Raw genomic sequence first — 71299 nt, 5'->3', positions numbered from 1 at the left:
TTGCATGCTAAAGGTAAAGCTGAAGAAAATAGTAGACTGGTTTTACTTTCTAATGGAGTTATTAGGAGTTGAAAGTGGCACTGTCTTAATTTGTATGTAAATATGGTAGTTTGAGGAGGATGTTAGCAAGCAACCCACCTTAACCGCTGTGCGCAGTGACTCGTTGCACCTGTCATTTTATTAGGTTGTGCTACTTTACCCTACAAAATGACAGAAGTTTTTTGAACTTGGTAATCAGATGCAAGGACTAAATAGGTGGTTTAGCACCAATCCCTGATCCAAATCCAATTCTAACTTTAACGCCGGTTGCAATACTATTCTTATCAAACCCCCTAGGCCCCTAGTCCAGTTCAGATTTTAACCAGGAAAAATTCACTTACATATTCACAGAGCAGTCTTAGTTATTTCTGCGAATGTATGTTTTCATTGAGTATTTTCGGATAGAATGTCACTTACTTTCACTCACTGAGTATTTTGATACAGAACATTCATTGACTGCAAAATGAGATACTTACTGCAATTTTTGCTTGTGTTGCAGATGTCATATGATTCTGTAGAAGTGGGGGAGGTACTAATGCAGTTCAATGTATTTGATGTTATCTCTTTGACCTGCAAACTAATGTGTACCAATATGTTAAGAACATTGTTTCATTATACAGGAGGGTTTCAGGAAAATAAGTCTTAAGACTACTTTTCTTCGTAATATGTATATAGGTTTCAGTAGATTTAGTGCGTGCATCTGTATATATGTTTTGTATAGGTGGGGAAGAGCTTCTGACTCTTGGCGTGAAAACATCTTCCAAAATTTATAAATGTTCATATAGTTGGGCAAGAGCTTCCGACTTTTCAGCATGAAAAAACCTTCATGCGTGTTCTTATTTTCTGTACTGACACTTCCAGCAGATCTCATTAAAAGGTAATTTAATATGTTTAAAGTTTCAAGCATCTATAAATCTCTAGCACTTATATCTTATATGTGCAAGGAACTAACAGATTTTCCATGAAAATTTAATTCAGAGGAATAGTAGTTAAAGACCCAAGCCACCCTCATGGCTTTCGTCTACTGATTGGAGATTATCCATATATATGTTGTTGATGGTCTAGAGATCTGGTCAGCGATTGAAACTTGGGTTCAGGAGTATTGTTCTTTCTACTACCCAAGCGATGTATTTATCCAAGATGACTCTGAGCTCTAGTCTTGGTGGGCGGAAATTCGTGACGTGGGGCATGGTGATAAGAAGAACGAACCATGGTGGCCTAAGATGCAAACAGTCACTGAGCTCACCGAATCATGTACCATCATAATATGGCTAGCCTCAGCATTTCATGTAGAAATTTTGAGGTAATCTTCTTCATTATTGTTTTTCCCTATGTATTTTATTATTGCATTCTTTACGTTCTTTTCAATGTTATCATGTCAAATGTTTAGCAGAAAAAATATGTGAAACAAAGCTTTTAATGTCATTGAATTCATTCTGAGGGGGGGGGGGGTGTTCTTTTTATTGTGTTTTGTAGAAGCATGGTAGCACATAGAGGCTGAAGTCCCAAATAATCAGTGGCCAATTGTATTGTGGTTGCAAGGCGGATGTAACAATGTAAGTACCAATTTTCATATTATTTTTATATTGATTTGAAGCCTACAAGTTCTATTCTACTTCGTTTAACAAAAGTCGGCCTGTTGTTTGTGATAAGTCAATGTGCTTTGTATACCAATGTAGAGATTTATAACTAACTAGATATTCATAGAAGTCTCCTTTATTCGCTCGATGGATTCTTGCAATGATTCTATGTTTTGGACGTTGAAGTAACGGAAATTGTTAATCCCTTTAATCTCAAATCTGATGCTACATCGAATTACTCACTCTTCTATGATTTCTTTGGATTTTATTTCAGTTAAAATTAATTACAACTTACTTCTGTTGTTTGTGATAAGTCAATGTGCTTTGTATGCCAATGTAGAGATTTATAACTAACTAGATATTCATAGAAGTCTCCTTTATTCGTTCGATGGATTCTTGCAATTAATGATTCTATGTTTTGGACGTTGAAGTAATGGAAATTGTTAATCCCTTTAATTTCAAATCTGATGCTACATCCAATTACTCACTTTTCTATGATTTCCTTGGATTTTATTTCAGTTAAAATTAATTACAACTTACTTTGTGAAACGTTTTGCCTTTCTATAGGATATAAAGAGGATCAACCTCCAGGCCAACTGGAATCTAAATGTGTGAAAGGGTACTGTTGTGAGATTTTACAAATAGCTAATCAATGTTTTTTTGTTTAGTACACTATTCTGGGATCTTGGCTCCCACAAGGTAAATGTGTTAATAAGTGTTTTTGATCATATTCTATCTCTTTCGACCAAATATGATCAAAACACTAAGTGGTGACGAAAGAGACGAAGAACGTAGAAAAATAGTTAGAAAAATGATGGTGATCGGGAGAATGATGAGACTGTACCTTGCGGTTGCCTAGGTACTCAAATTATCAATGGGATCAGGTCTCAAGAACGTAGTTCTGTATGAAAAATAGTTTGGTATTTATATAGGTAGAGTAGAGAGTCATTGTAGCTCAAGTATCCTTGTATCTTAAGTAATTGTGATTGAATATAACTCTCAACTGATAATTATCTCTTTGATAAGAAACGAATATGGACATAAATTAACGTACATTAGTGGCAAGTCATGTGGCTAAGGTTCAACCTTAGACACATGAGTTAATGGGCCTGTACATTGATCCATGGTATTGCAAATTGGGCTTTAGCCCTGTCGATTAAACGAATAAAATAGAGACCCCTACTAATGGACGTTTGCCACGTAGGTGGGGGTCGAAACACCGCCCTCTCTTTGGCATGCGAACAAAGTTCATATGGCAAAGAAGAGAAGAAAAATCAAAGAAAAAATGGAATAAAAAAAGAGTGAGCGGAATGTATAACAAAGTGTCGTGTGAACATAAACGATAGAAAAATAGACAGTCGGGAAAAATTCGTGAATTATCGAGAACGAAATAATGTCAAACGTATATAAGACACAATATAGTTAAATAAAAGATGGCTAAAAATGCACAGAAAAAATAAAGATGCCTAGAAAAAATTGCAAAAGAAATTGATTGTCGAACATTGTACCGAACGCATCACGTAACAATACGAAAGTTGATTTCGACGACGCATGCCAACGGAATAACGATTTTAGGATTAGACCGTTAAAATTAAATATAGGGGCAGTTTAGTAATAATAGAAAGAAAATGAATTTAACTACGAATTGGATTCAAAGGTTTCGGATTAGATAAGAATGTGGACTAGATGAGAATTAAGATTAGAGACGAAGTTGGATTAGAAAAGAATCCCTACCAGCAATGGAAAACCAGCTTGACAAAACCTTATATAAGTGCTGGCGCAGCATCATAAGGCTGAGTGATTCCTTCTGATAATTCAAAAAGCAAATCCCAATTCAAGAAAAGACCTCGACGTTCATCCAACAGACGTGGTCAAGACTCTTTGAAGTCGCAGAAAGCTTGTCCTCTTCCGCAGTATTGCCGCTCTAGAACGCTCTGTGTCATCTTCGCGTTGACTAGCAGGTACATTCTCTCTCCATCAAACTCTGCTTATATAGAAACTTGTGTCGGTTTCCGGTTAGGCTTAGGGGACAAGGCTGGCTGACAAAGCAACAGGACCTTTGGTGGCAGAACACACTAGCGACTCACGTTCGTTCTTGCCCCATATCTATCGACGTAGATGGTCTGTGCAGCAAGTGGGAAGCCGGTACCACCAATCCCACAAGAGAAGTTTGCTTCGTTGTGACAGGCCATCGGTACGTGCTCTTGCCATGAAGCTTCGTGTTAAGGCATTGTACGTGCTGTTGCCATGAAGCTTCATGTTAAGGCGTTGTCCGTGTTGTTGCCATGAAACTATGTTTATGAGGTACTCACGTGATCCAGATATCAGAGTTTTGCACGATCAAATATCGCATGTCTCTGCTGAGTATCTTGTTTCTGAACTCGTGTTTGTTCTGTGATGGCGATACTTATGATGGCGCCAGTATTCAAAAAGGACTTGAGATCTCTACAACCGGGTACAGAGATCATCTCTGTAATCGTGTTATCTCGCCGTTGATCCGAATCCGAGATGTGTGTGTGTGCCTCGATACCTGTGTGTGCGCCGAGATACAAGATGTGTGTGTGTGGTACAGAGATCAATCTCTATACCCGGATATAGAGGAACTGGTCTCATTCAAAAACTAATATTTGCAAACACGATATGGTGCAGCGCCAGCAAAGGAAGGGCACCGTACCTGTGTCGCACTGATTTGGCCCGGTACACCCTTGTGGAATTAGTGAACCCGGTTTTTGAGCTATCTAACCCGTTTTTTTTTGTTTTTTTTTGTTTTGTTTTGTTTTTTTGTTTTTTTTTTTTTTGTGTTTTTTTTTTTTTTTGCCGCAGATAGAAACAACCGTATTATACGGGTGAAAGATAATCGAGAAAAAGAAGACTTTATGATGATCATAGACTTGGTGAGGTGGAAAGAAGGTGATAGATACAACGAATACACGAAGCCGCGGCGAAGGTCACTTAAGGAATTACAAAAAATATTAGTACTCGAGAGATTTGAGATGGACGAAGTGTATGAATTTGAAACGAAAGTCAAAGAAGATGAAGTAGTAATGGATTACTCACAATTAAGTTGCGGGAGTGCAATTTTGTTGAGCAAAGAAATTGCGCAATTATTATAGTGGTGACAAATTGCACCGGGACAACTGCCAATCTCGTTCTGGTTAATCTTTACGAAAGCGCACCGTTTACAAAATGAATTTAACAGAAGATTCGGGGATCAAGAATTCTTTGCGTTGATACAACTGAAAGCCATACTTACGAAAGGGTATATAAAATTTGAAGTTGAATTCAAGAATCCAAACAGAAGATTTAAAGGGTTCTCAAAAATATATACCGGATGGGATAGATTTTGTATACGCTATGAGGAACTGGAACTGGCCGAGTTTAAAGTGCCGAACAAATTTCGAGGTAAGCCAAAACATAAGTATTGAAAATTGTACTACGAGTAAATTATTGACTAATATGAGTTATTTTGTGTCTAACAGACAACACGAGTATACTACTAGAAATTAAATTGGACAAGGAAGTGGAGAAAAACCTTTATTTTTTCTTTAATGAATGTTCGGACGAAAGATTGGTAGATCTTAGCTACTTTGATAATATTGTTGATTTCAGAAACTATGGGGGTATCGAACGACGGCCTGACAAGTCCAGGGAGACACATAGTGAAATGGAGAACAGGAGTAAGAGACTAAAAAAATGCAATATTTGGCAGCGATAGCGATAGTGAAAAAGAAGAAGGAACGGAATTAACAAAATGAGAATTATTGTTGAGCTTGCCAAGCACAAATAAGCGAATTGTACAAAAGAAAATGTTTCATCAGAAATAGGGCGAACGAAGACCAAGAGAGACAAACGATGCGACAATGTATGATGCCCCGAGGGACGAGACTACAATGCACAAAACAGTCCATACGAAATATAAGGCGTTCTTAACACAAAGAAGAAAAGGTATGTGTCGTAGAAAAACATAGATATGTAAAACGGCCAGGGAGATGTAATATATCGTTTTGCTTTGGTATATGCAGGAAAAGAATAGCTGGGAATAGAACGAAACAGTGATACTTGCAAAAGATAGTATAGCGAATAACACAAAGTTGGTGAGAGAAAACAAACGGCAAAGCAAAATGCAGGAGCAAGTAATCCTACGACCACTGGCAAGTATTGTTAGGGGTAATACTACTCATGGAGGAAAACCACAGAATCTGTTAACAGTAAGTTGACCGTTGAATTTTATTATTGTGTTTGGACGGTAATGAAATTCGTGTCCAACACTAATCTAATGAAATTGGTAGATGAAGCAGAGATGCTCAAGTCTGGAAGACGAAACGAAGGTATCGCCAGGGACCACGCCAAGTACCAAGGACACTAGCAAAAACTCAAAAAAAAAAAAACAATGAAAAGAATATGTCCAAGCCAAAAGAAAATCAAGAATCATGGTAAAAAAGAAAGAACGATGAAACGAGCGAGATATTGTGGGAGAATGTGGGGCAGACAAACCAAAAAATATTGGATAAAGACAATGTGTCGTGTCCAATGGAGGGACTCGAAAAATATCGAAAATGTGACTAAAACACAAAGAATATCGGAGAATATGACAGAGCAGTGTCAATGATTTTCGACAATATGAACCAGGTATGTCTGTATTTTTTATCAGTTATTGTAAACTTGTGATTAAATATGAAAAATGGATGAAAAAGTAGATATCTTCCTACCGCAGGTTAAAACGGCAGTAGTACGGGCGAAAGAAACACTACACCAGAATTGTGGATTAAAGACGAACCTATAAGACTGATTTTACCGTCCTTAATAAAGTACTTGTATACCGGTCGTACACTCTTCAAAACCGTCGCAGGGACAAAGTCCAGGAAGTCCAGGACTCTTTAAAGATTTGACCTGGTCATAATAGAAAACATGAAACCCAGCCGTCGTAGTCCCAAACATTTTTCGTCGCCTTCCAAAATCCCCCATTCTTTGGATCCGTGTTTCTGCTTCACTTGAACCTAAAAAAAAATCCTCGTATGCCTTTCTGTCTGTGGAAGCTGCCCCATAATCCCTTGATTTGGGTGAAGAAGCATTCTTCTCTCATGGGGATCGATTCGGAATGGAAGAAGAACCATTTCAAAATCCTTTATTTAGCCCTAGTTATTCATCCAATGAAATCGTTTCAATCAAAATTAGTACATTCCCATTTATATTCCTCTTTCTGAAAACCTCGTCTCAAAGCACGCAGCTGTCCACGGTGAAGCTCAATTCCAACGCCCCACTATTCTCAACTCCTTAAAAAAGGAGCAGCTTCTCGAATGCTGTTTTTCTAAAATGCTATAATTTTGGAGCAGCAGCCACCGATGAAAGATTTGTTTCAAGAACGTGTCGGATAGTTGAGTCAAGTATGCGGTATGTTGGATTGTCAATGGGGGCGATGAAGGTAAAGGTAAACTTGCCCATATATATTTTGGCTGCTCATTTCGACGCCGTTGCTCGTTGTCAGGTATATATATTGTTGAAGGCAGGAAACGCTTATCACAAATATAGGGTGAAGAGGAACTGTTGGCCCAAGGTCCGTGGTGTTGCTATGAATCATGTTGAGCATCCTCATGGTGGTGGTAATCACCAGCACATTGTGCATGCTAGTACTGTTCGTCGTGATGCCCCTCCAGGACAGAAAGTTGGGCTCATTGCTACTAGGGATCGGTCGCGTCTCCATGATCAAAGCTTCGCTACTCTTCGGGTAAAGAGAAGGCTTAGATATTATGCGTTCGTTCTCAACTTCTTCTTTGGAAGTGATCTGTGTCAGACATTTGTTATTCACATTTTGAGAAAAAAAAAGGTATATATATTGTTATTATTATTATTTTTCTAATTTATTGAATTTTTTAGTGTTTTTCTTTTTATCTATATTATTTATATTAATATTGTCATTTTAATTTTAGTATGTAAGTTGGGATTATTTGATTGGGAAAATGTAGTCAACGTAATCGTGTTGTCTAAGGTGGCCCTTAAGCCATTGTCACAGGAAGACCAAGATGTCAGTTGGGAAACCAGAATGCCTCGCTCATGACAAAATAGCTCAATGACTCTATCTCGGGGCAAGAGTGTAACTACATGTAAATAAATTTGTAAAATGCATAGTGACTAAAGGTAGTGATACAGTAAGACTACTAGTGTGTTCTAAGAAGAAGAACTATGGGTTGTGATAGAAGGCTTTGGTATATTGAAATTACGAGTAGTGAAGGAGCAATATAGAAGTATAATATGTTGTGTAATTTACATGTAAAGGACCGAGTCATTTACATGAAATAATGTTAATTATTAGGTATATACACTTTATAGGTGCTTGTTTATATATCTTATGTGGAAATGATGAAATGAGTGTTTATATATGCTTAAGTTACAAATCTTTTTCAGCTCTTGATGTCATCTAGTCTTGAGGAGGGATCATAGGAAGTGTTCGTCTTTAGTTGGTGTAACTGTCAGGCATTGTTAAGATTTAGTCTAGTAATTATACATTCACATTATTCTTGTACAAAGTAAAATGAAATTAGTGGAAGTTCATTGTTTCGACATTTGAATAGTAAATTCCAGAGATTAGGTTGGGCTCGATTCAATTCTACTAGCTTTAGTCCCTGCTTTTTGTTTTATGTTTGCTATCTATCTACTGATCTACAAACACGAGTCCTTATATAAATTCAAAAGGATTATGGCACGTTTTAGCTAAAGGAATCCCAATTATTTTTTTTTAGCTTTTGGATCATTGCATTTATGTACTTGTTTCTCAATTTGTTTAGTATCTTATTGTTGATATTCATGTGTCAGGGTGCTGGTATTCAAGAACTAAGGTTCTAGCTGCTTTCAAATCTATCTTTTTGGCTTGTTTAGGCATGTGTAAGATGTAGCTTGGCAAAGTATATTAATCGGATCAAATAGATTGGTATTAATTTTCATAGTACTTACTTTGTAATTGGCAAACATGAGTGTTGTTGACAAGTGCTGCCTACGTGCATGTGCAATTAAAGCAAGCTGAATTCTCCAAGTACACTAGGAACCTTTCCCCTGCAAGTTGCTCTATTTTTCTCTTAGGGCCCTCTTGGTATGTTTATGTTAAGTATGTCATCCATCTGATATGCCTTGACGGCGTTTATCATAATACATCAGTTCTCAAACCTCGTTTATGTCAACTTGTTCCCGGTATGTTGCCAATATCTTTCTCTGCATTTTCTTGTTTTCTTATGAACTTATTTCGGTGATTTATCTTACATCGGTACACATGACGCATTTACATTGAATACTTTTGCAAGAAAGGAAAGAAAATTCGGGTTTGGACACACTTTATGTATAAACCATCCATGGCTTAAAAATATCTCGAGTTTAATTAATTTTCCATTTTTCCTTAATCTTATTGTGCGCAAGGTTTTACTTTTAATTTGTCTATTAGATAATACTCCCAAGTCTAGGAGATGCCTTGTGGTTTTAGCTTGCTTAAATACTAAATAGTTTTGGATTCTTTCCAATTTAATTAACAAATCAAGCAAAATACACCTCCTCTGGTTGCAGTTCAACGTGTCTTGATAGAATAGATAGTAGGGGAAACACATGAGTAGGAGTGGAGTGGAATTTCATGTCAAGGATGGTAACTTGGTGAGTACGTATAATGTATTTGTGATCTCATTAAACCAATGCAATGTATGTTTTTTTTTATTCCTCAAGAAGATAATCAACTTTTTTTTCCCTGTTTTGACACATACCTAGGATAAAAAAAAGAATGTGGTATATAGGATATAGGATATTAATCTATAAAAGTGTAGGTGGAGTTTTAATTGTGTGGTTCTTGTTGAGTAGAAGAATGTGGATTGATTTTGTTTGTTTGCTTTGCAATGATGCCTGCTGATTTTGTGTTTGTCGTTTCTATTTTTGATGAGCTTGACTTTGTGGTCGATTGCATACTCTGAAGCCTTTGTTACATGAAAGACATGAATATGGAACAATTGTTAGTGTCTCTTATGCGAGTATAATTGTTTGTTCTGTTCTTAACTAAAATGACAATTGATTTTCTTGTTATATTTGTAATCTAGCTAAAGTTTTTCCTAGTTACAATTTTGTTCTGACATTACTTTATGATGTCGCAGCTTCGGGACAAGTCTTGGCGTTTATTCCACTTTGATCTTTCTAATATTACTTGGATGAGCCGTATTGGTTATTCTTGGCTCAGCCATCTCCAGTGTTTTCAATAAGATGTATGGATTCCCGAGGATTACATACAAGGATCAGGTGAGCAATCTCATCATTCAACAACTTTTTCTTTACAAATTCAAGTGTAGTATATGTTCTTTCAAATGCATCGAAGTCCAGCTCTGTTCATAACAGAGCAAAAAAAAAAAAATGGCAAGGCCTAGAGACAGGATAGAAATGCAAGTATTTGATGGTCACGAGCATGCTTACTCAGCTAAATTTTGGTTAGGTTATAACTGGGTCGAATTTTGGACTTATGAGAGGTGTTGTTTCTATTGCTTTAGCTTTTAGTCAGGTATGTTGCTAGAGAAATAATATCATTGAAATGAGGCAAGTCTGATACTCATCATTTATGCAAGTTTTGTTTTAGTAAGTTAGTAACAACACTACTCTCTATCTTTGTCTCTACAGTATACACACTCTGACGTACCATGGGATTCTGTTCAAGCAACAATAGTGACAGACACCATTATTGTTGTACTCTTACTACACTGGTGCAGGTTTTGTCATCTGGAATGATTGCTAGCCACCTCCTTGTTGCAGTTGCATTTTATTGGAAGGTTAGTCGTGTTGTGTGCACATTAGACTCTTCATTTCGAATCATGTATTTATATTGGTTGCGAATCTCGAGTGTTGGCATTTGAAGCTTATATAGTTCTGCAATTCCCAATGTTTAGAGTGGTTTCTAAGTATTATTCACCCTTCCTAACCTAGGCTGTTGTGGAAGAAGGTTCTCGTTCCTATGGTGTCATGGGTATACTGTCACTAGTGGGACTTGTGGTATGAGCTTGCTCTCCGAAATTCTTAATATTGCTTAATTATTGTTAATGGTGTTATATCACTTTTTCCTGATGATGAGGTTTTTTTAGTTCTTTGTAGTGTTCTTCTCTCTTGGAATTAGAGCTATTCCATGGGTTATAATGTCTGAGGTATGCTCTTTATATCAGAACTTCTGATTTCTCAAATTTTAATGGATCCCTTTCAAAGCCTGAGAAAAATATGGGTGCACACCTCCAGAGGTCCTATATTTCTTTCTATTCCTTAGATGATTGCCTCTCCATTCCTGGACTGCAACATTCTATTTTTATTTTGTTAGACACTTTAGTGTAGGACATGATTTAAAGTGGTAATGTTTTATATTTTATCCTCAGCTCCAGTCACTTGGCTTTGTCCTTAGTAGAAATAAAATTGACAGTAGAGTGCATTATTCTTAATGTGGCGTTGGCTCGTTGCAGATACTCCCAATTAATATCAAGGGCCTCGTTGGTAGCATAGCCACACTGGCCAACTGGCTCGTATCTTGGTTGATAACTATGACATCAAACTTGCTTCTACATTGGAGTCAGGGAGGTGTCCCCCCACCTTTCATAGACATCAGATTACTTATTGTATCTATCTGCTGCGGCACATCTAAAATACTAAATAAGCTTTATTTGTGACAGGGACTTTTACCATTTACACAGTTGTGAGTGCTTTTACTGTTGTGTTTGTGGCACTGTGGGTACCCGAGACTAAAGGTAGAACTCTGGAGGAGATTCAATGGTCCTTCAGATAAGTTTCGCCTAGGAAGATTTTTTATCTCAATATTTATTCTACATTCCACTTGCGAATGCCCGTCCGAAAGCAAATTGTAGCATTATCTGGTGGAATCATTTTTTCTGAACTTGTGGAAGAGCTGGTTTTACCCTCATGAAAGATTGTGCGACTCAATGAAAGACCAAATTGCATAAAGGTGATGAAGATAGGAATTTCAAAGCACAAATTGTTTTTTTTTTCTCATTATGTTTTTATTATGCCTTGTGTATTTTAAAAGCCTAGTTATTTATTGGCAATCAACAGCTTGAAAACATTGTAAATTTTGGAAAACCAATGTATAATATATTAAATTTTGAAATGTGTTGTTTTAGTATGTTTGTGTAATTGATTTTATGATATGAGAATCATGGAGTATTAGTAGTGGTGTCGAGGAAAAAATAGGTTCTATCAAAAAAATTAATTATTTAAAAAAAAATACTTTAAACAAATACGACGGGGAATACTATCGTTACTTCCTAAACTTAAGACAAACATTTGACCGGTTCGTTCAAGACATTCTAGATTTGAAAATATGTAGTTCCAGGAAAAAGGAAATTTGCGACGGTTTTGGATGTCTTATAATTAACGACGGCTTTAAGTGTCGCACACCCGTCGCATTTCTAATTTGCTTTACCACGCATTTTTCCGTCGTTAATATTAACGACAGGGCTATTCGCGACAAACTCTAGGACACCATTTCCCGTCGTAAATCTCAATTTAGGACGGCAATTGCCGTCGTTTTTGGCTTTTTCTAGTGTAGTGAAATTCACGGAAAGGTCACGAAGAAAAAGTTTTGTTCCGAATGAAGTCAATGCCCTAGAAGAAATAAAGAAAGTGAAGATACTCAACCGAAAATTGGAAATAGCAAACAAAGCGTTAAGCGGAACTAATCGAGAGTTAGAAGAAGAAAACAAAGACTTAATCGAGCGGATGGAAGAAGCAGAGCGGAGTTCATATGAAGAATTCGGGAAGGCCTATGAGATAATGGAAGAACACAAACGCTTAAAAGTAGAGGTGATAAAATTGAAGTCACTCGTGGCGACTAAAGATTAGGAACTTAAACATGCGCAAAAAGAAGTGGAGAAAATTAACAAGTGGATGATAGATGTAAACGAGCGGCTCGGCCAAGATCACGTGCAAATGGCACATTGTGAATCGACCATAAGACAATTGATAGAGAACCTAACAGAAACGGGATGAACTAGAATGTGAAAAGATGAATTACAAAGATTTGTACGAGTTGTATAAGCGAAGAACTGGTAAGGAACCATTGGATTTTCCTAAACCAATTATTATGTGATTGTGTGAATGTAATACCAAAGAGCTAAAAATTCTGTTAATGAAAATAAAAATAAAATATGTGTTAGCAATTGAATATTGTTGTGATGTCAGATAACATATATGTGGAAAACTGATAATGTTGTTGAGTTATGTAGATGAAACGAAATAGAATGAAACGCCCCTAATGCTAACTTTAACTTGGCAAAATGAGACTAAGTGAGCGTAAAAACGTTCAAACTCAAAACTGACAAAATGAAACGGGGTAACTTCGTCAGATGTTGTCATAGCGAAAGTAACGGACTAAGCGAGCGTAAAAATGAGACTGACGAATTTAAACGTGGTAACTTCGTCAGATTTTGTCGTTGCGATAGTAACGAACTAAACGAGCGTAAAAGCGTTCAAGCTTAGACTGACGAAATTAAACGTGGTAATTTCGTCAGATTTTGTCGTAGCGATAGTAACGAACTAAGCGAGTGTAAAAGCGTTCAAACTTAGACTGACAAAATTAAACGCGGCAATTTCGTCAGATTTTGTCGTAGCGATAGTAACGAACTAAGTGAGCGTAAAAGTGTTCAAACTTAGATTGACGAAATTAAACGTGATAATTTCGTCAGATTTTGTTGTAGCGATAGTAACGAACTAAGCGAGCGTAAAAGCGTTCAAACTTAAACTGACGAAATTAAACGTGATAATTTCGTCAGATTTTGTCGTAGCGATAGTAACGAACTAAGCGAGCATCAAAGCGTTCAAACTTAGACTGACGAAGCTAAATGTGGTAACTTCGTCAGATTTTGTCGTAGTGATAGTAACGAACTAAGCGAGCATCAAAACGTTCAAACTTAGACTGACAAAATTAAATGTGGTAACTTCGTCAGATTTTGTCGTAACGATAGTAACGGACTAAGCGAGCGTATAAACGTTCAAACTTAGACTGACGAAATTAAACGTGGTAACTTCGTCAGATTTTGTCGTAGCGATAATAACGAACTAAGCAAGTGTAAAAGCGTTCAAATTTAAACTGACGAAATTAAACGTGGTAATTTCGTCAGATTTTGTCGTAGTGATAGTAACGAACTAAGCGAGCGTAAAAGCGTTCAAACTTAGACTGACGAAATTAAACGTGGTAATTTTGTCAGATTTTGTCGTAGCGATAGTAACGAACTAAGCAAGTGTAAAAGCGTTCAAACTTAGACTGACGAAATTAAAGGTGGTAATTTCGTCAGGTTTTGTCGTAGCGATAGTAACGAACTAAGCGAACGTAAAAGCATTCAAACTTAGACTGACGAAATTAAACGTACTAACTTCGTTAGATTTTGTCGTACCGATAGTAACGGATAAAGCGAGCGTAAAAGCGTTCAAACTTAGACTGACAAAATTAAACGTGGTAACTTCGTCAGATTTTGTCATAGCGATAGTAATGAACTAAGCGAGCGTAAAAGCATTCAAACTTAGACTGGCGAAATTAAACGTGCTAACTTTGTCAGATTTTGTCGTAACAATAGTAACGGACTAAGCGAGCGTAAAAATATTCAAACTTAGACTGATGAAATTAAACGTGGTAACTTTATTAGATTTTGTCATAGCAATAGTAACGGACTAAGCGAGCGTAAAAATATTCAAACTTACACTAACGAAATTAAACGTGGTAATTTCGTCAGATTTTGTCGTAGCGATAGTAACGAACTAAGCGAGCGTAAAAGCGATCAAACTTAGACTGACGAAGCTAAACGTGGTAACTTCATCAGATTTTATCGTAGCGATAATAAGGTTCGCTAGAACCAAAATAATACCATTGGAACTGAAGTGAAAGAACTACTTCTTTATTGATTACCGAGTCTTGAAAAATGCAAAGATAATAATGGAAAATAAATTACTAAACTGGAAACAAACTAAAGATTGTATTATTTTTTTTCTCTAGGATAACAGGAAAACAACAACTAAAATCTACTTATAGAACTTGCGCAGATGAAACGCATTCTACGGCTTATCGAGAACATTCCCATCTAAATCTCAAAGAAAATAAGATCCTTTGGTGGTGGGGCGATCAATGATGTATGGACCTGTCCAGTTTTCTCCAAATTTACCGGAATCTATCAACCTCGTCTTTCGACAGAGTACCCAATCATCTTTCTTAAACACTTTAAATCGAACTTTCTTATCATATTTTTGTTTTATATCAGCTTGATAACGAATTAACTATTAAAGACCAACATCTCTTGTCTCATCTATCGGGCTTTAGGCTTGAGCAAGTGCTTGCTCATTTGACTCCAATTTCACGGCAGAAGTTCGTGTGGTTGGAGTCATCAACTCTGTAGGCAAGACCGCTTCCGTACCATAAGCAAGATTAAAAGGAGAAAATCCCGTTGAATGCTTAGGTGTGGTTCGATAAGCCCACATAACCGCAGGAAGTTCCTTAACCCAATTTCCCTTGGCATGTTGAAGTCGTCGCTTGAGCATTGCAAGAATGGATTTGTTAGTACCTTCAGCTTGTCCATTAGGTTGAGGATGGTACGGTGTCGAGAAATTGTGACTAATCTTCAAGTCAGAACAAAATTGTCAAATTTCTTCAGCATCAAATTGTTTGTCATTGTTAGAAGTCAATGATGTTGGAATATCAAAACGACAAACAATGTCACGCCATAAGAACTTTTTAACATCTGAAGCATGTATCTGGGATAAAGGCACAGCTTCAGCCCACTTGGTAGCGCGGGTCGCGCTCTGGGCCTTATTGTGGGCTTTACACGAATAAAGTTACTGTTTTGCTTATTTTGGTAGGATTAGTTTTGGAAAGTCACCGCTTGTTTAGTTTAGGGTTAGAACGCCTATTTAAATGCTTAGGAGGGTTGTGATAAGACTATTTATTGATTTTATAAAGTTATTTCATCGTTTCTTGGTTAAAGAGCGATTTTTGATTGTTTGTGAGCTAACACACTTAGTATTACATTAGTTGGTATCAGATTCAGCTACGATCTAAATATGCCTCGTCAAGCAGCAAGAGGACGTAGTAGACCTCAAAGAGAAGTTTTTTTGGACGATATGTATGCTCGTGATTGCATGGCCGAACTTTCAAGGCAGGTAGTAGCGCTAACCCGCCAGGTCGAGGCCCTTAATCGGCAACCCGACCAACCACAAGACCGTGCACCACAACATGTGGAGGACGATATGGAGGCAGAGGATAACAACCCCTTTGCCATTTTGGAGGAGGATGATAATTTCCCCCGTGTTCCACAACACAAGGAGAACAGACGCTAGGAATCGGGTTTGAAAATTGATTTGCCTAAGTTTCATGGCAGCTTACAGCCGGACGATCTGATTGATTGGCTCGGGACTGTGGAGGAGGTTATGGAGTTTAAAGAAGTGTCATACGACAAACAAGTGGCGCTTGTGGCAACTCATTTTCGTGGTCGTGCTATGACTTGGTGGCAACAGTTGAAAGTGACTTATCACTGAAGAGGTAAATCTAAAATCGTTGATTGGGGGAAACTAAAAAAATATCTCCGTGTTGATTTTTTACCATTCAATTATACGCGTGAACTATATCAACGCTTTTAGAACTTGCGTCAAAGTGCAAAATCTGTGGATGACTATACCAAATATTTTTATCAGTTATTGTCTCGTGTAGATTTGACAAAGTCTGATGATCAGTTAGTGGCCTGTTATATTAGGGGTTTCCGTTCTAACCTGCAGGATGCCTTAAACATGTTTGATATTTTTTCGATCTCTGAGGCTCATCAACGTGCCTTAATTCTAGAAAAACAACATAACCGTAGGCGTAGTGGTCCTGTTCCCTGTACTCCTAATGTTCCTATCACTAGGCCGCAAGGTCCTGAAGCTATAGGTCGTGGCGCTAATGCAGTTAAGTGTTTTCGTTGTGGTGAGATGGGTCACTATGCTAACCGATGTTCCAAACCGTCTGCTCTTGGTAAGATTTTGTTTGCCGAGAATGAGGATATTAATGAGGATCCCGTGGGTGGTTTTCTGGGGGCTCCCATCTTTGATGTGGTTCGGATGACAGTCTGGAAGAAATAGTCACTGGTGACAGGGGTGAACTTCTGGTGGTGCGCCGACTGTTTTTTACTCCTAAGGAGATTGAGGGTGTTGGTTGGCTCCACAATCATATTTTCCAGTCGACTTGTACCATTCTAGGGAAGGTTTGTAAGCAAGTTATTGATTCAGGTAACTGTGAGAATGTCATTTCTTCTAAAGTTGTTCGTAAGCTTAACTTGGCCACTGAGAAACATCCGGCGCCTTATTCTCTCTCTTGGCTGAAGAAAGGCACAGAGGTAACAGTGACTAAACATTGTTTGGTTTATTTTTCTATTGGTTCTAAATATGTTGATAAGGTGTGGTGTGATGTTGTTAATATGGATGCTTGCCATTTGTTATTGGGTCGCCCCTGACAATTTGATCGGCGGGTTGCTCATGATGGTTGGAAGAATACTTATAGTTTTCAGTTTGAGGGTGTTAAAATTATGTTAGTACCTACTCGGGAGCCTGTGCCCACAGCCTCAGCCGAGCCAAAGTTTTCTTGTTTGGCTTTGCGCAGTTTTGAGACCGAAATGCTTGGTGCTAGTCACGTGTTTATTTTAATGTGTGAACCTAACACGCCAAAGATTGCAGTGCCAACATGTGTGCAGGGGTTGTTACAGGAGTTTGCAGACCTTTTTTCGGATGAGTTACCGATTGGTTTGCCTCCTATGAGGGATATACAGCTCCAAATCGATTTGATTCCTGGTTCTAAAATCCCAAATCGTCCGCATTATCGGATGAGTCCGAAAGAACATGCTGAGTTACAGCGACAAGTTACCAATTTGCTTAATAAAGGATTTATTCAGGAAAGTTTAAGCCCATGTGCGGTTCCTACTTTATTAGTTCCCAAGAAGGATGGTTTTTGGCGTATGTGTGTTGACAGTCGGGCTATTAATAAGATCACTACCAAATACAGATTTCCTATTCCCCAGTTAGATGATCTTCTAGATCAGTTACATGGTGTTGTCGTCTTTACCAAGCTTGACTTAAAATCTGGTTATTATCATATTCGCATCCGAATTGGTGATGAGTGGAAGACCGCCTTTAAGACAAAGGATGGCCTATATGAGTGGTTGGTCATGCCATTCGGCTTCTCTAATGCACCCAGTACTTTCATGCGAGTTATAAACCAGGTGATGAAGCCATTTATGGGCAAGTGCATGTGTGGTGGTTTACTTCGATGACATCTTAATTTACAGCAAGGATACCGCGTCTCATCTCTAGGATCTCCAGGCGGTGTTGTCTGTCTTATGCCAAGCTCAGCTATTTCTCCTTTGTTGCCAAATCGTTTTTTTCAGATCGATTCAGTTTACGTTTTCGGGTTATGTGGTTTCGGCAAAAGGTATCTCTGTGGATATGTCTAAGGTCGAGGCGGTTCGCTCCTAGCCTTGCCCATCGACATTAACTGAAGCACGTAGTTTTCATGGGTTTGCTTCTTTTTATCGCCGCTTTGTTCCTCATTTTAGTACTATCACTGCTCCTATTACTGACTATTTGCGTGGTAGTAAGTTTCTTTGGTCTCAGGCAGCTGAAGAGAGTTTTCAGTTTCTCAATACGGCTCGTCTCTGAGTCTTATTATTGGCCAGGTCTTAGCACAGATGTTCATAAATTTGTTGCTCGTTGTCATATTTGCCAGGCCTCAAAGGGCCATGCTACTAATGCAGGGTTATATATGCCTTTACCTGTTCCGAGTCGTCCATGGTGTGATATCAGTATGGACTTTGTTCTTGGTCTTCCTCATACTCAACAGGGTCACGACTCTATTTTGTGGTGGTAGATCAGTTCTCTAAGATGGCGCATTTCATTGCACGCAAGAAAACTACTGATGCTGTTAGTGTTGCCCAATTATTTTTTCATGATGTTTATCGGTTACATGGTTTGCCTACCTCTATTGTTTCTGATTGGGATACTCGTTTCCTTAGTAATTTTTGGCATTGTTTATGGAAAATGATGCACTCTGAGTTGAAATTTAGTACTGCCTATCATCCACAGACGGATGGCCAGACTAAGGTTGTTAACCGGTCCTTGGGTAATCTGTTACGTTCTTTGGTGGGTACTAAGATCAAGCAGTGGGATTCTTATCTTGCCCAAGCCGAGTTTGCCTTTAACCGTTCGGTTAATCAGAATTCGGGGTATAGTCCCTTCCAGGTTCTCTATGGGTTTAATCCTCGCGTTGCGGCTGATCTGACGCCTATTCCTGGTTTACAGCCTATTCATTCTACTACTTTTGAGATTGCTCAACACCTTCAGGATACTCATGCTACTGTCCGTCAGAAGTTATGAGAGTCCAATACAAAGTACAAGGATACTATTGATCGCCACCGTCGTGATGTTCATTTTGAGGTAGGTGATTTTGTCTTTGCTGCCCTTATTAAAGACCGTTTTTCCGTTGGTGACTATAATAAGTTGAAACATCGTAAGATTGGTCCTATGGAGGTGATTGAAAAGATTAACGTGAATGCCTATCGCCTTCGTTTGCCTAGTCATATCCGGACTTCGGATGTCTTCAATGTTCGACATCTCATTCCATTCTGTGGTGATTCGTCTGATGACGAGGATGCTTTAAATTCGAGGACGAATTCCTTCCAACCAGGGGGGAATGATGTAGTACAGATGCTTGCAGAAGAATACCTTGATGAATATGATAGGGTCGTCAACGTATGAATATTTGCTCTGAGGAGTAATGGAGCGGGGCCTTTTCGGTTTGATTTGATAAAGCTGGTCGCTTTTAAGGCTAGTGAATGTTACAAGAAAGATGGCGCGGCTTAATCGATCGCTTTTGCTTTGCCATAAGCGCGGGTTGCACTCTGGGCCTTATCGTGGAATTTACACGAATAAAGTTATTGTTTTGCTTATTTTGGTAGGATTGGTTTTGGAAAGTCACCGCTTGTTTAGTTTAGGGTTAGGACGCCTATTTAAAGGCTTAGGAGTGTTGTGATAAGACTATTCATTGATTTTATAAAGTTATTTCATCGTTTCTTGGTTAAAGAGTGATTCTTTTGATTGTTTGTGAGCTAACACACTTAGTATTATATTATTTTGGAAGAGGACCGACAATGTCAAGACCCCACTTCGCAAACGGCCAAGGGCTTAAGATTGGATGAAGTTCCGTCGCTAGAAGAGTTCCAATATTAGCATATTTCTGACAAGGAACACACTTCTCAGACAAATGCTTAGCATCCTTTTGCATGTATGGGCACCAGTACCCTTGTGTCATTGCTCGATGAGCGAGACTTCACCCGGGAGTGGTTCCCACGTAGGCCTGAATGAATGTCCGCGAGGACAAGTAAACCTTCAGCTCTGTTGAGACAACGAAGCATAGGGTTAAGACTTGTGCCTTTGCGATAAAGTTGCAAAAGACCGTTCGAAGTCGAGATGAGACAATATTTCCAAGCATCGTGTTTGACACGATCACCCACTTTATGATTAGGAGGCAAGATGTGATCATGTAATTATGTGATATAAGGAAGACGCCAATCATCCTCGTCATAAGGCGTAAGTGGAAAACTTAGCTCTATATCAGGAACTTTTGGAGATTGTCAGCTTCATGATCATCGTCGGTATAAACCAAGACAATATCATTGACAGGATCATTGGGTCATTTGATAGCATAAGTTGTGGATCAAGTGTTTTCTCTGCACCGACAGCTTGATTATCAAGATCACGCTTGCGCTTCCGAGTCAACACAGGAGATATCAAATTGGCATGACGTGATTCGTCAGAAAATGTCTAGACGAAAAAACAACTCTGAGTGATGTACATATCGTGCAAATCCTCGATGGACAGATCGATACTCGGTTCCTTTTGAAATTTAATGGTAATCTGGCCAGGCTCATCTGACTTAACTGCTACAGATAAATAGGCGAGAGAATTAGTATGTCGCACATCATGACGCGGACGCTGCACAATACTGATAGATTCAAAATTTCGAGCAATCCGATAAATTAAGTCCAAATAAGCCGCCATTCTCTCATCACAAGTTGCATATAATCCTCCAAACTGGCTAGCGACTAACTTAGAATTTGTGAATAATTATAACTTAGTCGCCCCCAAGTGAAGAGTAGTGCGCAAGCCGCAAATAACAGCTTCGTACTCGGCCTCATTATTTGAAGCGTCAAAACCCAAACGCACTGACTTCTCAATTTTTTTTCCATTCGACTGCAAGATTACACACCCAATACCGGAGTCAGACTTATTATGCGAACCATCAGTGTAAACAATCCAACAATCGGAAAATACATCTGATAAGTGTGGCAAGTCATCGCCTCCAAGAGGTAATGGCGTGTTGTCGACGATATTTTCTTCGTCCAGTAATGCGTTGGACATAGGAATATCATCAATAGGAAAATCAGCCATTAGCGATGCCAAAGATTGTCCTTTCTCAGCTATGCAAGTTTCAAAAATAATGTTGTAAGCACTAAGGTAACTTTCCCATTCTGCGAGGCGACTTGATTCCTGAGCATTGTGAAAAAGCTTTCGTAGTGGATATTTGGTATAAACTTTGACAACTCGACCCTGGAAATAAGGCTTAAGACGTCGGGCATCATGAACTAAGGCTAATGCAATTTTTTCCACTCAAGAATACCTTGTTTCAGCCGTTGTAAGAGTCTTGCTAAGAAAGAATATAGGATGACCATCACCACCATTGACAAATAAAATGGCGCTTACAGCATGATCAATAGCGGCTAAATACAGACTTATATGCCCTGTTGTTGGACTGGCAAGAACTGGAGGTTGGACTAAGTATGCTTTCAAGTGACGAAATGCAAGTTCACAGTCCTCCGTCTAAATTGAGGCGTCTTTCAATGTTTGGAAAAAAGGATGACAATGATCAGAAAACCGAGAGATAAAGCAATTTAGGGTAGCCAAGTGTCTTGTAAGTCATTGAATCTCTTTCTTTGACGTCGAAGAAGGCATTTCAAGGATAGCCCGAATCTGATCCGGATTTGCTTCAATTTCGTGTCTAGTCATCATGTATCCTAAGAATTTACCAAACGATAAACCAAAAGAACACTTAGTCAGATTCAAACGCATATTGACATTGGAGAGTCTGTCGAAAACAGCTTGCAAATCAGTAAGATGATCAGGTGCTTCTATAGATTTGACAACCATGCCGTCGATGTATGTTTCGACTGTCTTTCCAAGTAGATCAGAAAAAATGGTGTTGACTAGCTTTTGATATGTGGCTTCAGCGTTTTTCAGACCGAAAGGCATTACCTAGTAACAGTAAATTCCTTGGTCCTTAATGAATAACAGAATCTAATGATAACCAGAATAAGCATCCAAAAAAGACAAACGCTGAAACTAGATGTGACATCGACCATTTCAGATATACAAGGCAACGGATACTGGTGAATCGGACATGCTTTATTGAGATTTGGGAAATCAATACAAACACGTAATTTGCCGTTCTTTTTAGGCACTGCGACTACATTTGACAGCCATGTTGGATAAGTCACAGGCCTTAAAAAATTAACAGACAAGAGACAATCGATTTCTTCTTTCACTTTCATCTTTCTATCGGGGGCCATCCTTCGAGGCTTTTGTCGAACCAGTTTTGTATTGGGATCAATGTCGAGTTTATGCCAAACCACAGAAAAATCTATACCATGCATTTGCTTTATTCGCCAAGCAAAAACATGACTATTCTTCCTCAATAACAAAATAAGCTCTTGTCTCTCCGCTTCTGGAAGTTCGGCTGAAATAAAATTTGTCTCTTCAGGGAGTTGGCCAATTTAAACTTCTAAAAGTGGATCGACGGTCAGTGATCCTTCAACATTTCTATTGGCAGAGTAAACTGAAGGTCCCTGATGCTGTAATTGCTATTTGACGGCGTTAGAACTAAGAATAGTTCGTCCAACAACTTCAGACTTCTTATAATCATCGAGAACATTGTTGTGCAAATTAGAGAGGCAAATTGATCGCTGCGAACTTTACAGACTTTTTTATTGAATGGAAACTTGATGGCTTGATGATATGTTGAGACGAGAGCTTCCATATAATGAATCCAATCGCGACCAAGGATGACATTGTAAGGGGATTTACAATCCATCAATAGGAAATCAATATTGACTTCCTTTTGCATAAGAGTGATCGGGAGAGAAACCTTTCTAACGCAATGAGTAGCGATACCATCAAAACCAACGATAGACGCATTTTTAGGAGTGACCAAGTTATTAATAAAAGGAATACTGCGATAACACCCAGAAAACATGACGCTAGTTGAACTACCAGTGTCGATCATTATACGTTGTATGTGCATATAGCTGATATATACAATTATCACGACAGCATCATAATGAGGAACATGCACTCCCATTAGATCTTGGTCAGTAAAACACAATGGTTCGTCTTTAATAATCTCCGTGCGAAAATTAACCTTCCACGAAATTGATCCCGTTAACTTCGTAAAAATTAGTAAGATATTTGACTTTAGAACGACGAGCATTTTTCCGCTGAGTATTGGACAATGAATCAATGATGGCTTGTCCAACCTTAATGATATTGTGATCGGTTATAATTAAAACTTGAGTTGTCACTTTTTTCTACACATATTAATCAAGTTTTCCATTCTGCACAAGCTTTTCAATTCTTCACCACAAAGACCGACAATTCTCAGTTTCATGACCATAATCATTATGAAATTTGCACCATAACGATTTATCACAAGTTGTTTTAGTGTCATCGTGCAGGGGAAATGGCAGAGTGAGCAGACTTTTATCCTTGATTTTGTCGTAAATACCGCATATTTAGTATTAAGCGGAGTTAATTCAAAATCAGTAAAAGGCTTTCCGGTCCTACTCGTGGAGTCTTCTTTCTTATACGGAGGCTTTTGACTGGGTTGTTGTTGATCAAAAGTTGGATTCTTCTGTTTATTCTGCTGATCATTGAAATCCTTTCCTTTATTATCTTTGTCACGAAGTTCGAGCAGCCGTGTCGTCCTCAATATTACTAAATTGTTGAACTCGCTGGTATAACGCACGTCGGGAAGATGGAATGTCCCGAACAAAAAATTTGTACAACCCGTCTTTATCAAATAAGATAGATTCTTTAAAAGCATAGACCACCATTAGATCGAACCGCTCGGAAATCTCAGCTGCAGCTTGGCGAAAACGAGTGACAAAACTACGGAGAGTTTCATCACGTTGTTGCTTGATGTTGAAAAGAACCTGGACACTATTTGGACATTTCAAATTATGATGAAAACGTTTCGCAAACTTTTCAGTTAAGTCCTTGAACCGATGAATAGATCGCAGGGGTAATTCACTAAACCATACCAATGCTTCCCCCTTTAATGTAGAAGGAAAAAGTTTACATTTTAAAGCATCGTCGCCACCTGATAAAATCAGTTCGTTGGTGAAATTAATTACATGAAGCATAGGAAATCCCTCGATATCATCATATTGATCAAACTCAGGTTGTTTGAAATCTTTGCTGTGAGTAGCACATTGGATGGTGAGAGAAAATTTGTCCAAAATACCATCTTCAACTACAAGATTCTCTAATGTCGATTCAAAAGGATCACTATCAAGAAGAGCTTTTTTAATCATTTCTCGGCCACGTTGAGGATGATAGGGTTATATACTAAAAACATTACTTTTGTATTAACTCTAATTCTTTATATTTTGAATGAGAATCATATAGGTAAATGTTATGCATATTATATATGTTATTAGTTATATGCATGTATCTAATACTTTATATTATAGATAATATGGTGTGAACACACAAAAGATCATATCATCAGTACTTTATAAAGTATAAATAATTGTTCACAACCTAGATAGATTTGGACAAACCATTGGTACGGTTGTAGTATAATCTGGTATTAGTCTATCTTGACTATAAGATTACACTAGTACACTTTGTGTGTATTAAACAGGACCAAGTAAGGTTGTTTCTCTTTATACTGACTATATAAGAGAACAAACGTCTCTGTTATTATGGATGTTTGTCCTCCTAATCCGGATATAATAACGGGCATTTACATGCATTATACATTGCTTTAAATCATCAATGAGTGAGATTCATTTATGAATCAACAAACTCGATAGATTGGGTAATGACATTGTATGTAAGGTGTGCTGTTGATTATAGAAGGAATCAGTGTCCCGCAAGAAGTCGGGTTGATGATGTCCCCATGAGGAGCTCAAAAAGATTGTCATGTAAACCCTACAGGTGGATTTATTCCGACATGACAATGAAGTTGAGTGGTACTACTCAAGGACATAAGAAGTTGATTAATGTAGTTATCAGTAACTTGACTTAATCAACAGACATTTGATATCTTAAACACCGGGAGATCAACGAGCATATAATATGGAGCCCATAAACGCCGCGACCGTAATTTGGGATTAGAGGCGGTAGTGCAACAATGACCTTTAGTGGATTAAGCCATTTGTTGATGAGACTTGGGCGTGTGTTCCGGGCTTAACATGGGAAGCCCAGCCCCGTCGAGGCCCAACCCTAATTTCTCCTCATGGTCCCTGTTGTAGCCTATAAATAGAATACTCTTTCTCTTGGCCGAAATGACTATTCACTGAAACAGAAAAAGAGGCAAGGAAAGATAGATCCAAAATTGGATCTAGCTTTGTGAGAAAGAAGGGGATTGGTAGATCGTTTCCCACACAACGTCCAATCTGTTCTAAAAGAATACAACAGAAGATCAAGGGGTTGATTGTTTATTCGGATTCATAAAGCTTGGATTCTCAGAGTTATCTAAACCGGATCTAAAAGGTATGTTCTCTAATCCAAAATCGTGAGAACCCCATTGATTCCACTGCGTGTGGGTTCTCGCGGTTTGTAAAAATATTCGTTATGAAAATAATGGTTCCTACAGAGGAGTCATTAGATCCATATTGGCTAGCTCATAATCATGATCGTGATGACACATATGGGAACGAACAAAACGAGAAGAAAATGATGAAGATTCATCGTGACTATGTCGAGAGGAATGTGGTTGGTACGTTGGACCTTCAGTACGATAATGTTCGGAATGATAAGAACCACGTCGCTGAAGTGTTTCGCCATATTGATGGTTCCGATCATGAGTGCGACCATTATTCTATTCTCCACGCGAATTCCTCGGGACTTGCCGATAATCTGTAGGACCGTGGGGTGCAGTCGGATGGTTATTAGCAGTACCTTGCCTACCGAGAACGTGACCAAGTGGTTGGAAGTTACTCGACGGAGGTTGGGGAATTCGTCGCCCATTACTTGGAACTCGTTGATGGTTGTTGCAAATATCGTGAATCTCATCCTTACCACTTAAATGATCCCACACACTATTATGTTGTTGGCGTGTGTTACGTTGTGGTGTGACAGATACAACATCATCTGCGAGTGGAGTGGGTCATTTAAGATGACGCCTGTAGTAGTTGTTCTATTTGCGGACATACTTTAACTTTTGAAGAAGTGCTTCGCAAGACATATGAGTTACATTATCCGCATTAAATAATAGAGAATCGTCAGAGGCAATAACCTCGCGCTGAATAATTTAGCATATTGGTAGAACTACAGTATTAGGAGGTATTATTCCATCATCATCAAGTTGACCTTGACCATCATGTTAGTGATGATTGTCAGTAATTACATCGGGACCTTGAGCTCTTCGAGTATGCGTCATAACTTTCGCAGAACGTGATCAATGGTGTTAAATAAGAACCGCAGACGGGGCCAATTATGTTTCAACTAAATATGATCAAAACACTAAGTAGCGACAAAAGAGACGAAGAACATAGAAAAGTAGTTAAAAAATGATGGTGATTGGGAGAATGATGAGGCTGTACCTTGCGGTTGCCTACGTATCCAAATTATCAATGGGATCAAGTCTCAAGAACGTAGTTCTGTATGAAAAATAGTTTGGTATTTATACAGGTAGAGTAGATAGTCCTTGTAGCTCAAGTATCCTTTGTATCTTAAGTAATTGTAATTGAATATAATTCTCAACTGATAATTATCTCTTTTGATAAGAAACGAATATGGACATAAATTAACGTACATTAGTGGCAAGCCATGTGGCTAAGGTTCAGCCTTAGACACATGAGTTAATGGGCATGTACATTGATCCATGGTAGTGCAAATTGGGCTTTAGCCCTGTCGATTAAACGAATAAAATAGATACCCCTACTAATGGACGTTTGCCACGTAGGTGGGGTCAAAACACTATCTATCATGTCAAACTTATTTATATTTTTTTTTCCCCTTCTGCAGTTACCTCTTATATATATGAATTTACAATTTTTTTTTCTTACGTGTTTCTTCAGTGAATTAGAGGGAAAGAATCTATGTATTGAAGAAAATAAGAAGCACTGTCAAAAGCAACAAATGGGAAGCACGATCCCATCCTTTGAAGTTTTAAACAATGCAAACAGATTTGAAGATTTTGAATTGATGTTACACAACACCGAAATTCAAGGTAGGTTATTTTGTGTTCATTTTGTTCAAAATGCATTTTGTGGTTCTATTTTTTGTGCCTTTTTTGAAGCTTGCATGACGTCTAATATGTTAAGACCACCATTTGTACCAACTTACTATTTCAATCTTCTCCATTATGATATTTTTGCACTAAAATACTATTGCAATTGAGAGTTCATTACAATTGTCTTAATACCATGTAAATGACTATATTATAACTATGATTCTCATTGAACTTCACTAAAGCCTTGCGTGTCAGTGTGTAGGGCTCCATTGAATAAATTTCTGATCCTTCCGCATGACATTGAATTTAAACACGTCAGACACTGAGATTCATCAAAACTTTGTCTGATTTTGACTGTCCTGTTATCATGCATTGGAAAAATTGATAAGATATTATGATATGTCCGTAAAGAAATACCAGGAGCTTTCCATTGAGCGCAAATGGAAGCAACCCCTTCTAGATAATACCTAATTATGTTGTTTCTTTGAATGTGAAATTTCCACTGGAATTGAAAAAAAAAATTGTTAACACTGGTGTTTATGTGGCCTGGCTTGGTTGCAGTTGCATTGTCGTACAATCTGCTGATATTAGACGATGGGGTCATTCTTGTCACCCCCAGTGATGTTCTTGTGGACGCCCTTGGTGTAGTGAGGTTAATTTCGTCGTCTATCTTGATGAATGTTTTAGTGGTTTTTTGGGGTGTGCTCATGTGTTAGATATGCTCACCTCTATTATATATCCAAGATTGGTGTTGGTAGATTTCGAAAGTTGCATTGTCTTTTGTTTTTTTTTTGCAAGCTGTTATATACCTCTCTAGCAATGCTTCATAGCATTTGTTTTTCCCAGAATTCATACTGGCAAAGCAGTGTAGCACACGTTTTTTTACTCCCCCACCCATGTCACACACAAGTATGCAATGCGTATGTGGGCACATGAAAGAGGTCTTAACACTTGCTGATTCTATGTAGAACTTTGAATTCAAGTTGATTTGACTAACCGCCTACAGAAGTCCATAGCTGCACTCAAACCATCAATTTTGTACATGTATAATTCAAATATGCTTGAAAAACATATTTTACCATTATTGATTCTCCATAGGCTTAATGTGATTTTTGGTTGTAACGTTGGTGCAGTTGACAAGTATATCAGAGCTTCATATCATGGTGTGTGTAATCTAATCTTGAAAAAGCTCATGGTAGCCAATTCTGCATAAAAATGTGAAGTATTCGGTATGGGTTTGGCGACTTAAAGAACCGTCCAACAATAAGTCACCGTTTCCTGCATGAGCCTAGAACACCGAGTATGCTGAGCTCGAGTCACAAGTCATCTTCCAACACTCCTTGACATTTCCTTGATAGAAATACTGTCCAGGCATTCTACCGATGAGGTCTGGCAGAGAGATACTCCAGAATGGACATCTGATGCAGAACCAAAGGAAGCATTTAAGCAATTCAGAGATATGCTGGTGGAGATTGAAAACAGGAATGAAGAGTTAAACAAAAACATGCTTTAGAGGAATCGGGTGGGGCCTGTAAATGTTCCATACACCTTGCTCTATCCCAGCACTTCTGATACTTCCCGGGTTGGTGGATTTACAGGACGGGGGATTCCTAACAGCGTCTCAATATAGCCATATGGGTGTTTTGTATTCTTTGATTAGCAGTGAATACTATTTTACTCCGCATTTTGTATTCTTTGAAAAACAAATCTTGATCACATCAAGGAGATGGTATCCAGTTTGTACAGCCTTTACCAATACTTAAACCTTCATTAGAAAGCTTACCGTATCCTATTTGACTAATTTTATGTATATAAAGTTATAAATAAACCAGTTTAAATGAATATTATTAATATCATCAAAATTCAAAACTTAACATTCACAATCTCACATTGTGGGAGTAATTGGTTGAAAACTTGAAATGGCAACAACTTTCGAAATACATGTTCATTTAGTCCGTCGTTTGGATAACCATGCTGAAATACTCAAGGCCCAGCCAATGCTCATTCCTAAACCGTTGCCGAAGATCAATAAAAATTCTATCTGTGAGCAGAATTTTCTTAAAATACCCAGTGTGCACCGGCTACTTTCGAGAAACCGGCACGGTTCGCATACTAGTTTATAAGGCTAAGTCCAATGGTGTGCCAAAACACCAAATATGACGGAAATTCTTATTTAATGGTGCGTCAAAACACTAATCCGCCAACGCTATTGGTATGACGGAAATTCTTATCTAATGGTGCGTCAAAACACTAATCCGCCAACGCTATTGGTATAAATTTACCAACATATGGAGAGTGAGTTTTAGCAGAATAACATATGCTCTACACGCCACTGACAATGGCGGGCAGAAAATAAAGCCCCGCATAATTGATTTTCAATAATCTAATTACTTTCTTATTGAGAAAGAGAGAGAGGGTGAGGTAATAGAGGGGCAAACTGTCAATTTCCCCACACGCTTTTGTTGATGGCGGCTAAGATAGTTGTCAAATTTAAAGTTTTTTCTATAGCTTATATGAGTGGCGGGTGGGAGAAAATCCATTGGATTGAAAAACGCAAACCTGCTAACTTATACGATATTCTATTTTATTGTGAGTTGTGTTTTGGGGAACACCAAACCATTGGACTTAAGCCTAAACGGGTAGATGGTTGACTGGTGAAGCAGTTATGCACGTCCCCTCAAATAATTTATTTCGTCTTCTAGCCTCTGAGATTCTGTCTTCTTTCCCTTTTCTAGCGTGATGAGAGTCTAAAATCATGGCCTACAGCTCTACCTTAGCCAAATTATTATCATGCATCCCCTTGCAAGAAACAGTGCAGAGTCCAGACCACAACATTTTGTCATCCTCCCATGCATACTTTAAGACCACCACCATCGTGGTTTTTCTTTAATTTAGACCAAATAAATAATTTTTTGGTTGAATTAGATCTGAACAATGTTAACCTCTTCATATGCAGTTGCAGTGCAATTCTTGATTCTGAGCCTATGTTTAATTTTAGGATTAGCATTCGTGTATGGAAACAAAAGGAAAAGAAAAAACGCTCATCCAAGGTTTGAAGATCTTAATTATAAATTACAGAAGATTACAACTTTAAACATGGATGAAGCACCCAACAGGCGTCGTGTCCGTGAAGCTTTCAAGAAACCCATACTTGGAATTGATCATTGCATGCTAAAGGTAAAACTGAAGAAAATAGTAGACTGGTTTTACTTTCTAATGGAGTTATTAGGAGTTGAAAGTGGCACTGTCTTAATTTGTATGTAAATATGGTAGTTTGAGGAGGATGTTAGCAAGCAACCCACCTTAACCGCTGTGCGCAGTGACTCGTTGCACCTGTCATTTTATTAGGTTGTGCTACTTTACCCTACAAAATGACAGAAGTTTTTTGAACTTGGTAATCAGATGCAAGGGCTAAATGCCTAAATAGGTGGTTTAGCACCAATCCCCGATCCAAATCCAATTCTAACTTTAACACCGGTTGAAATACTATTCTTATCACACCCCCTAGGCCCCTAGTTCAGTTCAGATTTTAACCAGGAAAAATTCACTTACATATTCACAGCGCCGCAGTTTTAGTTATTTCTGCAAATGTATGTTTTCATTGAGTATTTTCGGATAGAATGTCACTTACTTTCACTCACTGAGTATTTTGATACAGAACATTCATTGACTGCAAAATGTGATACTTATTGTACAATTTTTGCTTGTGTTGCAGATGTCATATGATTCAGTAGAAGTGGGGGAGGTACTAATGCAGTTCAATGTATTTGATGTTATCTCTTTGACCTGCTTCTTCGATGGAATGAACGTCTGACTTTTATAAAATCAAAACTCGCACTTGTGTACTGATGCCATTACTTCCAATTAATAGTTATGTGATAATACTCATGTTACATGCTTCTATGCAGTTTTATGAGAAGAACTCTAAAGGATTGGAGATTTTCTCAAAAAGTTGGCTTCCAAAGACCTCTCCACTAAAAGCAGTGGTTTGTTTTTGTCATGGTTATGGAGAACACATCACATTATTTTTGGAAGGCATGTGGTTGGCACTAGAAAGTTTATTTTTCATCTTTAATTATCTTTGGTATTGCTAGAATTAAGCATCCATATGTACCGTTCACAGGAACTGCTAAAAAGTTAGCATCATATGGTTATGGAGTTTTTGCATTGGATTACCCTGGATTTGGTCTGTCAGAAGGTCTTAATAACTATATCCCCAACTTTGACCTGCTTGTAGATGACGTTATCGAGCATTTCTCTAAAATCAAAGGTAATTTTAACGCCTCCGTTGCTGTGGAGTTAAAGTTTTTTTACCGTTTTTCTCAACCATATTAGCGTGTCACTTGTTCTAAAGTGTGTGCCATACAAAATCTTAATGCTCTTCCCGCTAAGTAGAAATTAATGGATTCCTGGATTAGATACTGCAGTACTTTCTGATTATAAACTCTGCTTGATCTATAACAGAAACCAAGGAATACCAAAGCCTCCCAAGTTTTTTGTTTGGGTACTCTATGGGTGGAGCAGTTGCACTGAAGGTCCACTTGAAGCAACCTAAGGCCTGGGACGGTGCTGTTCTTATTTCACCTATGTGCAAAGTATTCTCCTGACTTCAAATTTCTATTGTGAGGGCTTATTGTTTGGTTATATGTGAATCTAATCAACCGAAACGTTTATCAATAGATGGCCGACGATATTGTTCCACCTTGGATAGTGAGACAGGTTTTAATTGGTATTGCTAAGTTTTTTCCCACAGCAAAGTTAGTTCCTCAGAGTAATGTAGCAAACTTGGCATTCGGAGACTTGAAAAAGAGGAAGCTAAATGTAACATCTCTTGCCCTATTTTTCTTTTCTTTTTTCCAATCAAACATCTAGATCTCTTGCATGTTATAAACCACATACTAATCTATAGAACCTATTGTGTCACCTATTTTTGTGATTGTCTTTAAATGATCAATGTATATATGACCTATTCTATTCTTCCGTGATAATGTAGGATACCTATAATGTGCTTGGTTATAGGGATAATCCCCGTTTGCAGACTGCTATAGTGTTACTCAACACCACTCAAGAATTAGAACGACTATTGAAAGAAGTATGTGCTGTTTCATTATATATTATTCTTTTGTCTAATATAAAAGGGTCGACAATTGCTTGAAGTTGCCGGGTGATTTAAGATAACTAATGAGAAAATAATACAGGTTTCTTTGCCAATGTTGATCCAACATGGAGAGCTTGATTTTGTAACGGATCCATCAGTGAGTAAGGAATTATATGAGAAGGCAAGCAGTTTGGACAAGAAGCTCCTACTTTACAAAGGTGCTTGTCATGCTCTTCTTGATGGGGAAACGGATGAGATGATATTTCGCGTTTTTGACGATACCATAACTTGGCTTGATCAGCACAGCATTTAAAATGCTGCTTGTTAGATTATTGTGCTTTTCTGTTATTTCTCTATTGATAAAGATAGGAACCAATCTTAATCACTACTTCATTTTGGATGGTATTGATATATTTCTTGCACTATTAATTTCTGTTAGTATGGTTGGCCTTTCCCTTGTTCTAAAGTACTTCAATTCTATGACCAACAATGTTCTTACTAGATTATCAGATGCATATTTATTCCTTCGTTCTGTTAACATTATTACGATAGTTTCCAAGCAAAATAAGTTTTACCATTTGTTTGTTGTACTTAATTGAAACTTACTGAAGAAGTACAAAGTGGAAGGGTGATCAAGACTCTGAGAGTGATACTCTATGACAAACAAATTTATCAAGGCCGAACCGTTGCTTCTCTTTTGGCCAAGAGTACTCTGACCAATAGTCAATATGCCAAAACAAATTTATTCTTAGAGAGGGAATTCTGGTTTTGAATGTAATTCAAACAGAACATTCCTCCATTAGTGAAACTGTGGATTTCAATTAGAGATAAAATTCATCAGTACAATAAAATGAGTTGAAAATGTAGATATTATATCCATCTGGTTCAGTTGGTGCAACGGCCTTGTGGGGCCAATATTAGAGGCCGTTCCAGTTAGGCCCGTCTCTAAATTGTTAACAAAACTACTAATCTTTTTGCCTAATTGTAGGAAGGGCCAAATAGACGGGTAGCATCTCTTCTAATTTAGCCCAACATGTTGTAGGCGACTAGGCGGTGGGTAATTTTAATTTGTCAAATGATGTTGCCCAATTGAAAAATGGTAACCACAAAACTGATGCATCTCTAGGTGGGTAACATTGTAACAATAACAGTCCTATTTGATAATAGGGAATTAGACATTAAAGACAAAATAACGTGCAATTAGGAATTGGTCCTAGTTCCGTCACTTAACCAGTTTGACCATAGGCTGACTATTACTGAACTCAAATCTTTTGTTAAAAATCGGTGTAATGTCTTAAATGCCGATCACAATAGCAAACACATGTTTCTTAATATTTCCCCAATAAAAAAGATGTCACGTGTAATAATATCACATATAAACCAAACCAATGGTTAATAGGTTGTCTTTTTCATTCAAACTCTAAAAAACATATCGGGTTAATTAGACTAAACCCCCCATTTTATATACATGTTTAGACTAAACCCCCCATTTTATGATTCTTTAGACATAAACCCCCATTATGTTTTCTCCCCATCACACCAATATCAATATTTTACTTAATACCCTAACTGCCCCTGTACCAATACCACCCTGAAAACAACAGACCTCACACAACAAAACCCGAAACCCAAACCAAATAACTCAATAGTTGAAATAATACCTCCAAAATCACAAAACCCCAATGTCATAAAATGATAAAAGCGCAAGTTTAACAGAAAATACCCCTAAAAACAAAGTAAAGAAGTCCAAAAAAATGTCATAGACTACCAAATAAATACTGCAATAAACATGTGAACCTTCCCAATCTAGTTTCAAACAGACCCCACAAACAACAAATCTCACAAGCCCACTACATCACAACACATTTACAACCACAAAAACATACAAAATAGACCCCACACTTCAAATGAAGACGGTACCATGCTTGTAAACTAACCCAGACCTAGTTACGTACAAACAAACCCCACAACTCCCCATTACATATATTCCAACACAAAATAGCTCAAAGGAGGAAAAAAAAACAATTGTATGTATACCCATTACGAGCAGTGAAAACAATAATACAAGTTTCATCACCAACAAGACATTCATCAATACGAGTATAACGAAGATGTTGAGAAGCAACACAACCTTTCTGCAAAACAGACTTCTTAAGAAGACCCTGGTCCTCTTTTGCCTCTAGCTCTACATGCTCTACTTGCTCTGCCCCCTCTTCTCCCCCTACTAGAACTGGGTGGAGGTCTTGGTTGTGATTGACTAAGTGGTGGAGGTGGTTGAGACTTACTAAATGACATCTCAGTTGCATGTTGCGGTATACCTCCTCTACCTCCCCTAGCTCTACGATCGATCGCCTCTTAGCCCCCCCTCTCCTAGCTCTTCCACTTGGTGCTCTTTCACTTGTATTGTCTCTGCCCATAACAGAACTCAAGTCTTCTGTTTCAGGGTTTATTGGCCTATGAAGAGTGTTACTGATTGGTCTGGTTCTAGGTATGCCGCTTCTTCCACCCCTCCCTCTTGCTCTAACAATTTCAGCTTCTTCATTTTGACAGCTCCTTGCATTGTGACCAAATATGCCACATCTAGAGTATCTTGTTGTGTTCATAGTTTCATCCTCACCCCTCCTTCTATTTACTCTTGGTCTTCCAGGTTGCCTTTGTCTTATTGGTGGGAATACAAACTCATTTGGATGGACCTGAAACATAAATAACATATGAACATCTCCACATACACAACAAACATCTCAATATATACATAGATAACATCTCAACATATATATAAACATCTAAACATATTTATCTTAATATGTTCTCACCTCTAACCAGTCATCTTCATGCAACATTGGTCTAATACTCCCACTATAAGCATTTTTGTAAGCCCCACTAGTGAAATAATGGCTGCAAAACCTATTACCATAAGATAAAATTAAGTTAGAAAATAAAAATATAACTACAACATAAAACGCAAGGTAAAGTGTTATACTTACTCTGCATATAAAAACCTTTTAGGTTTGATAATACAAATAGCATGTATACATGGAATCCCAGTCGCTTGCCACTCATTGCAAGTGCAAGACTTGTTCACCAAATCAACAGTATCATGATGCCCATATTGATGTGTGACTAAATACGTGTTATTATCTGAACCTGCATAAGTATAGTTCAACAATTGATCTTCCCTTTTTTTAATCAATTGTGAGACTCTAGGGACTAACTCATCATCTCCCAATTCCATACTCTTCTGCTTCCTGTTATACAATATCGTCATTTGCATAATCATAATTCTACAAACCATTTTCACTATTGGTTTATCTCTAGCTTCAAGAATAAAATTGTTCCAAGCTTCAGAGAAATTATTTGAAAGGTGATCAGATTTTGTCACTGTATCAAATCGAGACCTTGCCCACACTCTTGGATCCTCATTCAAGAGATAATCATGAGCTCCAGCCTCCCTAGCGTGCAACACTTGCATTAATCTTGTAAAGTTAGAACCGCTAAATGTCTTTGCTGCATCCCATGCCTCGACATCAACCCCCCTGAACCTAGTCTTCATGTTCTTTACCATATGTCTAAAGCAAAACCATTGGTTACAGTTTGGGAATATTGTTGCAACAGCCTCCCTTAACCCCTTTTGTCGATCGGATATTATACACCGGATCTAGGTGCTTCTCAAGGTGAGGGGCCATTATGTCTAAAAAGTTCATCCATGACTCGGTATTTTCTGAATTGCAAATGTAAATAGCCAGAGGAAAAGAAACCATTATTCCCATCCAAAGCTATTATAGACAAACAGACTCCACCATGCTTCCCTTTCTAAAAACAACCATCAAGCCCTATTAGTGGCCTACAACCTCTTACAAATCCATCCAAACATCCTTTAAATGCAACACAACAATGCATAAAACTCATGTAATTTTCATGCCTGCCTTGAGAAACCACACTCCCTGGATTGGAGTATAGAATTTGCCCGCACAATTAAAGAATTCTCAATCCAATAAATTGGGCCAATCCTAAAATAAGACATACGTAAAATTAAATAAACAATGACATGTACGTCCATGAAATAAATAAATAAAATAGGAATTTACCTGCACAATTCAACAATTTTCCCATATGATTCCTCGTAGTTACCATGTATCTTCTCCAATGCTAACATCCTAGCGCTCCAGGCTTGCCAATATTTGATTCTCACTTGAAATCTCCTCCACATAATTTTGACAATATCAGATGCCTTGTAACTCTTATGGTGTTCATGTCCACCTCAACTTGCCTTGCAATCCAACCGGCATTGACCATACAATTTATGTCATCTCTATTAGCCTCACAAGTGTGGTGGTCATTAAGTTTTCTTAACTTCATGGTGAGATGATCTGTCATGCATCTCACATAACACCTCCAAGAGCATGAGTAATCTAAACACCTTGCATCAATCTGAAGACTATCATTTTTTTACACCAATATGCGAACTTTCTCTTGATAGCAGTAAGTCTCAAAAAGTCTCTACACTCATATTTATCTCTCCATATCTACCCAACATACAAACCAATTGCTTCTATAGTTGATTTAACCCCATCATCTGTAGGTATCTCATAAGTACTTTGTAAGAACTTGTTGTGTTCATTATCATCGTTGACTTTGTTCGCTTCATTATCGTCATCTGACTGAGCATTTTCTTCATTATTATCTTCTGATTCAGTCCAATCATCATCACCTTCTTCAGGCACATATTCCTCGTCAAATAAAAGGCGTTATAGTATTCTTGTTCAGCATCTATTTGATCCACATCAAATGTTCTTACAGTCCTTGATTTTAGAAGACCAACTGCAAACAATAATGTGTAATTGCTTAGAAGATGTATTAGACTAATAGTACCAATTAACTTAATTTTAATCAAAAGTTTTACCTTGCCCTGCATCAATGTCAAGTTCAGTGTTGTCAATTTCACTTGAATGTCCTCCAAAGTTAAATTCTTGATAGTCTTTGACAAATAAATGAAGAGAGCTTGGTTAAAATAGACATATAATATTATAACAACTAAAGGAAGAAACAAGTGTAGGTTCACTGTGCTCACCTTCAAAATGAATAGTTGGAGGAGAACTACTGTTTTCTTCTAGCCCAACTTCAACATTAGTCTTCTTTTTAAAGGTTGTTTGTCTTTTACTCCAACATGGTCCCCCCCATGTGCATGACTAGTCCTTTTTGTAGGTGTTGTGCTCTTAGGTGTTTTATTTTGTGTCTTTGGTCCACTCTCGGTTCCAAGTGTTGACAGTAAAGGTTGTGGGGAACTAGAAGGAATAACTACCTCATCAGAAGATAAAACAATAGGCTCCATTTCCACCTCATCAACAACCATAAAATCCACGTACAAGTGAGTAAAGCCATGCCCATCTATAGTAGCTTTTCTCCACATGTACAATAAATCTCCATCAGACATTATTTTTCTCCTCAAGTCACCGTCAAGCCAAATAATTCCAACAACATGCTTTGATGGACAAAGAATCACATCAGTAAGCCAACTAACAAGATCAAGTAAATTTGCTCGATCACCTTCAATTTTTTCCGAATCCACAACACTCCCACCTTTGTAAGCACTTTGCTTCCAAACACCACCATAGTGACACCTAAATTCTCTATAACCACATTCATCACCCATATCTATGTACAAATAAAAAATAAGATGTGAAAAATGTAAAACTAGTAACACAGTTAACAAGGAGGGTTAAAAATTGAAATTTTGTTAAAACATGAAAAACCCTAACTTAAAATAAGAGAAAATGTGACAATATTTTTGAAGAACAAATAACATACCTTCAAAGGAGCAAATGCCAAGATGATGCGATGGAGAGGAAGAATGATGGAACTCAGAGCTTGTGCGCAATTGGAGTTTCTTTTTTTCTTTTTTTTTTTTTTTCTAAAAACAACTTTTGTGTTGTAGCTTACACTAAACACAACAGGGGTAGTTAGGGTATTAAGTAAAATATTGACGTTGGTGTGTGTTTCGACCCCCACCTACGTGGCGAACGTCCATTGGTAGGAATCTCCACTTTATTCGTTTAATCGACAAGGCTAAAGCCCAATTTGGAGTACCATGGATCAATGTACAGGCATATTAACTCATGCATCTAAGGCTGAACCTTAGCCACATGGCTTGCCACTAATGTACATTGATTTATGTCCAGATTCATTTCTTATCAAAGAGATAATTATCAGTTGAGAGTTATATTCTATCACAATGACTCAAGCTACAAGAATACTTGAGCTACAAGGATTCTCTACTCTACCTATATAAATACCAAACTATTTTTCATTGAGAACTATGTTCTTGAGACTTGATCCCATTGATAATTTGGGTACGTAGGCAACCGCAAGGTACAGTCTCATCATTCCCCCGATCGCCATCATTTTTCCAATTACTTTTCTACGTTCTTCGTCTCTTTTATCAACACTTGATGTTTTGATCATATCTGGTCGAAACATAATTGGCTCCGTCTGCGGTTCTTATGCAAAACCGACGATCACGTTCTACAAAAGTTATGACGAATACTCAACAAGCCTAAGTTCTCGATGCACTTACTGACGATCATCGCAAATGTGCGGTTCCAGGTCAACCTGGCGGTATCGAACTACTCCCTCCTATTCCTTTTCAACATCCGATTGCATACGACCCGGCTACCGTTCCACCAATACGCCAAATTATTCAGCACGAAGTTATTGCCTCTGACGATTCTTCGTCATCTGTTGTGGATAATGTCCGTCATATGTCTCGAGGGATTCTTGTATTGAAAATATTACATTGGCCTTGTTTCATGCTGTCAGACGTCTTAAGCTTATTTCAAAGAAGGAATAGTCAAAGTTTATACTTGTCGAATATCCACTGCGTAAGTTTTTTCGCAACGTCTACGGATCGAGTCGCAGAATGGAAAAGTTACCTTAGCGTTTACAACATTGTCTCTGACACTCATACAATTAAAGCAGAGACAAACTTTGGTGTTGCTAATGGTGATTTTCTTATTTATGATATTCCTATGTCAAAAGCATTACTTTCGATGAGGAAAACATCAATCTCTAATTGTCATTACCTCCGGGCGATGACTTGACATATTTATCGGATATATCGGCTACTTGCTAGATTTACACCGATAGTTCGCGATAATAAGTCTTCCTCCGGTCTTGTTTTTGTCATCTTGAAATTTGAATGAAGATATAATTGCGAGGTCTCTATGTTTGAGTTTTAACGCTTCACATTATATGGCCGAAAGTACTTAAACCGTCATTCGCGGTATCGCGACAACTCTTCACCGGGGCGACTAAGTTACGATTAATTATTCTAAATTAGTCGCTAGCCACTTTGAATGATAATATCGCGGCTCCCAATGATAGAATGGCGTTTATTTGGACTTCGTTCAACGAATTGCATGAAATTTTATATCTATCGATTATTATGCGATTATCCGGCGTTATGATGTAAGGCATCGATTCTATCGCATACTTATCCGTGAAAAATCAAGTCATCATCAGAACGACAACTTTGGATTAACCACTTATCTTTGTCGGATGATTCAACGAGCTTGGGCGATAATGTCTCGGTATCGCGACGACGATCATGCAAACCGACGATGCTCGGGGAATTTCGGGTGAAATCTCGCTCACATAGCAATGACTCAATGATATTGGTGGCCATACACGCCAAAGGATATGCGTGTTTGTCGAGAAGTGTGTGCCTTGTCAAAAAAACATGATATATGATATGGGTCAAACTTTCCGCGATAAAGCGTCATCCAATCCATAAACCTTGGTCATTTACGAAATGGGGCCTTGACATTGTTGGTTTATTTTCGCCAGCCCCTGGCAGTGTTTGTTTCTTGCTCGTCGCAAACAAATTATTTTACTAAGTGGCGGACAAAATAGACAAGTTGAACGAAAAACCGGACAAAAATTTGTTAGTCCGTTTCTAGTTCAATAGTTTCTTTTTCGTTATTATCTTTGCATTTTTCAAGACTTCGGTAATCAATAAAAAGCAATTCTTTCACCGGTTCAATGATATGATTTTGGTTTTAGCGAACCTTATAATTGCTCGACAAAATCGGCGAAATTACCACGTTTAATTTAAAATGGGTCTAAGTTGAACGCTTTTACGCCGCTTAGTCGTTACTATCTACAACAACAAAATATGGCGAAATTACCACGTTTAATTTAAAATCAGTCCTAAGTTGAACGCTTTTATTTCAAGCTAGTCGTTACTATCACTACAACAAAATCGGCGAAATTACCACGTTTAATTTTGTCGGTCCTAAGTTGAACGTTTTTTACGCCGCTTTAGTCGTTACTATCACTACAACAAAATCCGCAAAATTACCACGCGTTTAATTTCGTTAGTCTAAGTTGAACGCTTTTGCTTTCGCTTTAGTCGTTACTATCGCTCGGACAAAAAATCGTGAAATTACCACGTTTAATTTTCGTCGATCCTAAGTTGAACGCTTTTTTTTCGCTTTAGTCGTTACTATCGCTCCGACAAAATCGGCCGACGAAATTACCACGTTTAATTTAAATCGGTCCTAAGTTGAAGCTTTTTTTTCGCAATCGTTACTATCGCTACAACAAAATCGGCGAAATTACCCGCGTTTAATTTCATCGGTCTAAGTTGAACGCTTTTATGCTCGCTTAGTCGTTATTATCGCTACGACAAAATCTGACGAAGTTACAGCGTTTAGCTTCGTCAGTCTAAATTGAACGTTGTTACGCTCGCTTAGTTCGTTATTATCGCTACGACAAAATCTGACGAAATTACCACGCGTTTAATTTTGTCGGTCCTGTTTAACGCGTTTTCGCATTTCGGCTTAGTCGTTACTTATCGCTACGACATAATCCGACGGTTACGCGATTTAGCTTCGTCGATCCTAAGTTTGAACGCTTTTATCCTCGCTTAGTTGTTATTGCTTTCGACAAAATCGGACGGTTATCGCGTTTAAGCCGTCGATCTAAGTTTGAACGCTTTTACGCTATTTTTAGTTCGTTACTATCGCTACGACATAATCGATGAAGTCTGGCGTTTAACCGTCAATCTAAGTTGAACGCTATTCGCTTTGCTTTAGTTCGTTATTATCGCTACGATAAAATCGGCGAAATTACCACGTTTAATTTAAGTAAGTCTAAGTTGAACGCTTTACATTTCGCTTAGTCGTTACTATCACTACGACAAAATCTGATGAAGTTACCGCGTTTAGCTTCGTTAGTCTAAGTTTGAAAGCTTTTACGCTCGCTTAATCGTTACTATCGCTCCGACAAAATCTGACCAAATTACCACGTTTAATTTCGGCAGTCTAAGTTGAATGATGTTACGCTCGCTTAGTCGGTTACTCGCGCTATGTCAACATCTGATGAAGATTACCCCGTTTCGTTTCGTCACATGGGTTCTGCATCGAAGCGTTTTTTCGCTCAATCTAATTTTGCAAGCTTAAAGTTAGTATTGGGGGCGTTTCATTCTATTTCGTGTCATCTATATAAATCAACAACATTGTCAGTTTTACACAGGTATGTTATCAGACATCGCAACTATATTCAATTGCCAAAACATACTTTATTTTTATTTTTCATCAAAAGAAGTTTTAGCTCTATGGTATTACATTCACACAATTACCTAATCAATTGTCTCTGTCAATTGTCTTACGGTTGTTCGATTAAATCTTCATTTTCTTCTTCGAAATCTGCATTCGGCGGCTTAGCTTTCGGTTAACTATTTTCCATGATCATTCTTTTTCTAAGGAATTATGCCAATCTTTCTCTCGAAAAATTTTCGGCGAAAATTTTTGTCGGTATCATTATTTTTTTCTAAGGCATTCGCCGATCTTTCTCTGAGAAATTTACCAAGTGAAAATTTTTCTGACTTCATTATTTTTCTAAGGCATTAAGCCGAACTTTTCGAGCGAAACTTTCCGAGGCTCATTACAACCGTCGTTTTCTCATGGCGGCAAAAATTCGTTTTTACGTTAACTTTGTGTTTAAAACTTTATTCAAGCTTATTTATTTATTTTCTCTACGACATTGTGATCATTCCGTTCGAAATTTTTCGTCAATATCTTTTGCTTTCGTAATTCGCCCGTTTCAACCTCGCGAAGAAAATACAAATCTTTTTGTTAGTCTTTCAGACTTAACCAAAATTTGTAGCTAAATGGAAAAAAATACTGACATACCTGTTTCATGTTGTCGAATTTTTTTGCCACCGCTTTGTCATATTCTCCGAACTTTTCTCCGTCTTCTTCGGCAGGCCAAAATAACTCAATAATTGCGCAATTTCTTTGTTTAACGGAATTGCACTCCCGCAACTTAATTGTGAGTAAGCCGTTACTACTTCATCTTCTTCGACTTTCGTTTCAAATGCATACACTTCGTCCATCTCAAATCCCTCGAGTACTAGTATTTTCCGTAGTTCTTTAAGTGACCATCGCCGCGGCCTCGTATATTCACTATATCTGTCACTTTTTTTTTCCACCTCACCAAGTCTACAATCGTCATCGATTCTTACTATTCTTGATTATCTTTTCGCCCGTAATAATACGATTCGTTTTCTAAAAAAAAAAAAAAAACACTTTTCATCAGTTATCTAGTGCCCACCATCTTCCTGTTCAGTGCAAAGACAGAGCAAGTGAGTGACTGTTGTTATTCTAGTGCTTCCTTGAACATGACTATAGTTATCTGAAAGCGATGATCATGCGAAGTAACAAACTGAAAAACCAAACTTGAACAAGTGACATTAGCTAAGAGTGCTAATCTAAATATCCTAAAGAGCTAGATGAACTTTACATCGTATTAAGTGTCAATCTCTAATAGAAAGAATTGGAAAGTCACGCAACACATAGACATTAGCTAAGAGTAAACAATATATGCACCATATAAGGAAAAATACATATAAAATAGATAAAACAGCTCCACTAGATGGATACAATTCATCTTCTAAAGATCTAATCTCTTTCTTGCTTTAGATTCGTTCTTGAAAGATAAAGCTTGAATACTGGAAGTTATTGAAGAGAACAGGTGCAGCGAGAAAAAAGATAGCCAAAATTAGCCCTATTTTCTCTCTATCTCTGATGTGATAATTAATCGATGAGGTATGAAACCCAAGTAACCCCCATGTTCATGCCGACCAATGAAGTCATAGTCATGTGCACCATGCTTATTCAGATTTGTTGTATATATTTAGTATAGTATGAGTTCTTTAGCCGAAAACAAATATGGTATGACCGTATGAATTATGTTAAACCTTTGAGTATTTTTAACGCCTAAAATAGTGATCTTGTGATATTCGAATAGATGTGCATTAATTCTTGGTTCATTTGTATCTTGCCAAGCTCGTAAATAAGCGCCTATCGTTTTGATTAAATAAGGCAATCGTTTTTGAAGAGGCAAATACTGAACAAGAGAAAAGAGATTACCCTACATGCATCGGCTTCACCACTTGTACTAACCATTTAGTTGTCTATGCATAAACGCGTCTTCACGCAGTTTATAGAGCTTAGCCATCGCTTTTTATATAATATTTCTTCGATCTAGTTTTCCATTGCTGGTTGAACTCTTATCTAATCCGAACTCTAACTCTTATAACTCTTATCTAATCCGAATTCTTATCTAATCCGAAGTTGGCATCCAGTTTTAGTCGCTAAAATCTTCACCTTCGAATCCAATTCGTATTTAACTTCCTTTTATTACTATTATTACTAAACTGCCCCTACGTTTAATTTTCAACGGTATAATCCAAGTATCGCTATTCCGTTGGCACGCATCGTCGAATTCAAATTTCATTATTATTACGTGGCGTTGTTCGATACGGTTTTTAATGCCAATCGAATTTTTTTGCAATTTTATTTACGTGCATATTTTATTTTTTCTCAGTGCATTTTCGCCATCTTTTATTTAACTATATTAGCGTCAGGTATCGTTAGTTTGACATTATTTCGTTCCCGATAATTCATTTAATTTTTTCGACGATCAATTTTTCAATTATTTCTTTTCGTGACAACACTTCGTTCTACATTCCGCTCATTTTTCTTTCTTCTTTGCCATATGAACTTTGTTAGCATGCCAAAGAGGGCGGTGTTTCGACCCCCACCCACTCGGGCTTAACGAGCGTCCATTGGTAGGAATCTCCACTTTATTTGTTTAATTGGCGGGGCTAAAGCCCAATTTGCGATACCATGGATCAATATCTGAGGCCTATTAACTTATCGTCTAAGGCGTGAACCTTAGCCACATGGTTTGCCACTAATGTACATTGATTTATGTCCGGATTCATTTCTTATCAAAGAGATAATTATCAGTTGAGAGTTATATTCTATCACAATGACTCAAGCTACAAGAATACTTGAGCTACAAGGATTCTCTACTCTACCTATATAAATACCAAACTATTTTTCATTGAGAACTACGTTCTTGAGACTTGATCCCATTGATAATTTGGAGTGCGTGAGGTAAATCGCAAAGTCTGATCTCATCATTTCCCCGATCACTATCATTTTTCCAATTACTTTTCTACGTTCTTCGTCTCTTTTATCAACACTTGATGTTTTGATCATATCTGGTCGAAACAGTGTAATGGGGAGAAAACAGAATGGGGGTTTATGTCTAAGGAATCATAAAATGGAGGGTTTAGTCTAAACATGTATATAAAATGGGGGGTTTAGTCTAATTAAGCCAAACATATCTAATAAACATAAGAATAAGAAGAAACGTATCACAAAATCTATTCAAGGATTAAGGGTAAAGCAGAAGAGCGATTTTGTGCATTTTAATTACCGTGTATTGTTTTGAGAACTCATGATAACCCAAGTCAAAGTCTATTTCAAAGTATTCACATGAACATATCAAGGCTTTGAAACATCTGCAAACATAAGCAGTTAACAATGAAGATAACTAGTAGTCCATGGTTAGCTACCCACCATTTCATTCGAGGACTGGAAATATGAAATCCACAATATCAGTAAGAATTTGCCAAAAACTCACCAGAAGTTGAATGATTTAGGATCATTAAGTCTTCAATGCACTTTACTTTTTTCCAAACAAAAAGTCAAGCCAAAACTGACTGTTCGAAGCAGGAGAAACCTTTCAGCATCACCCAAAACACTACTTGTCCCACTGGTCAAGATGAAAGGCAACAGATAGAAGAAAATGAAGAACTAGATTTTATAGAACTTGTGGGTTAAGATATAATAGATTAGTGGGTTAAGATGGAATTAGTGGGGTAAGTTTAAAAGCTGAAATAAATACAAATACACAATCAAGCAAGATTGGGAATGATCATTTCAGTTTTGGGTATTAACTTTAGTTTCAATTACTACCTATTTTATTAACCCGATCAAATTTTTTATTTCTTTTAGATTTCTTGAGATATGTGTTTCCATTTTCATTGTGCGAGATAGACTGCACAAGATTAAAACACTAAAAACATTATACGTATAGGACCAATTCCTAATTCTAAATGCTCTAATGCACTCTGAAGGGTATGATAAGAATTTGAGAAATATAAACAGATTGCTCACGGCCAAATTTATTAAAAGACGGAAATAGGACCAATCTTTAATTACACATTATTTCATCTTTAATATCTAATTCCCTATTATCAACTATCAACTACTACTATTACCTAAGCCCCCAATAACATAAATACATGGTGTGGGAGATGAAATAGGGACTTAGTGACTCACCCATGCGATAAACAACTGTCGTGTGACAACTGAAGTGTTGCGTGATTTAATTAGCTGACAAAAATATGCCATCTCAGTTGTCTCGTAAAACGTTGACAAGATAAAAATGAAGTGTTAGCATAAAAATTTGCAAACAGTTTATGTTGCGCCGCATTCACAAACGTGATAGCATATTTTTGTTATCTGGCTGCGGACGCCACCTAGAGATGATTTTTCTTTGACCGGTTTGGCTAGGTAGACAACCAAAACCGAAACAGCCATCGAACAGCCTATTTCGAACCGTTAGATATCCAAATCTATCCAAACATTAAATTTCAAAATCTAAATAGAGTAGGGGTATCAAAATCAAACTTACGAAAGGTTTCCTCTCTCCTCCTCTCCTATTCCTCTCTCCAGCACCAAAATCATTCTAGCTTCCTCATGGCCGAAATCATTCCAGCTTCCTCAGCACCGAAATCATTCCTCTCCAGCACCAGCTTAACCCATTAAATGTTTCTTCTGCTAGATATGGCCTCCTCATGGTTTCGGATCTTTGAGACAAGGACTATGGGAGTGATTATGTAAAAGGTACATCTTCGCTTACCGTTGGTCCCCCACTGCCCCCGCCTCTCCCAACACACACACACGCCCCAATTTTGATACCTTTGTAGATCTAACTTGGTATTATGCCAGTCATATATATCATATCACTGCAGTTTTTGGTTTACTTTGAGGATGTGTGTGTGTTTGTGTGTGTGTCTGCAAGCTTTGTGAAGGGACTTTTGCACTTAATTCTCGTTTATAATATAGTCGTTACATATTTGCGACATCGTTTGTGATGTCTGTTTGTGTGCTTCTAGCTGTAGTGATACGCTTGCTATTCATAGTAAAAGAACCTTAGAATGTAAATCACTGGAGGAAGTGTATAGTAGCAATATACATGAATTCACACAGCTAAATCCTCTATCACTAGAATGTGACTTCTGGGATTATAATTGGTAATGTTCTCATGCAATTTAATTAGGGAAGTGCCGGACTTTGGTTTAGCATAAATCAGACCCTGTTCTGGTTTGTTCCTTGTCAATATATATGCTCTCACCGCTAGAAAAACTCATGGAACCATTATGTTGGCTGAATGAGGGATTGGAACAAGTGTTTCGGCTACTATTTTCCCCTTACTTGAGGCTTATCACATCTAAGTATATTGATTGCATATTTGTCAGTCTACTCGGTTTCCATTACTTGACATTGTTTCCTGCAGGCTATGCAGGTAGTCGAATACAACCAACATTGTTCATGTTCTTATGCTATCCCTAGAATTTTGTTGATATATATTTTTTCAGTAAGTTGTATGTATATTATTATCATTTTGTGAATTTCTGACTCTTTTTTCCTTGTTTTCCCTTCTTTTTGTTACACAGATCTGAAATTGGTTGCTGCAACAGAATGCACAACTGCTAGAATATTCATTTAAATGGCTGACATTCAAGTCCGGAGGGCAGAAGAACTACTAAGAAGTGCAAATGTCAACTTGTAATAGTACCAGCTAAAATTTAGTCATAGGGTTGGTTGCAGATTTTCAATGTGTGCAACCTGTAGTACGACTGATAACCATTGTTTTTTTGAGATAAGTTGGACGATGAGGCATTCAACTTTCTCGGCTTTTCTATGCATTGTACAAGATGAAACAGAAATGAATGTACGAGGAATTTCTTTTCAGATATTTGCTCGTGTTCAGTAAATCCTTTTTTCTTTGAATGAAAACTTTAATTATTTTGTGAGAAAGACACGTTAGAGATGAAAATGTCTGCAGCTAAAACTTGTTGTAAACCTTGAGGAATGTAACTTATGTCTGCTAAAACTTGTAGTAAACCTTGAGGAATGTAACTTGAATGTTTTTACATGGTTAGAAAAACTTCATGTTTCAACTGAAATTTTCTTATCAATACATATTACTACTGATTATATAGTCTATACGATGGTCAAAGGGTTAGGAAAGAGTGCATGCAATGGATTCAATCTGGGTCAAACTATTTGATACAAATTTGAGCTTCTAATGTGAGCGCGAACCTGTAAAGTTCAACGAATAGAGTTGGTGTCACTAAATTAGAATGCAAGTTCAGAGCCAATTTTCAGGCAAGTAATACCTCTATGTAGCGAAAGAACTATGAGAATACTTATAACTTCATAAGACCTGGTAAACAGCCGGGACTTGGCTAAATTAATAGAAAAGATTCAGCTACAAAATTAAGTCATATACATATGCTCAGTAACAATAGAGATCCCATGGAACGACACAAAGAGTTGCACAAACACATCGGTTTTTTTGGGGACTATCACAGCTTTAGTAATGCTAATTACTTGTAACTGATGATGTTGAAAAGTGGATAACAAAATATATCACAAATTTAGTACAACCACATGCAAGATCTGCATACAAGTTTGATTACTGATATCACCTACATTGTTTTTCTTTATGTCAAAGATGTTTCTTTTACCAAAAATTCATGCCACATGGATCTGCTGCCTTAAAGGTTCCCAATTTTTTTAGCCCAAAATCTGATCCCTGCACGTCATACCGACTTTCTGCAAAAAATGATGGCGATGATCCTTGGAATTCTTTACAGGTTCTAGGTAGAACGGCGGACGTCAAGTTGGCCTCTTTACTCCAGACCACAGTTTACTGCAAGAGATTTTTATTTTAAATCTTAACAAGGCCACTAAACTAGAGAACCGGAAATTTGACTAGCCGAGATAATCAAGATCAAGCACTTCCGAAACAGCCTATATTTTGGACGCAAGGTTCCTCACTAGATTGAAACTTACACAAATGATTTACAATGATGTGAAGCCGATAACTCCAAAACAGCTCTAGTTTTTTTTTCTTTCTAATTGCCAGAAATTTGTGGCTATTTACACGAGCAAAATGCCAAGAAGCATGGTGCAAGGCAACGATTAAAACCCTACAGCAGCAATAGGCGGCAGCAGCAGCAAGCAGACAACAAGGCAAATAGAAATAAAATCAGGGAGCCTTGCATACATTCTTAACCTTGCCACACGCGTCTTCCCACCGCCCTGCATTTGCATATATATTTGATAAAACTACGTAGTAACCGTCGTTAAGTGGATCTAAAACCAGAAGGTGCTTGATAACTTCTTCAGCCAACTCCACATTTTTGTGAACTTTACATCCACCAAGGAGGGAACCCCACACAACCCCATTGGCCTTGATAGGCATGTTTTAATGAACTCATGGGCTTCTTGAAGGAGCCCTGACCTGCTAAGGAGATCAACCATGCAACCCGTAATGCTCAATTTGAAGAATAATCTCATAATCTCTAGTCATGCTACTGAAAAATCCACGGCCCTCATCTACTAATCCCATATGGCTACAAGCATGCAAGAGCCCAATAAAGATCACCCCATTTGGTCGAATACCAATACGTTATACGAGACATCTTAGAGAAAAGCTTCAGGTGCACAACCTCCAATCATAGCCGACCATGACACAACCGTTCGTTCTTTCATCTCATAAAAAACATCCCGAGCAATTTCTAAACAACCACATTTGATATACATGTCAATCAAAGTATTACAAACTGATTCAAATACTCATGAACTCTCCTACCAAGACCTCACACTTCTCTCAGGCGTTTCATCAAACAATTTTCTAGCCAACTCCATATCATCATCCTGCTTACTCAAATGGGTAATCATAATATTCCAAGTCACAACATCTTTTTCACCCATTTTATCAAAAAACCTTTTCACAACATCAGTAACTCCACAACAAGTATACATATGAAGTATAGTATTCTGCAAAAACAATGGTAAGCGAAGATGTACCTTTTACATAATCACTCCCATACTCCTTGTCTCAAAGATCCGAAACCATGAGGAGGCCATATCTAGCATAAGAAACATTTAAAGGGATAAGTTTCGGTGCTGGAGAGATGATTTCGGTGCAGAGGAAGCTTGAATGATTTCGGTGCTGGAGAGAGGAATGATTTCGGTGTTGGAGAGAGGATTAGGAGAGGAGGAGAGAGGAAACCCTTCGTAAGTTTGATTTCGATACCCCTGCTATGTTTAGATTTCGAAATTTAATGTTTGGATGATCTAAACGGTTCGAAATAGGCTGTTCGATGGCTGTTTCGGTTTTGGCTGTCTACCTGGCCAATCCGTTCTTTGACAAATCTATATATATATATATATATATATATATATATAAAAGCTCGCGCATATTTTCTTTCCTCACCATATCACTCCATTTTTCAACCCAAGTAATATTAGTGGTTACTAAAAAAAAAAAAATGCTAATAATTAGAAACACCTTCCCAAATTTGTTTAAATTTCTCTAATCTATTATTAATTTACTATGGCCTCCTCAAACTAAATAATTAAAACAAAAAACAAAATACCTATTTTACACATTTCCAAAAACATTGTGCTCAACAAATCCACAATAACTAGAACCGACTCAGTGCTGTCCCTCTTCAAATCCTATGGTCTCACCAAATCCCACATCTAGAAACTCATCGCGACCCAACCACGACTGCTCCTAGTCTCAACCGAGAAAACATTAAAACCCAAGCTTGAATATTACAATAGCTCCTAGTCTCAACCGAGAAAACATTAAAACCCAAGCTTGAATATTACAATAGTATTAGCATTTCTTGACACAATCTTGGTAAATTATTTTGTTAAAATGTGGCTTACTTAACGAGAAGCTTAGAAAAGCATATTATGCTTTCCATCAATTTCCTTAGAAGCGTTGTCCACACAGATGATGGTGTCGCCGCCATTCTTAATCGGTTAAATTGGCTCTATAATATAGAAAGCCATATGGGACCAAACATAGAAATCCTGTTAGATCATGGTATGCCCAAATGCAATATCTCTAAATTGATGACGTTTAATCCTCGAACTCTATCTCTTGGACTTGATAAGCTCAGGGAAACTGTATTAGAACTAAAGAAGATGGGTTTTTGTCCTTCAAGTAAAGTGTTTGTTATTGGAGTACATGGTGCTTCGGGGGATGAAGAAGTCTACATGGGACGCAAAATTGGAGGCTTATAAGATTTTTGGCTGGTTAGAAAATGAGGTTATTTCCATTTTCAAGAAGCAACCCTTTGTTATATATGGCCATTTCAGTGAAAAATATCAATTTAGCACTGGATTTCTTCACGAATAACCTCAATATGACCCGCGCAGAGATTCCCAAGTACGCAACTATTTTATACTACTAAGCATGGAAAAGTGAATCATTCCCAAAACCTTAGTTCTTAAACCGCTGCTGTCAAAGGAGTTGATAAGCAAGAATAGCCTTGGTCGAGCATATACAGTTGTCGAACGCGAGTTCTTGAAGAGATTTGTGATCAAGTACCAAAATGAGGTGCCTAAACTTTTGAAATTGTGCCAAGGTAAAATAAGTAAAGAATTTGTTGTTGGGCAGAAGGCAGAAGGAGGGACTCGAGGTTAAGAAATTCTAGAATACGTACTCTATTGCTAATGAAAGATTAATACTTCTCTGTTCAACATTACATAGTTACCTAAATTTGCGATGAAAAATCGGCCTCTCTTCTAAAACCCAAAACCTTTATTTCTATCCCTTGAACGCTGGCTTCTTCTAGAAAACCTGAATAACTAAAAGGAAGTTCTTTGCTCATAAAAAAAAAATGATTCAATCGTTTCTCTCGCATTTCTCAGGTTGGTTTCTTATCACTTCTCTATATCTTTGTGGTTCTCACCTCTCTTTGCGACGTGCCTCTCTCTTCTTTTAAGTGTTTCAGTTTGACGTTGATTTTTTTCTTAGTTTTTTTTGGTATTATGTTCACTCTGTTTGACTAAATCAGCATTTTGATTGTGCAATATATATAGTAAAAGGGATTTGTAAGAATATTTATGTGTATGAAGTAATTTACTATGTTCAATCTTTAAGGTTTTACAGATTCATCATCTCTTTAATCTTGGACTAATTGTATAACCATATGTTAGTGCGCAATTTAATTACTTTGATATTCGATTTTCGTGTTTTTCATCCTTCATGCATAGTTTTTCATTGGTGGCTCTTTTGTGACAGGTTCTTCTTTTTTAGATGATGTCAATTGGACATGGCAAGGGGACGACATGATTTGGTGAACAAAAGTAGATTTGATAGAGGATATTCTTTGGTTTGTCAGTTATAGTTTGATGAACCGACAGCAAAAATTCTTCGCAGACTTCTTTTCTAGCGTGGACATGCATCTTCCAAAGTAGAGTAATTATTTAAGGTTGGTATATTTGCAGTTGATATCAACATAATTTTGCAATATGATTTTTTTTCCCTTGCTTTGATAAACAGGAATGGTTACTGTATCATGGTCATTCCAATCTAGAACTTCTAATTAGCAGGTATGTACTGATCATTGTAGAATTTTATCATCATTGAGATCATTTTTAGCTTTAATATTTGTATAGTATTTTTCTTTGATTTTTTTCCCATTAGCACTACTTACTGTGATTATGCCAAGTTTTAATAGATTTTTCATGTTTGACAACTTTCATTGATTTGATAACATCAAATCAAGAGGGTTACATTCTAACAAGGATAATCGTTGTAAAATTCATTTTTGCCCAAGCTGATTGGTGGGCGCGCATATGCCAAACGACATTTAAATTATGTAAATAATTATGTTAGAAATTGATGTTTAGCATACACTATCATGCAAAATTTGTATTCATCAGCTTATGTGTTTTGCTAAAGAGCATTATGGATAGGTCTACCTCTAAGATTTGGGCTTTGTTTGCTTCAAAATATCATATAGTTTAAAACATCCGCTCTGTCTTTGACTGGATACAATTAGTATTTTAAGGCATCTCACCTTTTGATGTCGAGGTATGGACACACACATCATTACATCATGTTTTACTTGAGGGCTTGAGGTAATGATCCATGCTTTTGAGTTGGGATAATGTTGCTTCATTTCAGCACTATACTGTATAGTATAAGATGTTAGTATTCATTTCTTCATTATTACAATGCATACTCTAATGGTAAATATATGCCCACTTTTTGTGTACCTTCTAGAGGCCCACAACCATTGATAATTCCTCCAGAGAGACAAATAATAATTATTGCCATTTGAATATTACCTCATGAAAATGCCTATTTGGAACATTTGAACACGTCAATTTTTGGATTTTAAGAATCATATTGGGCTTGCGCAAAGTCCACTGAGGATAATATATTAGATTAATGATCCATTTATATGTTATGCGTACTTGATAATGGTATTGTATACTTCATTATAGTAATTATAATAATTAATGCTTACACTAAACTCCCTTTCCCTTCCGAGATTTGTTCTTATGTTTGAAAAATGTGCTTAATTAGCCATTGATGTGGTTTGCACTCCTTTACCCTTCGTTTCTCCTTTACACTGCTGAATGCAATAAATTTAATAATGCAAAAAAATTGAATCTTGGACTAATTGCAATAGATTTTGTTTTTGCGCAATCAATATACTTTGATTTTCACTTCTTTCATATTTGTCATCCTTCGTGAATGGTTTTCATTGGCTCTTTTGTAACAAGTTCTTCTTTCCTAGATGGATTCAATTGGAAAAGGCAATGAGATGACATGATTACGTGAACAGGATGATATGACAGGTCAAATCTTCAACTATACGTTCATCCTAATATTCCTGTTAGATAATTAAGATGAGGAAGCTCTTTTCAATAGATGCTGCTGCAGCTTATGGTATTTAGGGGACACTATAGCATACATTTTTATTCATACCATAGTACCATAAGACAAACCAACTACAACTTATTTTTAATAGACAAGTTTTGGTGTTTTTCTTTTTCATTTTAGTTCTAATCAATTGAATCCCGATGTTTTGTTTTGTTTTGTTTTGTTTTATTAGGTTCCATTATGATAAGTTTCTTTCACTAATTAATCTTTTTATCAATTATTCCTTTAACTCTTTTTACCATCTACCTATTTCATTTTATGGAGTGCGTTAGTGTTTGGCCTAATCAAGTTTTATCTTATGACTTTGCAGTTTAGCTAGCTCCTTGACCACAGGAACAATTTCGATTTTGCGAAATTGTCGGTTATAAACTCATAATGCTAGAGCCGAATCTAAGGTATGTTATGTCTAAGTGAAATAGATAAATTTTGTATTCAAACAATTTGTTTCATTCACTTTGAGCCCTCTTTTTGGTTCTTACTTTTGTTATTTGCCTACATTTTATTCTATATAGAGCGTGTCAATGTTTGGTCGCTGATTATATTATTCCCAAGATGCAAATATGTTGGATAATGCGTTCAAGTGTTGTTATTAGGGGGACATTGTGTATTAAGGATTCGAAAAGAGAACAACAGTATGTTGCTTTAAATAATTGTGTGTATAGGTAGTGGATTCACTGAAGTCACTTGCAGCCATATCCAATATGTCAATTTTAACTGATGAACTGATTGCTTGTTTTAGAATTGAAGCATTAGCTGCTCTTTCTATGATGGGCTCCTACTTGATTCATTAGTGGATTGCTTAAAAAATGTTGACTCACTTCTCAAGGGTTCTACTCTTCCTTCTTCTCTCAATTTCTTCCTCTTTCATTGTTATATTTGCTCAATTTTTTGGCTTTCCATTGTGCATGAGCACTTATCAAATGGAACTTGGAATATCTCATTTTAGATACACACTGTATGTAGGTAATATAACCATCGTCACAGCGTGATTTTGAATTTGCTTACCCACCTTAATTGCGTAGATATGTTTCAATTTATAATTTCATACATATTTTACTTCGTTAAGTAATTTTATTTCCGTTCTACTGGGTTGAACATGGAATTGAAATAAAGTTGCTTGGAATTTTGTCAAACTGATAAATTTTGGCCATTTGATTTGTTTGATATTCTAATATATATTTCAAATGCTCATATATTGCAATAATAGTCTTTGTGGATTTTTTTTTTTTTTTTTTTTTATAATTATACCATCAATTGCTTCTTTATAGAATTTGACCGAGTATTTATGCAAATCATTCATTTGTACATTGAATTCTTTTAGAAATAGATTTCATTTAGAAATGAAGCCTTAGTACTTAAACCTACCAAATCTTACGGGCAAAAAAAAAAAAAAAACACACTAAACCCATATTTCTTCTTTCTGAAAAAAGAGTTTTCTTTCTCATGCTATACAACCAAAACCCACGAAGCCTCCATTTGCCAACAAAAAAAAAACGAAGCCATTCTTTTCAATCCCTCGGTCTCCATTCGATCTCAAGCCAATCTCTCACTTATGTCGAATATTTACGGGTATGTTTTTTTTTTAATCTCCTTCACTTGATTTACTTCAGTTCTGAGTTTCATCTAACAACAACTATCTTCTCTCTTGATCACAACTTTAAAAACTAAGTGGAAAGATTCACCAGGTGTGAAATCTCATTGTATTCGAAAATAGTTTGGACTATTGACAGCCTTGATTCGAGATTTTGTAATGATATGATGACTGTAATTGATGATATATCATCATGATTTTCATTTTTTGTGTTGTTTCAGTGATTTTTTATTTTGGTTTTTGTAGAAAAAGGAATTATTATACAATAATCAATTCATTCAAGAGGTGGGTTTTCTTGGTCTGATTTTTTTGGGAAGCTCAACCTCTTCTTCATCACCAGGTATTCATGCCTATCAACCTATCATGTCATCCTATTCTATCAAGTAAGATGTCTTCTTATCTCTTCATGGTTGATAAGCTTTTTTATATGAAATGTTCATTGTCTTCTTATATGTTTTGTTTTAATAATTTTATTTATCTTTTGATATATGGGGGTTCTTATTTTTTGAATTTGTTGAATTGAGCTATTTTCAACATGATGAAAATAAGTATGTGAATGGTAGAGAAATTTACTGGTCAGTCCAAGTGATTGATGCTAAAGACTCAGTTGTTTGTTTGATTATTTATGTTGGTGCAAGAAGAGCAAAAATAAAAGGAAAAACAACATCACTATTAGTTTTATTGGTAGTTGGTATTGTTATGCTTATTTAAGCTTAACTCGGGTGATGGAAAAAACTTTGTATTATTTTTCAGTTTCAAAATTGAATATCCAATGCCAGAACCACTAATGGCTTCTAGCACATGTAATTTTGGTTTGCGCAAGGGTATTTGTGTACCTTGATTAATTTCAATGACTCGGGTATAGGCAAAAAATCAAAAGTTGGTAACTTAGTAAAAGCCACTTTAAATGGAAAATGTATGACAGATCAAGACTAAGTTTTTTTTTTTTTTTTGTACAATTGATTCCTTCTTTTTGATATTAGGTTTTACATGCAATCGTGTTGTCATTGGATGACACCCATTTTAATAGCTGTTGAGAATGTATGTCAGATCCAAGTGAAACTCTTATTTGTTTTGTGTTTTTATGTTTCACTATTTACAATTTTTATGATTGGAGCTTACCTAAATCATGTGTAACCAAAATCATGTGTAGTATAATCACTTGGAATTATATGTTGATTTCTTCAACGGTCACTTATTTTATTCTCTTTATTGTTCTTCTTATCTTTCATTTGTAAAGCTTAATTAGATTAAAAATTATTTAGCTTTCTGCCTGGGTAAGGGAATTCCTTTGCAATGGATAGTAAGATCTTTCAATCTAAACCTGATCAAGTTGAGTAGCTTAGTGTTAGTAAGTAATTATCATTGTTGATCAATAATTTTTGAAGGGTCATACAAGAACTATGTAATCCTTTTCGACGGATTGGTTTTACTTTGTAATAAGGTTATTTGGTTTCATCTCAATCGTCACTATGCTAAGTTGAAACTAAAAGTGTAACACTACTATGCTTATTTCTTCTTTTAGGCATGTGTTCAACAATTATTTGTTGTTTTCCCTTTTAGGCATTATGTTATGTGGGAAAAGATATTGTGGTGCATATCCATCTATTAGTGTTCTCAAATTCAGGGGAATATTGTGTGGTGCATATCTATGTAATAGGGCAATTATCACTCACACATGTTAGTATATCATTTGTTGTCCTAGACTCTTTGATAAATGATACCTCTTCTGCAAATAATGATACTGATATATTAGATTTAAAAGTGCTACTCGATCATACATGGAAACAGGTGTTGGTTGTCATCTTGATTTCTATATATTTGAATAGGCCATTGATTTTATTGTGGGCTCTTATTTGGAGGAACCATTTTTGTGCTTAATTAAAGAAGGTTCATTTGATTTAAGGTTTAATTTTTTTTGTTTCCAGTTAAAGATGCGCCTTGGCAGAGTTATATATTCAAATGTGAAGGATCAGTGTCATCCACTATTGTATAGGTATTTTTTTCACTTATTGCATACATAACTATATCGTTTCTCTTTTTTCGTAGTCAATAAGAAAATTGAGAAACAAAAACAAAAAACTCAACTCACGATTATTGCTTCTTTCTCCTATTCATTCCAAGTATCGATCATTTTCATTTTTTTTTTGTCTTATGTTTAATATTACTAAAACTCTTAATGGTACTAGCTAGGGTCAAATTTTTTGAAAAATAAGAAAGGGTATTAATTGCCACTTATATCAATTTTAATAACCACATAGTAAACTATTATCTATGAATTTATTGTCGCCCTAAGTGAGATTTGAACAACTTTCAGAAAAGTAGAACTTCATTGTAATTTTTTTATCTCTACAAAATCAAGTATAATTGAAATCAGGTTGTTAAATTTGTTTTTCATTCTTTTTTGTAAATCAATATTGCCCGGTTTGGAAATTTTGAGAAGTTTCTGATATTTAGTCAAAGAAAACAACCTATGCAGGAGTCTTTCGCTGATTAACAAAATTTGAATTGTATGCCGGGGGTAAATAGATAATTAAAAACCCAAAGAAGAAACAAAACCTCAACCATGACGGCAACATCATATTTATCAAATCTATCTGAAGAAGAAGGATTACCAATAACCAAAACACTTCGCTCACTGCTCTAAACATTTTATTTTGATCGAATGTTTCTTGGGTTTAGGAGCATTACAAAAATCAGTTTTGGAGCTAATACTAAATGCAAAGGATTTAACAATAGCTCATTAAGAGTCACTGATAGGTGAGTTCTTAGCTTCGAAGAAACCTTCTTATGAACAAGTTATTTGTTATGTTATGTCCTCTTATATGACATTATTGAGTTGATGTTGACGCCTACTGATTAAATGCCACAAAGACGATTGATTTTATAAGGTCTTCGAAGTGAGGATAAGGTAGTCAGGTGCCTGATTGTTGTATGACATGATGCAAAAAGAGGTGATTGCTTTGAGAAAATTCAAGCACAAAAAAGACCAAGGCCTTAAAGACAATATTATCATTCAACCTACTCATTTTAAGTTATAACTTCATTGTACGTCCTAACTATACCTGGCAACTCATGGTGTTACAAATGTTAGCCAAGAAGGTAAAGAGTACAGTAACAAAAGCAATGGACGTTGAAACTAAGAAGATGAGAATGGAAGTAGATGCTATGGAGAAGAAGGTAGCTTCCATACGTGTGGAGAAAGACGATGAAAAGAGAGCTAAGTGACTAGGTAGTTTAGAGCAGCCTACAAACAGTTCTCACTTGCTTCCAATAAGAGGTAGGATGTATAATATATATGCATTATTTCTTTTTGGTTAGTCTTCCTTTAGTTGTCTCTTTCTAGCATTAATTAGTTTCTTTAGTTGTCTCTACCTTTAGCATCAATTAGTTGAAGGATATTGTGATTATTGTCAAATGTCTGAATTCTGATAATGTTTTTGGTCCTTTATACTTATTCACATCCTCTTCTATCATCTCCAAGGCTTCAAGAAGTGAGATTTCTCAGTAATTGATACCCTGACTACTATTGCATACATCATCGTTATTGGATATCGATTGAGCATTAGAACTTTACCCATATCAATAGATACAATTTGCTTCAATTATGAAAAAGAAAGACAATTGGAAAATCATAAGAAAACAGGATTTTGACATTGGCAATTCTAAATTAAACAAGTTCAAACAACATATATTCAGTAGATAATCCACTTACGGTGTCTTAATTACTCCCCCAGTGTAAGCAATGGCTGTAATTGTTAGATGAGGATGTAGAAGAAGTATCTCCTGAAACACAATAATAATCTTGGTATAATGTTTAAGTTTAAGATAATCAATTTTATCGAAAATGAAATAAGATTGCTTAATATGCCTGTTTTAGGATATACTATACCAGTCATAAAGATTACAGAGTCCACCTCCAAAAACCATAAATGGGATGATATTGCTAAACTATACCAAAGTGTTAAAGGGGCAGTAATATGTCACTAAATCTGATGATACAGTGCTACACGATCTTTCTTAATTGATTGGCCTTGGAATTGATTGAGATGAAGGTCTATTTTTCCACATTGACTGTTTTTCCAATCTACAATAGATTATTATATTATGAACAAATGGGAGCTCTTTGTTTCATTTATTGTAAGTGTGGTAGATGATCAAATTCACACTGGCTGTGTAGGTCGTGGTATTAGTGGTGATTATGGGCCATATCGACAGTTCTGCAAGAGTTTGAAGGTATGTCTTTATGCCATTCATTTAATTTTTATTTTTTTAGGTCTTTGTACGGGTTTTCTTTATATGAAAATCGCCATTTTAGTTTGTATAGGTTTTCTTTATATGAAAGTACACTTCTGAATTCATGTTTTTATTACATTCGGGTGTATTTGGGGATTTCTAGCTTCCCATCTTCACATTGCTCGGTGTTTGAGAAAAAATATCTCGGCAACACTGTTTATTTTGATGGATTTTAGAAAATGGTTGTTAGGATATTGTATTGTTAACTTATATCACTCATTTTAGGGTCTTGAGGGATTCTAAATTTTGGATTAATGATTGTTAAATCTATATCCTTGAATACTGTTCCATTGTTCTTCTCTTATTTGGCTATGGCCCTACATTTAATGTCAACATTTAAGATACTAGACGGGTGATCTTCATCTACTGGCACCACTTCACCAACTCTTCTCTGAGGTTGTACATTGGTACGATTACCACCACCACTTACCAAATTTGTCTAACTCTCAAACTTAAAGGGTGCACGACTATACAATTTATTTGTTAATTACCACAAAGTTCCTTTTAAACAAGTAGAGTGTGATATAATGTGATCATTAAAATCTTCATGCAGATTAATCAACGACACGCTAGGTTATTATGTAGGATCTTATTTGCGTTTATGGTGATAGTTTTAGTGTCGGGGTTTTTAAATTATCATGGGTTAATAGATGATTAGTTATATATCGTCAAACTATGACATCTTGCACACAATCTTTTCATATTCTATCCAATGCTTTTAGTTAAAATCCATTTCTTCAATGTCTAACAATTTAAAAATCCATCACCATACTCACGTCATTGAGCTCAACTTTTTCTTAACTAAGCTCAGGTTGATATTTGTCTTGCAGCTATTACGCTCTTTGACATTGTCTGTTGTTAAAGGAGGCTGGATGCCAACATGGAAACTACACTTGCAAGTACGACTTCCTCTACCATTAAATTTTGTTTCCAATGTTGGTATGAAAATCGATATCAAGAAGTTAATTTTAGTATTGTGTGAGTCTTTCATGCATTTATTAATTAACCTTATTATTGGTGTATATAGTAATTTTTATATATAAAAAAACTTTTAGTCTTTTCAAATGTGTTTAGAATAAAAATTTAAATACACACTTTAATTTGTATTGTTCGCGTGAGAAATACAACCAAAAAATAAAAATATCCTTCGTCAAACTTCAAATAAACAAGAGAAACCCCTCTTCGTGAAGCAAGAGAAAAAGAGGAAGAAAAACACCAATCCCCCGAAAACTCTCTCTCAAAACAAGAAACTCATCAATTCTCTTGGGTTATCTTCATTAAACAAAAATCTTAGTTTTCATTGTACAAGAAATTGAGATTATTGAAAGTTTTGATTTTTATACGAATTGTTTGGTGTAGATTGGAGTGATATCTTGATTTGGAGTTTGATAGGAGATAGAAGTGAATGTGAAGATTGAGGGTACGTCTCTATACATTCTAGATCGATATTTTGTCTTATTATTTATGTATTTTTATCAGTTTGTATGGTCGTAGGAGATCAAAGATGTTTAATTGAAAAGTGTTTCATATGGATTATTAATCATCCATTACTTTTAGGAGTAAAATATATGTTGAGCACAGCTCTATATTTGGTATTCCGTCTCATTACAATGCACTATTTAGAAGTTGTGCATTGTTAGGGAGTGATATATAGGGCTGCCTTTAGATATTTCTTTTTATACTATGTTGGCGTTTAGTATGTTTGTTTTTCTTTATGAACTACAGTAACTACTATTACAATGCAACTCATTACACAAAACTACGTGCACCTTTCAGTTGAAGTGTTGTAGTGCAACATTCGACAAGTGCTATTTTTGTTATGGCTCCATTCTTATGGATCTATAACTTTCCAACAGCTCATTTTTATACCAAAAATTTGGTTATCTGCAAAGTTCAAACAAAAAAAAAAAGTCGGACTTTATATATACTTGAGGCCTTTTAGGCCTTCGGGCGAGGATTTTTTTTTAAGTAAGATATAGAAAATGTGAATTTGTTTAAATATTAATTTGCATGTAGGTCAATGAGATTGGAGAACTATATGTCTTTGATACCAATTAAAATTATTATATATATATATAGCTTTTTCATATTTCTTTTTATGATTCCGTATGTATTCCTTTTTGTGGATCTACTGATCGGAGGAAGTAAATTTTCCCTTTGTAGTTAACTGCTTATATATGTTTCAAGTAATATGATCTTAACTTTTCAATCTACAGTTGAACTTGAGATTTTTTGCTAAAGGACACTTTGTGCACAGTCAACATGTTAATAAATCACGAGGGAAATGTATTTTTTTACCTACACAGGAGGAGGGTCAAAGAGTTCAATATTGTACTAGGAACTCAAAGCAGTAGAGATGGGACTCAATATCTGTGTGCAACTAAGCATCAATAAAGTCTCTGTCTGTTCAAACTCTCTTAGGAAAATTTAAATTCTCAAAAGTTTAGTAAGGTGAATATTTATTCATGGTTTGATTTTTTTAGCAAGCAATGCAACTAAACCTTCGCTATTCTTCATCAGGTATTCATGTTTTTCATGTCTTCTATAATGTTATGCCTTTATTTGCCTTCTTCTTCATGACTATTTTTTTTCTCCACAAGTACTCAATCCATTACTTATAATGTTTTTGTAAAAAATCGATCTTTGCATTGCTAGCTTGAGATGGTTCAACTGTATGCATTCCTGCTTCTTTCGATATGTCATATACATATTTTCAAATTACTACATTGTTACTGGCTTGCTACTATATGTTACTTGAAATTTAATATGTAAATGGTTAGGCTGTCTTAGTCTTAGTGGAATGAGCATATATGAATGTGCACACCGATCTTGATTCATGTAAATGGTGGTAATAGATGAAGACCAATATATGGACGATGCTATATAACATGTCTATTCTTATATATATAACTTGATTTCTTGATGATAGTATATAGAGATCTACTCATCTTATAGATAGATAGTTACAGAAAAAGTCAAACTTAGAGTGTTGTTTTACTATTAAATTTTCACATTCATAACTTGGTCGCTCTAGCTTTTGTATTTTGACACGCGTGACTTGGTGTTATGAATTTATAGGTTTCATTGTATTGTTGTGGAGATAAAGAAATATTGCAAACTTTCATTTCTATTTGAAAGTGCAATTCGTGGTTATGGTGGAGACAAACACTAAGGGGGCGTTTGGCAAAAAAGCTATAAAGCTAGAAAGGAAAAAGCCATTACAATTGGAAACTCTATTTGCGTAGATAGAGAAGATCGGGAGCTGATGGGTTGACGTCTGATTTGCTTTGGCTGTTGGATAAGCCCAAGATAGGAAGCAGGAACCAAAGTCTATCCAGAAAGCAAGAGTTTTGAGTTTCTAAAACTCTACCCAACCTAATTTAAAGGGCAATTCAACCTCCTGCTCTTCCGTTCTCTTCGTTATTGGCATGAAGTTTAAGCATTTTTCTTTCTGGCTTTGTGGCTTTCTATCCAAATGCCCCCTAAGTACAACAATAAATTTGAGTGCATCATGTCAAACATGGTGAGACTCTGTGAGACACAAATCATCGTGTTTTAATATTTTCTCAAGTTTGTTTGAAATCAACATGTGTTTGAGAACTAATGTAAATAATACCATTGTCGACGCACTTAAGTTGCAAAATCTTCAAGCAATCTTACTGTTATTTTGATTTTTTCCAACATGATATTTCTTCTTACATTTTTCTTTCACACATTCATTTCATTCCTTATTATGTTTATTTTAATTGTGAATATATATTGCAATTTGATTATAAAAGGGATATGATAAAAGAAATGCTAGCAAGTTTCATTGTATATAAGCGTGTGCAGCAATGGAAACCAAATAGTTTGAAAGGAATATTGATACTACGCCACTTGAGAAGCATAGATCATTGGAGTTGTTGTCAGGAAAGAGTGGTCGGGCATGATGTTCAAGAAAATTTTAAAAAATGAAGACTAAGCTATCTTAATCCCTACTTGAATGGTTTGAAAGGAAGTGTTGGTCGATGAATCCTCTCTCTCTGAGTGAGAAAACCTCTTCGTTTTGATCAAAACTTGAATCATTAAAATATTTTGGAGTTAAATTTTTTTTATACATAATAATTCAAAAAAATAAATTATATATATATATATATGGATTGTTTCTTTTTATTCATCTCATTGATCGAACTCAAAATCTAATATGCTACTTTAGTATATAGATAGTAGATCACCTCCCTATATTAAAGCAGCTGAGGTGGACAATTTCTTTCCTATGTGGCAATTTCCCAATACTTGGTTTTGTCACGTGGATCACTTAAATTTCAATTTGAGTGCAAGTGCAATTTTGAGACCGGAAGGCTATTGGTTGTTTCCTATTAAAAGTACAACTCCCTCATCTATTTCACTTATTCTAAAACTTCTATAATCTCTACATGTGAGTAATATAGTAGAATCAATTAGTAATATTTTTGTTTGTTGTATAGTAGAACGAACTCGAATATATTGAAGCACCACCGAAAAAGAGTTCGTATATGAAATTAGAAAAGAAGGCTCTAATGGAAAAGTCTTGGACGACGATCATAAAAGATGTTAGATCACCTGTTTATTATATTTTCAATTTATAGGACAAAGTTTAAGGTGTGTGATTTTGTTGTGGGTTTCCACATTGTTAAACAGGGTGTTTAGAGTGCTTTGAGATAGAAAGACTCTTCTCTAATGTTAACTAGACCACTATGATAGATGAAACAAAAAGAACTGTCATCACGCCTGAGTGCCTGACACATAAAGTACATCATTTTGAATGACAAAAGTGGAGAAGATGAAATAGAGCTAATCAAATATTTGCCTGAGGGATTAAGAAGGGACATCAATGATATCTATGCTTGGGTTTAATCAAGAAGGTGACACGAATTACTATGCTTTGATGTACTCAGTGTTTTCATTATAGAATTGTAGAGTATTGGTTTACTTTAGAGTTATATATATGTAGGTTGATGTTTTCATTATAGAATTGTAGAGTATTGGTTTACTTCAAAGTTATATGTAGTTGAATCATTAATTATTTGTAATTTTAACTAATGTAATCATTATGATCATGTGTATTTTTCATCAACCCATGACCTTAAACTCTATCACGTGGGTCACAACTAGCTAACAAGCTTATAATTATGGTAGTCATGATCTTTTGATGTCTAAAACAAGTGTTTTATCACGTGTATGTCATTGAACCTTAAGGCGTTGTGCTAACGTCATGCTTAATTTGAATTGAATGATATGTTTTTTCAGGAATTTCATAACTCTATTTATCGGGATTGAATTGGAATTGGATGACCCCCAAAAAAAACACTTCATATATACCTTTGTTTTGAAGTGTGAGTGAGAGGTTTTTGGATAAGATGCTAACTTCTTTGGTGTGTATCATCAGTTAGTGCTCAAGGATCCAATAGAACTATTTGGAATATAGGACGGATGAGAATATGTCTTAGCAAGGAGTATAGGTTCAGACTTTTAGAGAGTTATCTAGGTTATAAAGAAGAAATTAAGAACATCACCCATGGAGTTGCTACAATCTAACACGGTACCACAACACATAAAACACAGTGGATTTATAGTTGCATTGGATTCAGAGGTTGTAGCTAAAAGGAGAGTTGCATCTCCACCTACCTATTGAATCTCTACTCCCTAGAGCTTTCGATAACGATGCAATAATTCTCAGACATGCACAAAAATTTGAATCATTACAATATTCTATAGTTAAAACTTTTTGGTACATAATAATTCAAAAATTAAATTGTATAGTGTAATATTCCATGACTGCATATATAATATTTTGATATGTAGTCTATTTCTGTTGGGTCACTTCCTCTAATAGCCAATTACTCATAATGTGACTGAGTTCCTCTCCCCATCCTAAATTAAAGAACCACTATAATAATTAGAGAATATAGAGTACCTGAAGAAGCTTACTAGAAGACTTGGAGGAGTGTTTAAAGATAACAAAATGGGAAAAATAGAAGCTACCTTTAAGAGCGACTGACTTCACTTCTTGCTTAAGTCAACTGAAATAGATACTCAAGAGATAAGTTAAAAATATGACTGATTGACTACACCTGTAGAAATTAGAGAAACAAGTGGTGAAAGAGACACCACATGTTAAGTAGACTAATAAAGACATTATGTGTTAAGTGGTGGAAAAGTAGACTTTGGACCTCAAGAATCCCAAACGGACCAAGCCAGCCTAAACCCTAATAAACCTTATTTCTAGACAGTTGTTGGGGGACTTTTTGTTGTACTAAAACGTGGGGGCCCCTGGCGGCTACCTAGATAACCTGCGTGCCCTATAGCTGCCCTGCTGGAACCGCAAAATGATTTAGCTTTTAGTCCTAATTATAATAGCAAATTGTATTGGTCTACAGTTATTCGTTTATTAAAATTGATGCTTGACTGAGTTGACTTAGTGTTGACTGCGAGTTGACCGTTTTCTAATGAACATCCATTTTTTTAGGACCAAACGAAAATATTATGATTAACAGTAGGACTAAATATTAAAAACTCCAAAGATAAAATCAACACTTTTAAAATAAAAGCAATTTTAAAAGCTACTGAATTTACTTCTTTGCTAAAGTCAACTGAAGATAGATACTCAAGAGATAGGTTAACCCATTTGCTATCTTAAAAAATCAAAGCGAGAATACACGTGTGGAAATTAGAGATGCAAGTGGTTAAAGTGACAACACGTGTTAAGTATACTAATGGGCTAAGAATTAAAAAACAAAGAAATTAAAAGACACCACAAAATTTGGACTAATTAATTGCTTTCTTTATCAGGTTTTCTTTCCATATATTTGTTTAATCGATTTTGATGCATAAGCTCTACTAGCTACATGTAAGATTTCAACAAAATTTTGTTTTGTGCTTAATTTTATTTGATGATATAAGTATTCTGAAGTTAAATACTAAAAAATGAATATTCTAAGGTTAGTTCTCTTTTGTAGTTTTTTGGAATAAAGGAAAAACAAACTTAGATTGAACCTTTAGATTAAAACCAATTGTGGTTTCTCATATATGAAAATCTCATTTTGATATGTCATTTATAAGTATAAGTAGAAGCAAAGAGGTATAATTAATTGTTTTCTTTAGTGGGTCCAAATGTTACAGTAATTGGGGTTAGAAGTAGCAAATGCTATAAAGAAATGCCAGTAGGGCTCCTTCGTGCTAGTCTTCCCAACACTAATGACCAACAATGCAAATTTTTACTTTTTAATGGATTTTGTTCACTACTCTATGTTTGTAGCTTTGTTTAATAGCCCTAACAAATTATTGGCACCAGGAACTTTAATCAATTAATTTATTGTATAAGTTTCAATATAATTTGGAAGTCAGATTTTTTATATATAATAATAAAATGAAAAAAATTTACTGTATAAGTTTCAATATGGCCCAAAATGTTTTGGTTGAAGTCAGATTTTTTATACATAATAATAAAATGAAAGAAATTATATAAAAACGGTCCAGGGTCCAAAAATATAGTGACAATCTAATACGTGGGTATCTTGCACAAACCACAAAGTCATAAACTCAAACCACGTTGCTACGACAGCTGGACTATTATTTTGTAAAAAAAAAAACCCCGCGTTGTACTGTATAATAACTCCGAGTTACAAAATCTAAGTAACAAAGTCAACCTGTCAAAAGAGCGCACGTGAGGTGAGATAGCAATAATAAGTTAATAACAAAGAGTACAAATGTCCTCCGCACATATTAATTATTCACTCAGTTTCCGTCTTCTTCCTATTTCTTCTTTCTTCTTTCTTCTTAGCATACGTCTAGAATCTCAATTTATATTCTCACGTAGAAAACTTCTTCTCATCCCATTGCTTACATCATCACACACGTCATCCTCATTGTGCTTCTTCTTATATAAGTTACAGACCACTTGTCTTTATTCTGGATTGAAAAATGGGTAAAGGAATAAGAATTGAAGGTATTACAAATGAATTACAGAGGATTTTAGATGCAAATAAAAATATGGATTATGCGCCAGCGAGGCGTTGTGTTCGTGTTGCTTTTAAAGATGTTCAGCTTGGTATTGACCATTGCTTGTTTAAGGTGATATATTCTTTTCTAGTTTGAATTATTTGCTTTTGTTCATTATCAGTAATTCAGTATGCAAATAAAATTCTCTTTTTTTGGTTGTTTTGCAGATGTCTTATGATGGGTTGAAAATGGAGGAGGTACATATATATACATGTATCTTTTTCATTGTAGTTTCCGTTTATTCTTGAAGGAAGGTTCTTTTTCACTAGGTGGAACATGTCTCCATGTTGTTAGTACTTAGTAATACCAAGCATTAGGCTTTTGAATGCTAAATATAATAAGGAAGCACAACAAGGGTTTTTGCAAACACATTCGGGCCATTGATGGTACTTCAATACTTAAAATGATGCAGTAACTTGCCATTACGAAATATCTGACAATATTATATCAAATTTTTAAACCAAGATACTGATTTTAGATGCTTTTATACAGTCATTTGAGAAGAACTCTAGAGGATTGGAAATTTTCTCAAAATGTTGGCTTCCAAAGACATCTTCAATAAAAGCAGTGGTCTGTTTTTGTCATGGTTATGGAGACACTTGCACATTTTTCTTTGAAGGCATGTAGCTGTCAACATTAGTTGTCAAAAAAAGTTCATATTGCTTGTTAATTATATTTGGAGTATCTAGGAAGTTATCCTCCATTTTCAATGTTCACAGGAATTGCTAAGAAGTTAGCATCTTGTGGATATGGAGTTTTTGCGATGGACTACCCTGGATTTGGTCTTTCAGATGGTCTTCATGGTTATATTCGCAAATTTGACATGATTGTAGATGATGTTATTGAGCATTTCTCTAAAGTCAAAGGTATAATAGCACCTCTTTTACTGTGGATGTTGTTATCAGTTTTTTGATTTGATTGTTTTGTACTTTCTTGTAAATGGCTCGTATTTATGTGTCAATCAGTATATTCGTAGTATCGCATAATGATTTTATCTTAATGAAGAAGAAAACTATATTGAAAAACGAGATAGAAATATGGTAAGTAATCATCTTATATTAATGTTCTACAAAACTGTATCCAAAACTCCTTAGGGGTTAGGCATTGTCAGTCCCGAATGGTAGTGGACCCATTGCTGGCTCTAGTATACCAGGCTCAAAGGCCATGACCACCAACCCAAAGGGCTCAATAAGTACACGAGTGAAAACAGGGGCAGATCCAGGATTGCCACTCAAGGGGGGCTGCTATAACTAACATACACTACAAATATATTTTTTGGGGTGAATTATACACTATTATAACTAGTTTTTTTTTTTCCGACGGAAAAGTTGGGTGTGCTGCAGCCCACCCCCGCCCCCCCTGGATCCGCCTGAGTGAAAACTTGTAGGTGCTGCTTGCAATGTTTGAACCGGCAACCGCCCACATGTGGGGAGGGGGTTTACAGGCTTTGTGCATTCTGGAATTTTTCTGATGCTCTACTTGATATGAAACAATTCGGGGGTAACTCAGGGTTAAAAGTGTGATAAAAATGAGATGGTCCACTATCATCTAAAACTTCCTGTGAATATTTATTTGGTATGCGGAGATGGTGCTCAAACAAATGTCTGGATGATCTTTGTTTACTCTTTTGAGAGAAGATGTTAAAAATGCAGTATAATACTTCAAAAGACCTCCCATCCAATATTCCAGTGTGCTGTTTTACAGTAAAAGTGAAAACTGAATATATTTTTATTTTTAGCATTTTCACTTTTCTTGAGGTGTCTGTGCCATACATAAGTTTCAATGCTGTTCTAGCTAGGAGATGTGATATTAGATGCTGAACTACTTTACGAGCTTATATGTTGATTCTGCTGGATGACAGAATCCCAGGAATACAAGAGCCTCCCTAGCTTTTTGTTTGGTCAGTCTATGGGTGGAGCAGTTGCTTTAAAAGTCCACTTGAAACAACCAAATGCTTGGGATGGTGCTATTCTTCTTGCACCCATGTGCAAAGTATTATCCTGAACCTGAATTCGTAATGAGGGCTTATAGTTAGTGATATGTGACTCTAATCAACTGAAAGCTTTCCTTATAGATTGCAGATGATATGGTTCCACCTTGGTTAGTGACTCAGCTTCTGCTTGGTATTGCCAAGTTTGTTCCCAAGGCAAAGTTAGTTCCGCAAAATAACTTGGCAGAGAAGGCATTCAGAGACTTGAGAAAGAGGAAGCTGGTAGGTCTCCTGTTCTATACTATTCCATATATCTTGGTTTTAGCAGAAACTGTTTCACGGGACTTATAATTTTGGTTTCTCTCCTGGCTGGTGCAAATGTGGCTGGATTTTGTTGATGGTTTTACCATCTTGGTGGTGCTAATCTACTTGTTACTCCAATTACATAGAGGAAACATACATCACAGCAATGATGAATATATATGAACTTTGCATTTTTTGTTGCATGAAATTTTGGCAGTCTTCTTGGTTTTTCTATCGATGGTCCTTGCATATTTGACCAATTCTTTTGTTTACTGACAAGTGCAGGCTGCCTATAATGTGATTGCTTACCATGATAATCCACGTCTGCGGACTGCTGTAGAGTTACTAAACACTACTCAAGAAATAGAAGATCGATTGGAAGAAGTATGAGTATTCCTGCTTCCTTCTCTACAGTCTATATATTACAGGATAGATTGGATTTTTTGTTTTCTTCTTTTTTGATTGATAGATTGGATCTTAGTCTTCTTGCTAGTAAACTCTGTTTTTTTTTTTTTTTAAATATCACTGCTGATCTTTGCTATGTGTTAAAGTTAACAAGTAATATGGTACAGGTTTCTCTGCCATTGTTGATACTGCATGGAGAGGCTGATTGTATAACTGATCCATCAGTCAGTAAGGCTTTGTATGAGAAGGCGAGCAGCTCAGACAAGAAGCTCCTTCTTTATAAAGATGCTTACCATTCTCTTCTTGAAGGTGAAACTGATGAGATGATATTTAGAGTTCTTGGTGATATCATATCTTGGCTCGATGAGCACAGTACTCAATGAGCACAATCCAGAGAAGTTTTCTTGCTGCGGTTTCCAGTTACTTTTCTGTATGTTATTTTTTAAAAAGTTTTATTTTTATGAATATCTACAATAGAAATGAATGTGGCCACAGTTTCTTTTTTAATTTTATTGATATATGTTGCCTTTCTATACTTTTGTGCTAGGAGGAATTGTTAGAAGAAATCATCTTTTTAGTTTCAATTCTATGCCCAATTATAATTTTTCAGTTATTCCGTCAGCAAAAATATTTCATAGACCATGTACAATTTTTATTTTTTCTCGTGCATATTTAAGTTATGAGGAAATAGCCAAATAGGTTTGATTATGAAGATTGCTAGAATGACATGCCAACCGTGAAGGCTGCTGAATTGGGATCACCTACCCAAGCTGGCCAGGAATTTGTGGAGTGGAATGCGTGCCACAAAAACTGCTTCGTTGTGTTGATTCCGAAGGTTTGGGGATTGAACCTGCTCATGCAGCATTGAGTTTGAGTTACTGATCTCATTGAAAACACGCAAAAAAGAAAAAAAGAAAAATCCATTTTGACGGGGTATACTGTTCTCATTTAAAACATGCAAAAAAAAAAAAAAACCCATTTTAACTGGGTACCATTCCACATTATGATTGACACCAAGCTTTTTTTTATTACTCTTAATGAGTAACTAGCTCTCCATTTTTTTTTTTTTTTTTTTAAAAAAAAAATGTTTATAGGTTAGGACACAAAC

General features: G+C 36.3%; 5 protein-coding genes and 3 long non-coding RNA genes across 10 annotated transcripts; 6 read left to right on the top strand and 2 right to left on the bottom strand.

Moving 5' to 3' along the window:
* The first annotated feature begins 1479 nt into the window (after positions 1 to 1479).
* On the top strand, positions 1480 to 11736 carry LOC147479547 (sugar transporter ERD6-like 6). Its single transcript, XM_086577959.1, has 8 exons — positions 1480 to 1595; positions 9740 to 9881; positions 10072 to 10137; positions 10254 to 10402; positions 10557 to 10622; positions 10712 to 10771; positions 11078 to 11192; positions 11285 to 11736. The coding sequence occupies exons 4-8, from the start codon at positions 10274 to 10276 to the stop codon at positions 11395 to 11397; spliced, it is 483 nt and encodes a 160-aa protein (XP_086434085.1). The 5' UTR covers positions 1480 to 1595; positions 9740 to 9881; positions 10072 to 10137; positions 10254 to 10273; the 3' UTR covers positions 11398 to 11736.
* An 11905-nt stretch (positions 11737 to 23641) lies between these two features.
* LOC147479546 (uncharacterized) lies at positions 23642 to 24106 on the bottom strand. The gene has a single exon (XM_086578441.1). It carries the CDS (start codon positions 24104 to 24106, stop codon positions 23642 to 23644), a length of 465 nt encoding a protein of 154 aa, XP_086434567.1.
* A 5642-nt stretch (positions 24107 to 29748) lies between these two features.
* LOC147479545 (caffeoylshikimate esterase-like) lies at positions 29749 to 32696 on the top strand. Of its 2 annotated transcripts, none has more exons than XM_086577958.1 (8): positions 29749 to 30324; positions 30863 to 30892; positions 31056 to 31182; positions 31271 to 31417; positions 31612 to 31742; positions 31828 to 31968; positions 32141 to 32239; positions 32346 to 32696. In XM_086577958.1, the coding sequence occupies exons 1-8, from the start codon at positions 30082 to 30084 to the stop codon at positions 32556 to 32558; spliced, it is 1131 nt and encodes a 376-aa protein (XP_086434084.1). In that variant the 5' UTR covers positions 29749 to 30081; the 3' UTR covers positions 32559 to 32696. The 2 variants fall into 2 exon arrangements, with proteins under 2 accessions (XP_086434084.1, XP_086434083.1); XM_086577957.1 differs by having other exon boundaries at positions 29805 to 30324; positions 30863 to 30955.
* A 1323-nt stretch (positions 32697 to 34019) lies between these two features.
* LOC147479544 (uncharacterized) lies at positions 34020 to 37303 on the bottom strand. 2 transcript variants are annotated; one of them, XM_086577956.1, is made up of 5 exons: positions 37146 to 37303; positions 36331 to 37063; positions 35230 to 36252; positions 35059 to 35149; positions 34020 to 34938 (listed from the first exon to the last, which is right to left on the bottom strand). In XM_086577956.1, the coding sequence occupies exons 3-5, from the start codon at positions 35805 to 35807 to the stop codon at positions 34249 to 34251; spliced, it is 1359 nt and encodes a 452-aa protein (XP_086434082.1). In that variant the 5' UTR covers positions 35808 to 36252; positions 36331 to 37063; positions 37146 to 37303; the 3' UTR covers positions 34020 to 34248. The 2 variants fall into 2 exon arrangements, with proteins under 2 accessions (XP_086434082.1, XP_086434081.1); XM_086577955.1 differs by having other exon boundaries at positions 35230 to 37063.
* An 8986-nt stretch (positions 37304 to 46289) lies between these two features.
* Positions 46290 to 47638, top strand: LOC147479543 (uncharacterized). The gene is made up of 2 exons (XR_015205078.1): positions 46290 to 46503; positions 47337 to 47638. It is a non-coding gene; the product is annotated as an uncharacterized LOC147479543 (long non-coding RNA).
* A 4617-nt stretch (positions 47639 to 52255) lies between these two features.
* LOC147479542 (uncharacterized) lies at positions 52256 to 55574 on the top strand. The gene is made up of 4 exons (XR_015204892.1): positions 52256 to 52305; positions 53502 to 53562; positions 53958 to 54042; positions 55485 to 55574. It is a non-coding gene; the product is annotated as an uncharacterized LOC147479542 (long non-coding RNA).
* Positions 55575 to 58404: 2830 nt separating this feature from the next.
* On the top strand, positions 58405 to 63196 carry LOC147479541 (uncharacterized). Its single transcript, XR_015206369.1, has 5 exons — positions 58405 to 58518; positions 59419 to 59474; positions 60365 to 60433; positions 60894 to 60954; positions 62613 to 63196. It is a non-coding gene; the product is annotated as an uncharacterized LOC147479541 (long non-coding RNA).
* A 4071-nt stretch (positions 63197 to 67267) lies between these two features.
* LOC147479540 (alpha/beta-Hydrolases superfamily protein) lies at positions 67268 to 70722 on the top strand. Its single transcript, XM_086577403.1, has 8 exons — positions 67268 to 67625; positions 67721 to 67750; positions 68046 to 68172; positions 68273 to 68419; positions 69415 to 69545; positions 69628 to 69765; positions 70072 to 70170; positions 70359 to 70722. Exons 1-8 carry the CDS (start codon positions 67476 to 67478, stop codon positions 70572 to 70574), a joined length of 1038 nt encoding a protein of 345 aa, XP_086433529.1. The 5' UTR covers positions 67268 to 67475; the 3' UTR covers positions 70575 to 70722.
* The last annotated feature ends 577 nt before the right edge of the window (positions 70723 to 71299 follow it).

This window comes from Coptis chinensis, chromosome 8 (genome assembly GCF_015680905.1).
Source record: "Coptis chinensis isolate HL-2020 chromosome 8, ASM1568090v1, whole genome shotgun sequence".
Classification (NCBI taxonomy): Eukaryota; Viridiplantae; Streptophyta; class Magnoliopsida; order Ranunculales; family Ranunculaceae; genus Coptis; species Coptis chinensis.
Note: the sequence above shows the minus strand (reverse complement) of the source record. Positions and strands in the feature narration are given on the sequence as shown.

Excerpts from the sequence above, each read along its gene's own strand:
- LOC147479547 (XM_086577959.1), top strand. The coding sequence starts at position 10,274 with ATGGGATTCTGTTCAAGCAACAATAGTGACAGACACCATTATTGTTGT. Across the intron at positions 10,623-10,711 it reads TGTCACTAGTGGGACTTGTG|TTCTTTGTAGTGTTCTTCTC; the intron begins GTATGAGCTTGC and ends AGGTTTTTTTAG. Across the intron at positions 11,193-11,284 it reads TCTACATTGGAGTCAGGGAG|GGACTTTTACCATTTACACA; the intron begins GTGTCCCCCCAC and ends TATTTGTGACAG.
- LOC147479546 (XM_086578441.1), bottom strand. The coding sequence starts at position 24,106 with ATGCTTCATGTAATTAATTTCACCAACGAACTGATTTTATCAGGTGGC.
- LOC147479545 (XM_086577957.1), top strand. The coding sequence starts at position 30,082 with ATGTTAACCTCTTCATATGCAGTTGCAGTGCAATTCTTGATTCTGAGC. Across the intron at positions 31,183-31,270 it reads CATCACATTATTTTTGGAAG|GAACTGCTAAAAAGTTAGCA; the intron begins GCATGTGGTTGG and ends TACCGTTCACAG. Across the intron at positions 31,743-31,827 it reads TTATTTCACCTATGTGCAAA|ATGGCCGACGATATTGTTCC; the intron begins GTATTCTCCTGA and ends GTTTATCAATAG.
- LOC147479544 (XM_086577955.1), bottom strand. The coding sequence starts at position 35,807 with ATGGTAAAGAACATGAAGACTAGGTTCAGGGGGGTTGATGTCGAGGCA. Across the intron at positions 35,150-35,229 it reads AAAAGGTTTTTATATGCAGA|GTTTTGCAGCCATTATTTCA; the intron begins GTAAGTATAACA and ends TTATGGTAATAG. Across the intron at positions 34,939-35,058 it reads ATGAAGATGACTGGTTAGAG|GTCCATCCAAATGAGTTTGT; the intron begins GTGAGAACATAT and ends TTTATGTTTCAG.
- LOC147479540 (XM_086577403.1), top strand. The coding sequence starts at position 67,476 with ATGGGTAAAGGAATAAGAATTGAAGGTATTACAAATGAATTACAGAGG. Across the intron at positions 68,420-69,414 it reads GCATTTCTCTAAAGTCAAAG|AATCCCAGGAATACAAGAGC; the intron begins GTATAATAGCAC and ends GCTGGATGACAG. Across the intron at positions 69,546-69,627 it reads TTCTTGCACCCATGTGCAAA|ATTGCAGATGATATGGTTCC; the intron begins GTATTATCCTGA and ends CTTTCCTTATAG.